This window comes from Rattus rattus, chromosome 3 (genome assembly GCF_011064425.1).
Source record: "Rattus rattus isolate New Zealand chromosome 3, Rrattus_CSIRO_v1, whole genome shotgun sequence".
NCBI lineage: Eukaryota > Metazoa > Chordata > Mammalia > Rodentia > Muridae > Rattus > Rattus rattus.
Window position 1 is genome coordinate 185314112 of NC_046156.1, and position 72089 is coordinate 185386200.

General features: G+C 43.0%; 2 protein-coding genes and 1 pseudogene across 3 annotated transcripts; 1 reads left to right on the top strand and 2 right to left on the bottom strand.

Moving 5' to 3' along the window:
• Window positions 1-11873: 11873 nt before the first annotated feature.
• Window positions 11874-14708, top strand: Setd9 (SET domain containing 9). Its single transcript, XM_032897039.1, is given in 8 exon segments — window positions 11874-12182; window positions 12185-12356; window positions 12358-12404; window positions 13396-13419; window positions 13422-13460; window positions 13463-13553; window positions 13763-13869; window positions 14548-14708. Coding segments are annotated over 8 exon segments (780 nt in total). The 5' UTR covers window positions 11874-12043.
• A 2788-nt stretch (window positions 14709-17496) lies between these two features.
• Window positions 17497-44167, bottom strand: Mier3 (MIER family member 3). Of its 2 annotated transcripts, XM_032898898.1 has the most exons (12): window positions 43814-44167; window positions 40935-41080; window positions 35787-35921; window positions 34569-34689; window positions 33105-33190; window positions 30954-31026; window positions 29125-29276; window positions 27110-27191; window positions 25068-25162; window positions 21682-21809; window positions 21459-21601; window positions 17497-21379 (listed from the first exon to the last, which is right to left on the bottom strand). In XM_032898898.1, exons 2-12 carry the CDS (start codon window positions 41031-41033, stop codon window positions 20928-20930), a joined length of 1566 nt encoding a protein of 521 aa, XP_032754789.1. In that variant the 5' UTR covers window positions 41034-41080; window positions 43814-44167; the 3' UTR covers window positions 17497-20927. The 2 variants fall into 2 exon arrangements, with proteins under 2 accessions (XP_032754789.1, XP_032754790.1); XM_032898899.1 differs by lacking the exon at window positions 43814-44167 and having other exon boundaries at window positions 40935-41102.
• LOC116895189 lies at window positions 33838-34513 on the bottom strand (annotated as a pseudogene).
• Window positions 44168-72089: the final 27922 nt, after the last annotated feature.

The window sequence follows — 72089 nt, forward strand, 5'->3', positions numbered from 1 at the left end:
AAACATTACACAATGGCAGAAAAAAGCAGCGATTGCCCAAACCAGGTTTGTGCTGGAGCGAGAGGCAAATCGTAGAAGCTGCTGCGGACAGTCCAAGGCAGCCTCACATCCCCACAGCAGGGATGAAAACGAAAGCACATTCCTGCAATATTTCTATGCTTCTGAAGAAACCAAAATTTCAAAATTCTCAGAAATGTCACATTTCCCCCTTCTGTGTTAAGCTGTGCTAGTTTGAATATGCCCCGCCCAGGAAGTGGCCATTAGGCCACATTAGGAGGTGTGGCTTTGTTGGAGGAAGTGTGTCACTGTGGTGGTGGCTTATGAGACCCTCCTCCTAACCATGACTGGGAGCCAGTTTTCTAGCAGCCTTCAGATGAAGATGTAGAACTCTCAGCTCCTCCTGCACCATGATGGCCTGATGTTGCCATGCTTCCTGCCATGATAATGCCCTGAACCTCTGAACCTGTAAGCCAGCCCCAAGTAAATGTTGTCCTTATAGGAGTTGCCTTGGTCATGGTGTCTGTTCACAGCAATGCAAACCCTAAGGCGGAAGTCATCAGTTGTGCTGTACATAGTGGAAAATTATAAACAGAGATATTTTCAATGAACTAAGAGCTCTCAGATCAGTGGCCAAGGTTTTCAGGAGATAACCTCCTGATCAATTATAATCTTTATAAGTTTTTTTTTTTTTATTCTTTTTTTCGGAGCTGGGGACCGAACCCAGGGCCTTGTGCTTGCTAGGCAAGCGCTCTAACCACTGAGCTAAATCCCCAACCCCTCTTTATAAGTTTTGATGGTATCCATAGCTTTTCACTTCCTGAGGAAATACAAGCAAATCTGCATCCCCATCACAAAATGTCTGCTAGCTTCCTCATAGTATGCATGATGGTTTAATCCCAGTGTTTTTCCTATAACCCAGTGTCCCTTTCTCATGAACATTCAGAACATTTAAAGTTAGGAGAGCCCTATTCTATCTCTGAGGGTTTTTTAATTTTCCCTACGTGTTTTATAGCATTTCCTTTAAGGTGTGATTAGATCTATACTTAACAACTGCTTGCCCTGGTTTTGGACAATTGGCACCGCCTAGGGTTGTTTTTGATACCTTCCCCTGAAGCATCTACCATTCCATCCCTTATTATGGTCTGTCTCTGTGACTAGGGATGTCAATCTGAGTATCCCACTGTTGTAAAAGGTCCATTCCCCATAAATCTATGGTATGTCAATCAGCCACATAAAGCCTTAGCTTTGACTTTTGACCTTTAAGTTCCACGCAGTATTTATTTACTTACTTATTTATTATTTATTTAATGTACATGAGTGCACTGTCTCTGTCTTCAGACACACCAGAAGAGGGCATCAGATCCCATTACAGATGCTTACGAGCCACCATGTGGTTGCTGGGATTATAACTCAGGACCTCTGAAAAGCTCTTAACCTCTGAGCCATCTCTCCAGCCCAGGTCCCACACATTTAATTCATCGACACTTTTTTTTTTTTTTTTTTTCTTTTTTTTTTTCGAGCTGGGGACCGAACCCAGGGCTTTGCGCTTGCTAGGCAAGCGCTCTACCACTGAGCTAAATCCCCAACCCACCCCCCTTTTTTTTTTTTTTAAATCTAGGATAACTTTCCAATTCCTAGGAACTGGGCATAAGCTTTTTGAAGTGGTCATTCTAAATCCCAATATTTTTGTAAAATGATAGTTAATCAGCTCCTGTATCCATCAAACCTTCTATTTCAATACCATTTCTTTGCAATTTTAATTTTGATCTCTGATCATTAACAATTGTTTGCCAGCACACACATTTTCCAGTGCTTCTGAACCTTCCTGCTGTTCTTTCTCCTGGATGGCTTTGCCTGTGGTGTAGGGAAAACAGTAGTAGCTGAGAATCCTGTGACCTGCATTGAATTGTATCACTATTTACATGGCCATAATTTTAATTTCTCCTTAGAAATCTTCATCAATAATTCCTAGATGGACAATGAATCCTTGGGAACCCAATCCACTCCTTCCTAAGATCATCCCTACTGTCTCTGTGGGCAAAGGACCATAAACTCCAGTGGTTATTTCATAACACTGAGTTTTTGGGGGACAGAGTAAAATGTTTATCTGTGGCCAATGCTAGAGCAGCCCTGCCTGCATTACTGTGCATTAAATCTCCGATGCTGAGTGGAGAGGGTGGGGGGGGGGGGAATTCATGCTAATTCTTGACTGAAATGACTCAATTTTTGCTTCAGGGCCCTGAACCAGGTCCCCAAGGCTGTTTCCCAATGGTAAGAAATTACCTTTAATATCTTTTGGATTTTTATTCCTGAACTCAATGGCAGCCTTTGTCACACAGCATACACACCCTGAGAGGCCTAGGCATTCTGTTTCAGATTTAGGGGGAAAAAACATTGCCCCTAGAAGTGGCTCATTCACTTTTCTGGGAGGAAATACTATATTTCTCACAGTTAAGGCACCAGGAGTTTTAAGATTTGAGGCTTTTGGTTTGGTCATAGTCTCTTGTAGATGATCATATTTCCTACAATTGAAGCACCAGGCATTTTGATTATCAGATAGTTTGACCTATTATATTAGCATGGTATATGTTAGAACCAATACCAGTCACAACCCTTTCAGAAATGAGAGAGCAGAGTGACCTCTATTGTTTCCCTGTTTCAGCCATTTTTTGGTTTACCAGGTCCTTCCATTTTCACCTGCAATTTTTCCAGCTGCTCAGCCAGTCTTTCAACCTTTTTGAAACAAAATATACAAAAAAGAAAAAGAAAATCCCCACTGGGAGCAAGGGGAGGGGAGTGTCACTATGATACCAGTCAAAATAAATTTTTGCAGGCCTACTGAAAAAAAAACAAAAAACAAAAACCTCCATTTCTTTGTCACCTGCCATTTCCTCTACTGCATTTAAAATCAAATGTCCCATTTTTTCCTTATTGTGTTCCACAATAAGAGCCACTTGTAGCTTGTTTTTGCTACTTTGTGGGTTCTTTTACCACCCTTTACCCACCCCCACCCCTATTTTACTTCTAATACTAGTAGGAGAAAAACAAGGATAGTCATAAAAGAGAGAGAACAGAGAGATACCCGAATCTAATTTCTTTCCTATGATTTCTTCTTTGGCCATAACTACTAACACACTGCAACCAACCTCCATAAATGACCAATGACTAAGCATCATGCCTTTTGGGGGCCTGTCTTAGGGTTTAATTGGTATGAAGAGATACCATGACCAAAGCAACTCTTATAAAGGACAACATTTAATTGGGGCTGGCTTACAGGGTCAGAGATTCAGTCCATTATCAACAAAGTGGGAGAGTGGCAGCTTCCAGGCAGGCATCCTGCAGGAGGAACTGAGAGTTCTACGTCTTCAGCCAAAGAAAGTCAGGAACAGACTGTCTTCCAAGTGGCTAGAAGGAGGGTCTCAAAACCCACTTTATGACACACTTCCTCCAACAAGGCCACACCTACTCCTACAAGGCCATACTTCCTAATAGTGCCACTCCCTAGGCCAAGCACGGTCAAACCACCACAAGGCCTTCACATTTATATACCCTCAGGAAAGTTCCCAGAATTCCAAATGTCACACAATCGCAGAAACCAGCTGTAGCTGGCAAAACAAGGCTTCTGCTAGAGCATGAAGCAAATTACGATCAGCTATTTCAGACAGTCCAAAGCGGTCCCTACACATGGGATTAAAACAAAAACATGTTCTTATGCTATTTCTGTGGGGGTTTTTTGTGCAAAAGAAACAAAATTCCAGAATTCTCAATTCTCAATACACATTTTAATGCAGCATTTTAAGCAATTTCAGTACAAATAATTAAAGGATTATTAAGGAAATGGCAAAAATTCTCAAGAAAATATGCAAGCTGCGTTCAACATACACAAATCAATACATGTAATAAGCACGTAAAATAGAATCACATAAGCTAGAAATCATGTGACATCCCCGTAAATGTAGAAAAGTTCTGCCACTTAAGCCCAGCATCTCTTCACGATAAAAGCCCTGAAGTAACTAGGAACAAAGGAACCATACATCAATACAATGCCAGTTCTACATAACAAACCAATAGCCAATATTGTCAGCTGGAGGAAACTGCAAGCATACTGTGTAAAATTAGAACTAAGATAAGGGTGCCCAATCTCTCAACTCCTTACTCCATGCACTGCTTGATGTGTCGGCTGCAGGAATAAAGCAAGAGAGAGATACAAAGGATTCAAGGAGAAAAGGAAGATGGCAAACTATCCCTATTTGCAGATGGTGTGATCCTATCCTTGAGAGACCAGAAAGACTCTACCAGGAAACTCTTGGATAGAATACTTTTAATAAAGTATTGTAACTGCGGGCTTTTCCTACGGCACCCCAGTTTCCAAAATAGCAACTCTGAGACTTATTATTTACGAATAAATGCCCAGACCATACGCTTGCTAGCTAGTAACATAATTAACCCATTTATTTTATTTTATTCTGTGAGTGTCACATGGCTGGCTATCTCTTCTCAGTTCCCAGCATCTGTCTCTTCAGAGTTCAGGACAAATCTGTTCCCATGCCTGACTCTATCCCAGAATTCCTCTCTCCCTATTGGAATGCCCACTTCTATTTTCTGCCTAAACTAATACACCATCTACTTTTTTTTTTTTTTGAAAGATTTATTTATTTACTTAATGTATATAAGCACACTGTAGCTGTCTTCAGACACACCCAACCCCATTACAGATGGTTGTGAGCCACCATGTGGTTGCTGGGAATTGAACTCAGGACTTCGGGAAGAGCAGTCGGTGCTCTTAACCGCTGAGCCATCTCTCCAGCCCACACCATCTACTTCTTATTTTCAGGTGATATTTCCATTCAGTATACCAGAGATTCTTCCTACAAAGGATCAGGATACAAGGTTAACATGAAAATCAGTATCTTTCCTGTATACCACTAGTGAATCTGCCAAGAAAGACATCAGGAGGGAAAAAGAAAATCCTATTCATAGTAACTTTAAAAAAGAATCTAACCTGATCAAAGAGGTAAAAATAAAAATTACAATAATACTTTAAAACTAAAGAAATATGGGGCTAGAGAGATTGCTCAGGGGTTAAGAGAGCACTTGTTGAGAGAAAGGAGGTCCAGTTCCTTGCACCACTGCGTGATGGGTCACAGCCTTCTGCAACTCCAGTTCCAGGAGTCCATTGCATTGTCTGACCTTCAAGCACAACAGGCATGCATGTGGTCCACACATAGATACGCAGATAAAATACTCAAGCCCATGACATAAAATGAAATTTAAAAAGCTGAAGACATAGAAGGAGACAGCAGAAGATGAAGACTGCCACGCACACCGATTGGAGAATCCTTCCCGGCAAAAGCAGTATATAGCTTCTATAACATCTCCACTAGAACCTTCTATCAGAATTCCAGTTCTGTGAGCCACAGAAGTAGAAAATAATCTTAAATTCGGCTAGACGGAACGCAGAAGTGCAGCAGACAGCCAAAGTAACATTAGGCAGAAAGAATAAGGCCAGAGATATTAACACCCGATGTCAAATCACAATATGGAGTCACAGTGATAAAACCTGCAAGATTTCAGAAGAAAAAGAAACATACTGGTTAACCAGTGAAACGGAAGAGAGGAACTAGGAACAAACCTGCATAGGTTGGAACACTTAGTCTTTGGCAACTATGAACAATTATCGTTGCTGATAGGAATGCTAACTGGTGCAGCCATCACAGTTGCTACGGAGTTCATGTGCCCACATGATGCTTGCACACTCACATTTACCACAGCACTACTCATGATAGCCATGATACGGTTACCCGTCTTGATGCGCATTAAGAGGTGAGTGGATGAAGAAAATATAATATATAACACTATGATGTTTTATTCACTCATAAGGAAGAATGAAAATAAAATATTTGCAGACAAATGGATGGAACTGAAAAATCATAATTTTAAGCGGTCTAATCCAGGCTAAGAAAGACAAATACCAATTTTCTCTTACATGCAGGATCTAGACTTAAATACGTGTGTATATTTAAGATAAACATATACATATATATGAATTACATCAAGGTATGAAGAGAGAGCGCAGGAAACAGTAGGGAGCACAACAAGAGTTAGAGATATAAAATATACTATGTTTTCTCTAATATATGGAACCTATATTTGTGTGTGTGTGTGTGTGTGTGTGTGTGTGTGTGTGTGTGTGTGTGTGTAAAGCAGAAAGTGACCATTTTCAGGAAGAAGGGCACTAGCAAGGCAGAGAGGGAAGAATAGGTGATGAGTGGTAGCAGGATGAATGTGAACAAAGTTCAAGATATGTAGGTTGATGTCAAGGCGATACATGATTGAACAGTAGAGAGTGGGGCGGGGATAAAGGTTTTGTAAGGTGGGAGAGAGGAGGAAGAACTAAGATGGAGACAGGGAAGGATGACCCAGATCTGAGTGGTCTTGAATTGCCAAGTAGCTGGGATGGATTTCTGTAGGCAAATTTATCTTATCTTGGTGGGTGGTCAGTATCCTCATCAATTGGTTGTAAGCTCATTGTGTGGACGTACGGTGGATTGAGAACTTAACATGTAAATCTAATTGCTAAATTACAAGTTTCTTTACTTTGATTTCACCGGGGTAAAGAGAACAGTGTGTAAAAGAAATGGCTGAGAGGCAGTTGAAGTGTGCAGATCTAGTTCTGTTGCCTGTGCAGAATGAGAACACACAGGGCCTGCAGAACAAGGTGTGTGTGTGTGTGTGTGTGTGTGTGTGAGAGAGAGAGAGAGAGAGAGAGAGAGAGAGAGAGAGAGAGAGAGACATGGGAACATGGTAACTACCACCTAGGGAACCACGAGGAGAGGGCAGCTCAAAGGGAGACAGACAGACAGGAGTGGGCGGTTTGTAGACTGCATAGCAGAGTAGCAGCTGGAGTGAGCGGATCTAGCTCGCCGGAACTCGTAGAAAACGTTGCTTTCTTAATTTTTACAAAGATATATATGTAAGCAAATATAAGGGACCCAATTCGTTATATGGCAACTGGAAATTAATTAAAATTCAATAGAGTAATAGGACATTTTAAAATTTTTATCTAATCTTTTTGACAGTCCAGACTTTATCCCCTCCCCGTCTACCCTCTGACTGTTCTGCATCCCACACCTCCTCCCCCCATCTCCAAGAGGACGTCCCCACCCCATTCCACTCCGCCAGACCGCCCCACTCCCTGGGGCCCCAAGTCTCTCAAGGGTTAGGTGCATCTTCTCTGACTGAGTTCAGACCCTGCTGTCCTGCTGTACATGTGCTGGTGGCCTCATGTCAGCTGGTGTATGTTGCTGGCTGGTGGCAGAACAACATTTTTTTTTAAAGATTTATTCATTCATTATATATAAGTACACTGTAGCTGTCTTCAGACACACCAGAAGAGGGCATTGGATCTCTTTACAAATGGTTGTGAGTCACCATGTGGTTGCTGGGAATTGAACTCAGGACCTCTGGAAGAGCAGTCGGGTGCTCTTAACCGCTGAGCCATCTCTCCAGCCCCAGAACAAACTTTTTGAACAATTTCATGGTGACAAATCTGACAACCTAGACAAAACAAACAAACAAACGAACAAACAAACAAACAGATTTCATTTAAAAAAAAAAAACATACTAAATGTTACACAAGAAGAAAGGACGTTTTGAATAGCGTTTTTAGCTGTTGCAACCCTGAACTCTATTGAAGTGAACTACAAACCCAGACCGTCACATTGGCAAACTTCATCTGGAAATTTAAAATAGAAAAGAAAATGTTGGATGACAGCAATAGCATAGGTAACCATCTGTAGGGCTTTGTCAAAGAGACACTGGTACACTTATCTCGGGCTTCCAAGGCCAGCTCCATACTTGAGAACACACTCCCGTAATTCACTACATCAACAGAAGAATGCATGTAAAACATGTAGCCAGCCATCTTAGTCACCACTAGGGAACATTTGATAGCTTCCATCTGCTTAGTTAAGGTAACGAAATCTTAGAAAGTCAAAAATAGGACTTTAAAAATTCCACAAATTATACTTACCAAAAAATTGCAGTAAGTGTTTACTGGGACACAAAACCTTAGTAGTGGAAGGATGAGAATTAATGGTGGGACGAACAGCCATGCACAGATCTCCAAGGTGCAGTTTCTATTTTTGGGTAAATAAATGTGGTAAATAGATGTGGTTCAATAAGCAGAGTGCGCTCACTGTGTGCAAAATGTCCTCCACTCTGCCCCTGGTGGTACACACCTGTAATCCTAGGCCTCTGGAGCTATCAGCAGGAGGGTGAAAATTCAAATCCATCCTTGACTACACAAGTGTCTGGAGGCAGGTTGTGGATACACGGATGCTCTGGTGGTGCCCGTTTGTAATGTCAGGGAGCAGAGGGTAAGTCAGAAGTTCAAGGTTATTCTCCACTACACTTGAGAGCTATTTCAATGAACAAAGGAGGAAGGAAAAAAGGAAAGAATTGTGGATACCTGTAGTATTTTAAAAACTCAAAATACTATGGAGCTATAGCAAGACGCAAAAGTACCTCAGTGCCCCAAAATAAAACCTGCAAAACCATATCACTCTACCAACATCTAGGGAGGGATGGTGAGGACCAGACAGAGCTGGTGGGTAGTACAGAGTACATTAGGTTTACTTTAGGTTCAAGTAGTACTTCCTATCATATGTTCACTCTAAGAAGAATGTTTCCACAAGTTCCGCATTGAATTAAAAATTAATTTTAGTAATAGAAGTATAAAAGTGCTAGTGACATATATTTTCTATAAGTCAAACGTCTACTGATGCCTACTTATTTTGGGTTCTTTGTAAGCTGGAGAACATAAAGACATCCTGGCCATGCGCCATTAACTGGTAATGTCCAGAAAACACATTCTGCAACTGAATCAACTTGATTCAGCAAGGCAGATAAATCTGATCTACGGCATCGGCGAAAGCAGAGGCCAGGAGCAGAGCCTCTTCTGAGCAGACACTCATCCAGTCTCTTTACTTCTCGGGAATAGAGCAAATCAGCTCCAAGGCCCCAGGCAACTGCGGGAATTCTCATGAAATCTGAACCATTTCAACTTCAGGTTGGGATTGACCTTCACTCTCGAGCAAAGAGCAGGGAAGCTCATCCTCCAGCCGGAAGCAGCAGCAACACAGAAAGGTGTAGTAAACATGTGTTGATTGGAAGACAGCGGGGAACTCCCACAGACTGTCCTTACGGTAACTGACTCTGTCCAAATCTGCCTCGTGGACACCTGACCTACTGATACACGGGGGTGTTGCCTGTGTGCATTGGGTGAGTTATTAAACTTCTTTCAAGTATCATCCATGGGAAAATGGCTTTCCACCTTCCAGGAGGCCAGTGTTTATCCAAAACTGGATAAAATGACCTCTAACACAAGATGACACACCCATATCTCTCATAAATGCATTGGCAAAACATCTTTTAAAATCTTATCAGAAGAATCCAATAATATAATTTAAAGGATAATATAACATGATCAAATTAATCCAACGACAGAAAGGTTAATGGTCACTTGGGGGTTGGGAATAAAAGAGCAAACGAGAATGGTTAAAGAAAGTTCTAGCAGGATTTTGATGGATTTATTTGCAATCTTAATTAATATATGTTCAAAAGACCTATCAATTTGTTCCCTTTAAGTGTGTGTAGCTTATCATACACCGCTATGTTATATGATATACTATACCTTAAAAGGCTCCTTAAGGAAACATTTTGTCCGGTAATCTTGCCTTTGGATGTTTAGGAGAATGAAGTGCAAACAGGGCATTTTGTTCTTACGTCTATATATTCACAAATCGCTCAGACACTCGGTGGTTATGAACACTAATCTTACAGTTATCTTGGGATTCCGTCCCCAGCATCCACATGGTAGTTCACAACCATTTATAACTCCAGTTCCAGGGGACACCGTGGACCCCAGATACCCATGAGGTGCACATACATACATGCAGGTAAATCATTAACACACATAAACTCTGTGTGTGTGCGTGCGTGCGTGCCTCTTTGAATGGGTTCGCTCGCTCTTAGAAGCTCCTGAGGTCCAGGCTAGGGCTGTTACTTGATCCGGAAGAGTTCAGCTGAATGGAGGCAATGGGAGTAAGGCAATGGGGGCTAAGCAGAGACTGAGGACGGACCTTAGACAGCAGCAGGCACAACCCTGGGAGAGAAACCAGGCGGCCCACTCCCAGGGCGCATTCCTAGAGGCCCGGGTGCTGTGAAACCCAGTGACTTCGTGTACAACCAAGATCACTGTGCAGACGGAGCGAAAACGTTCTGAGAGAGCGAGCATCGCGCTGCTCCAGTTCTGCACGTCCAGGCGGCCAGAACCTCCCGGAATAGGACACCCAGGGTGGAGGCCCGGAGGACCGGACAGTGCAACCCAGCTCCTCCTTTAACTGAGCGGGCGGAAGATTCGACTCGCCTCTTCCTTGCCTTCCTCGTCTCTGCGCCACAGAGCCGCCTGCGGGGTGTGGGTCAGCGATGGCGCCGCTTCATTCCCGGGATTGGGATGAACCTAACCTACAACACTAGGTGACAGGGCGAATGGCAGGATCTCAGGACTTCTCTCAGTCCTCGCTGTAGCCAGAGCTGCCAGGCCCAGTCCACAGGCGGGGGCTGGCGGGCTGTGGAGGCGGAGCCTGAAGTAGGTGAAGCCTGGGGATGCCCAAGGCTGAGGCGAGCAAACTTAGGCCGGCAGAGCCTGAGGCGGGTGGATCCTTGGGCATCAAAAGTTATGAGGCTGGCGGCCCTAGGAGGAGGAGCCTAAGGTGGGTGGAGCCTGTGGCTGCCAGAAAAATCAGGTGGGTGGAGCTTGGGAGCAGCCACAGTTCAGCGGTAGGCGGGACTAGGAGGAGGGGCCTGAGGTGGGCGGAGCCCTGAGCATCCAAAGTTCTGAGGCGGGAGCGCCTAGGAGGAGGAGCCTAAGGTGGGTGGAACCTGAGGCGCCAAGGTTCTGAGACGAGTAGGCTTAGGAGGAGGGGCCTGAGGTGGGCGGAGCCCGGGCATCCAAAGTTTTGAGATGGGAGAGCCAAGGAGGAGGAACCTGAAGTGGGTGGAGCCCAAAGTAGGCGGAGCCCTGAGGCTGAGGGTCGCGGAGGAGGCGGGGGCTACTGAGTAACGCAGACGCCCACCCTACAGGGGCGGGACCTGTGTCCCTTTTCCCAGTGTGCGCCGCGCTGCAGTCTCACGCGCGCTATTTTTTCTTTCCTAAGTCCGCCCTTACAAGTTTGTTGCAGCCTGCAGCCTGCAGCCCAGCAAATAGAAACTTACAAAGTGGGGGTGTGGCCTTTCCTCAGCCGGATCTTGGTTAGGTGCTTGAACTTCCTCAGAAAAGCCAAGGTTTATCCTCACTAGTGCGAAGAAATGAGCAGAAAATAATTGCTCGGGGTGGGTCGTCCTGGGCCTGTCACGGCTGGAGATTCGGAGCGTGCTGCGGTCAGTCTACACAGTTAGAAGACTCAGCTGAAAGCCGTTTTCGCAAAAGCTGACACACAAGTGCTCTCCCGAAGCTTCACTACGGAGACGTGAATTCGGATGCATCGTTACCGTAGAATTGCCAAGAGAAAGTTTCTTCCTTTTTGTTCAGAACAGCAGTTCGTTTAAAAAAAAAATAGTTCTGGAACTAAAGAAATTACCACTCCCGGGAGAGACTATGATAAGGGATGTGAAACTTAAGATCGCCTTCGAAAAGAACGCGCCTATGAGAAAAGGTGTTTAGGAAGATTCTTATTTGAAAACACTCACGTAGCAATTGAATTGTTCGAGGAGAAGCTGAGTTTCACGCCTGCTTCTGACCTTTCCGTTTACAGCTTTAGTATCTTGGGCAAGTTCCATAACGTTTCCATGCCTTAGTTTCTTTGCAAAAATCGCATGTTGAATACTAGCTACTTGGATGGTCATTGTTGGGGGTTAGAGATCGCTGAACTTTCACAAAGAATTGCTTTTTCCAAGGTCTTAATTTTAGTGTATTTTAATTCATTAAGGGCAATAACCCAGAAATCATCCAGAACACTAATTTTTGTCGATTGATGCGTAAATGGAAACTTTTCAGATTCTTCAACACATTACAGAGGACTCCATAGATAAAATTATTGCTGGTGAAGTTGTTCTAGGAACGTTGCCAAAGGTTTCCCAGGCTCTATTTTTAAATGACCATAGTAAACAATCAAATCTCTTACTGTGCTTCCAGAACCTGTTGAGTCAAAATATCAACACCTTCGGGGAATTCAGCATCAAAAGGTGAAACTGCTTGAAAATGGTTATCAACGATAAAATGGCTTTAAGCCAAAAGACATTCTTTGTAAGACCTTGGGTTTCAGTGTTGCTTGAGCAAATCACTGAGATGTGTCTTATCACTGAAGGACTTGGTACCAAAGGAGCAAAATCTATGTGTCCTAGTAACTGCTCAGTTAGTACTGCCAAAAACTGCTTGTTTAGCCCTGTAATCAGAGTAAAGTTTTGAATCTGAAACCCAAGTTTCCACAGACTTTTAAAAATTGTAATTTCATAAGTAATCTTATAAATTACATTGTGTGTTGTATGTGTGTGAAAAGTATGCTATAATGTTTGATGGAATAATTGCATTTTATAGGGCCATCTTTTTGGTCATGAGAATCTCCTAATAAATATTCATTTTCTCCTTTTCTTCATTGCCAGTAAAAGAAAAAAACAAAACAAAACAGGGAAGGTCAGAGTTATCTGTTCTCATATAAGTCTTCTTTCTACACTAGTCATTAACAAAATACACTTTTAAAATACTCTCCACAGAATATCAGATTAGACTAAATAAGTATGTGTGCATATATGTGCATATAACACTTGGTAAAACTGAGCCTAAAATATGTTGTTCATATTATCATTAAGATTAGATTCTACCTGCTATATGGACTGTTGGTTCTGCGCTTCATCTTCTGTTAGGAACAAACTCTATAAAGAGAAAAGTCCTTCAAACACATGACACCCTAGACTGGAAATTAACTGTTTAAAAAATGAAAGAATTTGGGGCTGGAAAGATGGCTCAGTGGTTAAGAGCACTGGCTGCTTTTCCAAAAGTCCTGAGTTCAAATCCCAGCAACCATGTCCCAGCTCACAACCATCTGTAATGAGATCTGACCCTCTCTTCTGGTGTGCATGAAGACAGCTACAGTGTACTCATATACATAAGTGTTTTTAAATAAATTTAAAACAAAAGAAAGAACATGTATTATAAAAGAACATATTATAATAAATTTATTATTTTATATATGTGCAATTAATATACACTAATGAGTTATTCTTAAAGATAGAGGGTTTAGAATAGACTTCTATCTTAGGTTTATAGTTAGGATATGTCCTTATCAGAATAGTTTTACATGTTGCTACCTAAGCCTTTGCCTTGTTGTATAATAGTTACAGTATATCACAAGCATGACCCAAATTCTTTCACTCCATTGGAAACTCTTTTAGTTTTAGATGCTAGATGGGATGCTCAGTGATGGCAATGACAGAGGAATATCAAAAATTCTATTCCAGCAATTAATGCCCATATTCACACTCAGTTATATGATGTAGAACTATAATAGTCATAGTGACTGCGGCTTAACCATTGATGCTTTAAGTAAAATCCATTTCGATGGTTGCTATGTGACAATGTAGTTGCCTGATTGGTGAACAAAACCTTTTGAAAAGAAATTGCACTTGTAGTGTATGTTTTGTGGTTTTGGATTCTTTCACATACAAGAGGATACTCTCTTAGCTAATGCTTTCGATTTTTGCAATGGGATTTTGCAACTGGCCCTTTAAGAATGAATGACAGTATATAGTTAATATCAGAAACTCACAATCCACTCCTTATAGGATGGTATGTCCACAATTGTTCAGACAGTAAGTTGGCCTGCCCCGGCTTTTGACAGGAGGCACAACAATGGCTAATTGTCTTCCTCACATGACGGAGCACAAAGCCACAGAGCTTAAGTGGCTGCAACTTGTTGAGAAAAGGTATCTTTCGATAATTATAGACATTTTAAATGATTTGTTTTATCAGTGTTGGAACATAGTTTTACAGATTAACCACTAGACTAATATCCCCTTTCTTTCTGCTGCTAAGTTTGTAAGCCATCCATTTATTGGCTTGACTTTCCCTCTGGCTAGTTAGAACTAGAAGGCCTGCCTCCTTTATTAAACCGAACGACTGGAACCCTTAGCTCCTGATATTTTAAAAGAAAACAATGAAGCCAAGCATGGTGGGTAAGGCTATTATTCCACCACTGGAAGGCTGAAGCAGGAGGGTTAGAGTTTAAGGTCAATGTGGGCTACGTCCCAAAGGCCCGGAAAAAAAAAAAAAAAAAAGAAGACCCTGCCTTGCATGAGTAGAGATGAAGTACACGTTGACTGTATAGGTTTGTGTGTAATCTAAAGGCTTTAAAGTTTTATTTTACTAATTAGTAATATTTTCGTCGTGTTCCAACAGTTTAGCGAAACCATACAGTAAATACCATCCATTGGTGTTTTTTATTCAAGCCCTATGTCATGGCTTCTTCTCTAAAATGTTCCTGTTCCTAGCCAGAACCACTAATGTCTACTATCAGGAATTTGATGTGCCCATAGTTTCCCCTAGAGAACTGAAGCAAATTTCCCAAACACAGCCTGCAGCAGCAATGAAGGTCTGCCTTTTTAAATCAGCATGCCCAGTCTTTGTTAGACTACACTTGAACAAGAGTTAAGAAAAAATCTTTATGGAATTTGGAGCACCTTTTTCTTTTTAGTAAAAACTTGGACAGAAGGTAGTTCCGTGACAGAGTGCTTGTGTGGTATTCTAGAGGCTCCAAGTTTGATCTCCAGACTTGTTTAAAAGATTTTCTAAGTAGCTATTGTGTTCACTCTAAATGTTCAGGGTTTTTGTTTGTTTGCTGGTAACTTCTTTGAGTTCCTACAAAGCAAATGTTTTTAGACTTAACTGGAGTATGAATTTTTTTTTGTTGTTGTTGTTGTTATATATATGCCCCAATTTCCAGGTAAATGCTATTTGCTTCATTTTAATGTCAAATTTATATATAATCCAATTCCATTTTTAACTGGTTCCCATACACTTATTAAAACTACTTGAATTTATTGTTTCATGTTTTCTCTTTATTGTATAAGTTGTTTGTGAACCTTAACCAAGCATTAGCAATTAAGATTTTATTTTGTGTATGTGTACACTTATGCAAGGTCCTAGTGGAGACCAGAAGAGGGTCTGGTGATTTGGAACAGGTGTGTCACCCAGTGTGTCTGACACGGGTGTTAGAAACTGAGTTAGTCTCTTGAGGAGCAGCAAAATGCTCCTCTTTCTCCAGCCTCAGCAATCGTTATAGTACTGTGGATGTGTGCAGGACACTGTAAAAACTTTTACAGAATAAAGAAAAACTGCCTATGGTGTTGCCATGAGCAAATTGGTATGTGTGTAATTTACAAAATTGTTCATGGGGTCATTGTCCTCCTTCCAGTCTCTGGACATTTTCTAAACCAATCAAGAGAGCTGAGTGATTGGTTTACTAAAGGGCAGGCCTGGTGGCGGAGACCTGTCCCTGTCTCATTTCTATGGAGAGGGTGTCCATTGGTAATGTTCCTAACCTTTCTTTGCCCACTGGAGAGGGACTGAGAGCACCCTTGGCGCTGTGCAGAGATGTTAGCTCAGGTGTTGACAAAGACTGTACTTAAAAGGGAAGAACTATCAAACCAGCCCTGCTGTGCTCCATCTGATTCCCTCCGTCCCTGAGTCTTACTCTTAATGGTTCCTTTGATCCATCCACCTGACTTGTGCTCCAACTTACTTCCAAGCTTGGATAGGATTATACCTTTACTTAGCCCCTCCATCCTTAGGGAAACTTCAGGACTAGATTTTGACCACTGTCACAGCTATCTCACGAGCTTTGATTGCTTATTTTATTACAATTTAAGTCAGCTTTTCTTCCTATTCCTGCCCCTTATATAACCAAGGTTGTTTTTTTTTTTTTTTTTCAGAGCTGGGGACCGAACCCAGGGCCTTGAGCTTGTTAGGTAAGCGCTCTACCACTGAGCTAAATCCCCAACCCCTGGGCTTTTTAAGATAGGATTTCTCCTTGTTCCAAATGGATATATGTCATCTTCCTCCCCTTACCCACTGAACATTTCTACACAGGGGGATAAAAAGGAGTCTAAGTTATTTTAGTGTGGGGACACTAAAGGACAAGTTGGTGGCAAGAACACCTGCTCCTGTTTTTGTGGAGAGGGTGTCCTGGTTCTCCTGGAACTAGGTCTGCAGACCAGGCTGGCCTCAAACTCAAGAGATCCTTCTGTCTCTGCCTCCCAGGTGCTGGGATTAAAGGTGTATGCCACAGCCCTGGCCAATGATGAGTAAAGTAATTTCATGACATATCCTTACTTAGAATTCCTTCACATAGGTGATCTAATTGTTACTTCAGATCCCTTCTTCTGCTTCCCCAAACCCCAACTCATGCCACCACTTAAACCTGCCTTGAGTTTTCAACCTGCAGACCCCTCTCCCCAGATTGCCTAGGAGCTTGTCCTGAGGCCTGACTAAAACCCCCTTTCCACCTGAGAGTCCTAGTTTACCACCACCCCCTCTCCCCTGTTTTCTCTATGGCAAAGACAGACCTCAAGACTGTTGTTAAAGTGCAATGAGGAATGGACAGGAGGCACTTGGGCTGGAGAGATAACTCAGTGGTTAAGAGCACTGACCACTCTTCCAGAGGTCCTGAGTTCAGTTCCCAGCAACTATATGGTGGCTCACAACCATCTGTGATGAGATCTGATGCCCTCTTCTGGTGTGTCTGAAGACAGCTACAGTGTACTCATCTAAATGAATCTTTCAAAAAAGGAATGGACATGAGGAAGCCCTTTGGGCTGTAATGTCCCTAGAAGTCAGAGCCATTTCTGTTCCAACGGCTTCCCTCCCTCCCTCCAAGCCTTGGAGCAGCACAGCTCTCGCAGTGCCAAGCTGTGGAATATTGGTCCAGCTCCTGTGTTTGTGGCTATAACACAGAAGTGTCATGGGAAGGTACTGTGGTGTTTGGGGATGGAAGGATGTGGTTCTAGACAAGCAATGAAAGCAAAAGGATCAACATTTTTACTCTTATCTTGGCTTTGTGTAAAACTGGAACTGAGAATGTTGGGATTTTAGTAAGATCATGGTGTGGGAAAGGGATGGCTAGAGGCCATGGCATGAAAATTGTAAATAAGAGTAATAGGTCACAAATGCCAGCCTGCTAAGTTGTGAGTCTGATCACATTCTGGATCTCTGCCTTCCTGGAAGACAGCTGCAGAGGACTGTTCTGTTCGGAACAGATAACCCAGGAGCTGCCTCCTGAGCTAAATGAGGATCTTTGTAATCGTTAGAATGATTATAGGTCAAAAACTAGTAGAGGGGATTTACAAAAATTATTTTGTCTCTCAAGCTGAATATCTTCATATCTGGTAATAGCTTAAGAATGTTTTTAATTTCTTTGGTAAATAGTCACACAAACCAGGAAAAACAGATTTCCAGATTTTTATTTCTGGAACTGTACACCAGGTATTAAAGTACAACAAATACAAAATAATGCTCAAAAAATCAGTGTTTATGTACAAATATTAAAATCAACGCAACAATAGCAACTTCCTCTTGAACACTGGATACTAAAACGTGTTCTGATTGTCACTAGTTTCTCTCATACTCACGGGGTACTTAGTTCAAACTGGGACAATTGCAATCACTGGTCATCTAAGAGGAATATTAATATCTACCATATTTAACAATAAAACTAATAGTTTCCCTCCTTTTAGTGAAAAAATTAGGAACTTTTTAAAAAACATAGTAATGTCAATATTTTATAAATTATTTCAATTTCCATTCGTAGACAATGTGCTTTGAAACTCTGGGCAAACAATCTCCTTGGTGGTCGGTTTTGTTAGTTTACATTCAAAGTTGAAGTATTTACTAGACTTTGGTTAAATTAAATAGTACTACTAGTCTACTAGGTCTGATCTCAAATATTTGTGACCTTCAATTTTAAAAATTAAAAAGGAAACGATTGCACAATTCTTTGACCTAATTGTACAGACTTTAGTATTTTTTTTAAATAGTATTCTACATCCTTCAAGTAAATTCAGCAGTTGACCATGACAAGAGGAAAACTAAACATTTAAAAGGCTAGCATGAGCAAGGCCAAGCACAACTAACAAGAGTGAAGTATTGCTCTAGTCACAGCACCAGGTTACACTTCTGAATGTCCACGTCCTCTCCAGTTCCCTGTACACAAAGGTTGGATCAGCCACACTGCAACTGCTCACCATGGATTTTTGGTTTGTTCATATGAAAATATTGCGGCAAATGAAAGAAACAAAGAATTTATCACAGTTTGCTTTAAGAATTGTGCTTAACACGTGATGATAAAGGCATTGTTTTTCTTCATACGATTGCAAATCAGATTTATGTTTTCAAACTCAATTCTTTTAATAAACAGTAACAAATTCTCTGTTAAGATGTTTAAATGGAGACAAAAAAAAAAGTCCAGCTGTTGAAAGAAAATTCAATAAATAACTATTTTACATGGATAAAGTCATAGTGGTACAATTTATGAATGTCACATCAGGCATGCACAAAAATGTATCATACATGACAGGAGCAGTCAGAAAATATTGAATTAGGTCTAAAAAAGAATTTACTGTACACATATATACAAAAATCTTGCAAATTATTGCCTCATTTTAACAAGGAATTAAAAGTAAACGTTCCCAGCTAGGTAGCCTCTCTAAGAGGCTAAAGTCCTGTTAGCATTTAAAAATGTTAAACCAGCTGGAATTTATCTTTCTCTCATATCATTTTTCTGGATTTTGGTCAAAAATCTATTTAAATAACTAAAGTGTCCATTCAACTTGCTGATAATCAAAACTCTAGATAAGAAACACCGTTTCTATCTTATATCAAGACCCCAGCAATGCATAGATAAACTGTGTCAACTAATGAGAATGGGCATTTTCACTTAAGTGCAACTGGTATTAGCATTCAGTCATCTTTGTGTAAATTATTTATACAGACCAGCCACTGTAAACCCAGAGTGACAAAGAGTGACAGCAATGGAAGAACATGCCCAGTGTCCTCCTACAGTAAAGAAAGCATACTGAAGGGAACGAAGGAAGAAGGTTTGAGTTTAGCACAACACAGCAATAAGAAGCTAACCATGTGGATAAAAATATTAGAAAGCAACATGGAGCCCAGGCTACCCATTATTTACTGTGTGCATACAGGAATACTAAATTTTAGATGTATAAGTTAAAGACTGATTTTTAAGTTATTAATTTAACTACCCTTTGTCCTCTGTGCTAAACTAAATCTTATAGTTAATGTGCTACAGCGTAAACACTTCAAAGCAATCTTCATTAAAATGCTGCAAAGAAAAACAATGCACACCATCCAAAACCAAGGATGTCATTGCAGTTCACAGTTTGTATAATAAATACCCTCCCTTTCAATCACTAAGACCACTACCTCCTACCTACTCAGCACACCTTGAAGCAACTCACACAACAGCAACACAGTCAAATGTTCTAAGTTTTTTTGCAAAGCAACACAACTAGTAAAATAAAAAAATTTAATTAAGACGGTGCAAAAAGTAATTGTTTTAACTGTACTATAAAAGCAAAGCTTATATCCTAATACTGTATTGTATAGTTTGATTCACCTTAAAACTTAAGAGCATGTCTAATAAAGCAAAAATGGGCAAAGCTATGACAATGGCTTCTTATTCACGTTTGGAGTAAAAGTAAAATCACGTTTGAGATGCCTATGAACATCTCTCACTTCTTAAAACTTAAAAGTGGTAACGTACCATTTTATTTCAGACAGAAACTCACATTTTTCTTTCCAACTATTCAAGCTAAACAAAATAGCTTGAATATACTTCAAGGCTCTGCACTGTGCATACCATCTACAAGTCTACGTTATTAACACTTTGAACTGCAGTGCTCCAAACTTAAGAGGTGTCCCAAAACGTAAACCACTGTGGCAACTTCCTGGGCTTTGTAGACTGTGCTTCTGCAAGTCAACTGCCTTGGAATAAACTAAATTACCAGTGACCAGTATGATTTTTAATATTGCAATCTTGACAATGGTGGACAAAATCCCATATGAATACCACATCTTCAAATGCCAAATTTTTAGTAAAAAAAAAAATTTTAACACAGAAGTCTCCCGGCAGTAAAATGCCCAGTTCTGTGTACGGTAGCCCTGGTCTAGGATGGGAACAGGATCCAAGCGTCTTGTCTCGTCATTTGCACACAGTCCCTCGGCTGGCTTCCAGACAGATGGTCTTGCTGTTTGTAAACTGAAGTGCTCTGGTTGAATAACATGAGAGAAGTTTCCGTTTTTAAAAAATCCTTGCATGTTTGTGCAGTTTAAAGAAACCTACCCCTGCTTTTATTAATAAAGAAAATAAAACCAAAAAAAAAATGCTACATTGAGCAGGGATAGGGGTTGGTACCTGTAAACATTGTGATTCCACTGCATCCATTACGGCAAAAGGAGTTGACATGAAAAGAAGCCACACATCAGTTCAGAACATCTGTGCTGGTTTGAGCTGGTGGCCTCTGTCTACAGGTTTTAAATCTGGGGTAAGGGCAACAGGAACAGAAAAGGAGGACGTGGGAAGAGGTATTAAGGGATGAGGAAGAGAAGCAGAGCTTAAAGCTGCACCACAGAGTTCAATCTTAGTTCCCAACTCTGCTGATCATAGTTCATTTCCACATTTATGGATTGAAAAATGAAAATACTCTTGATAAATCAAGATATAGTTCTATACATACTGACATCACTGATGTCATAGTGAGAAAGGTTCAAACTTCCAGTGAAAGACTGTGCAAACCTGATAGCTCCCCTCAAGTTTACTGGCACTGCACACCCATTGTCTCTGGGCTTCTCATTCATGTCACTCTGAATGAAGGGCTGCGTGCTGATGGAGAGTGTGGGCATTGATGAATCCATTTGTCTCATTGGCAGACAAGCTGCCAAAGTCAGCCACAGAAACAGCCATTTTGGCACTGGTGATGTGATGTGTATGATTTTCAAAGTCTACACCCAGGTTATTAACAGAAACCTCATTCATAAAGGATTCCGGGACAGCAATGCCCATTTTCAATCTCTTTGCTGGTCTTTCCGATTCTTCGCTGCACATGGGGTTTAACTCTGAGTGATAAAATCCAGTCTCAAATAAGTTAAAACAATCACTTTCACCATTGCTGGGCAGGGTGAGTAACTCTTCCGTTACGACAGGCACATGATTGACTTGTCCACGGGGCGCGTTCCCCAGTGGAGAAAAGCTATCATCCAGACAATTCACATCTGTGGGGTTGCAGACAGTTGCTACACTGTTGGTCAAAGCTAAAAAAGAAATGAAAGTAGATTAGGTGAGTGGTCGCTTGATGTGTAACAGAGGCTGTGCAGGGCAGTCTCATCTTACCTGTCAAGTCACTGGCAGTGAAGGAGCTGAGAATGTTCAGCGGCTGATCAGGAATGGGCTCAGGCCGGTTAGAAGTTAAGGCTGAAGAACTGACCGTATCACCCAGAGACTCTGTTTCATCTACGAGACGATCCATATAGTCCCTGAGGAATACACATCAATAATCATAACTGTGCATCAGAGTTAAACAATGCAGTCACTCAATCAAGCCCACCATACTTACGTAACGCCAGGGTGATGGTTATAGCGTTTCTTTCCAAATTTTGTCTGTTGAGCAAAGTAATCGTAGCGTTCCGACTTCTTCCACATGTAGTAGAAGGCTACACACTCAGCAACAGTTCTCGATCTCACCTAGGAAAGGAAGGCAGACACTGCAAACTGATGCTCCCCACTCCATTTTTATTTAGCAAGACCATCAACAAGGAAGCTTAAATTTACAGGACTTTCCTTGCACAATTACGAATTCTAAGTATGTCTATCAGTGACCTGTCACTACAGAATGAGCAGATTTCAAAAGCACAAGTTGCTAAGAACAAAATAAAATGCACATCCAAACAATATTCTGTTTACTAAAAAAAATCCTCAAACAATTGTGATTAAACACTCATTGTGACTGACAGCTGTCTGGATTAGCCAGCATCCAAGGACAGGTCCATGAATGGTTGTGCTTCTAATTCCCCTAATGATGGGCAGGTAACTGAGGAGGAACAACAGCCTCAGCAGATCATCTAAGGACTCCATGAATCCTGGCCCAGCAGCCTCCAGCTCTGCAGAGGACGCCTGTACCCGAGGCAGGGCCTCTCTGCCCCATGTTTGGTTCTTAGCTGCAACAGGCGTAACAACTGCCTCTGGAAAGTCAGACAGTCGGCTATAGTCAGAAGAGGCCATACAGACTTCCTTATCTTCAGTATACACATTCTTCCAATTCGTGAGTGCCCCAATACAGACATTGTAGAGTCTCTCTCCTGATTCCAGAGTAAGCTGTGATCTAATGTCACTAACAGAGGGAGAAGCTTTTGACACCAGGAAATGCAGTATAACTTTCAATAACCATCATTAACTATAAGCGAATAGTGCCTGTAGAGAATACAGGCTTCCTGGAGCCACACGACTTTTCTGTCTTAGCCACTGATATGAATCTCTAGTGCCTAAAATAGCATATGTAAGTGTGGGATACAACTGCTTATGTAAAACTGATGTTTAGGACACAACCCAGACATCTCTAAACGTGTGTTGTCTATTCACACTGTATATACAGCAGAAGTTTCCAACACAGTAGTGAAAAAGGAACAAGAAACGCAGAGATAAGAAAAGGCACACAGAACGGAAAGGAAGCAAAGAACCATCAGAAGTGGCAGAAGCTGTCAAAAAACCCAGAGAATCAACAGAACAGAAGTGGCGGGCTGGAATCCAGTCAGGCAGCGGCTCAGGAAACAGGAGTGTCCGTTCACTCAAGGCCAGCCTGGCTGCGGAGGAAGTTCAGGATCAGTGCAGGCAACTTACTGATACCCAGTCTCAAAATGCAGATGGCTAGGATAAGTGACATGTGAGGCTTTGCCAGGCTCAATCACCAATATCAAAAGAGGTAAAATACCAACAAGCAGTTTTAGCACAGTTTCGGGGTGGAGGAGTAAACCATGAAGATTAACCTACTATAGCCAAGCAGAGTAGTTCGCACCTATAATCAGAGCACTGTGAAGGCTGGGGTAGGAAGATCACTAAGTTTGAGGTCTGTCTGGGTAAATAAGTATCTATGTATATATAAACACAGAAAAAAAACAAACCAGAAATTCAGAAAAACCTTTAACTTCCCTATGCACAAATAATGACGTGAAATTTACTGAAAATACATCAGTGCCTTCAACTAGATCTGAGTAAAACTATAAAACACTTAATGAATTAAAGAAGTGGAGAGATAGTCCACGTTCATGGATAAGAAGACTAATGATTCTGTGTGATCCCAAATAGAATCCCAGGTTACTGAGGACACCTGATTAACTGATTCTATATGGAACACAAAGCCCTAGGATAGCAAACATGGGGCTCTATTGAAAAGCAAAGGAACTTTGTTACTTTAACGCCTTGCAACCAACAGTGTGAATAGGGTATGAGGCACATGGCTTTAATTTCAGCATTCAGGAGGCAGAGGCGTTTGAAGTCAACCTGGTCACATAGTGAATTCCAGGCCAGCCAGGGCTGCACAGTGAGACCCTGTCTCAAAGAAGGGAGAGAGAGGGACAGGGATAGCAAAGAAAATCTGATACTGTGGTGTTTAGATAGAGAAGGCAAACACATTATTCAAGGAGCCCACAAACGTAAGCACTGATAAATATGATTTTTGACCAAGGAGTCAGGCAGTTCAACAGAAACAATCAAGACTAAAGCCAGACAAACATTTGGAGACCTTGTATCTTGACTCTGTAGAGTAGTACTGAGTTCATGAGTACGGACTTCCCGTGTACTTGCTGCACACACAGGCCCAGCTCCCTGTCCCTGTCCAGGCTAGAACGTGCTAAGCCTGCATTGCTCTGTCCACCACTGTTACCCACAGCCTGAGACTACTGGGCTCATGTACGACTCCTTCCCAGTACCACACTTCTCTACGTCCTCTACCTCCTTTCCTCCTTCCTACCTAGCCTCTGCAGTCACTCAATGTTAGAGCAGTTTCACTTTTCCAGTGTCAGGCTGTGGGAAACAGCCTTGGATGCACACAGTCTTCTTGAATTACTTTTCACTTAGCATTAAATATGTAAGCTATTCCCCATGTCTTTTGCGATTTGCTATTTTTACTGTCTTTTTTTCTTTTCTTTTTTTTTTTTAAGATTTATTTATTTACTTGAGCATTAAATATGTATCTGGAGCTATTCCACCATGTGGTTGTCTTTTGAACTCAGGACCTTGGAAGAGCAGCTGCTACTCATTTTACTGTCTTTAATACTAAGTGACATCTTATTCTCTGGATTGTCACCAGTTTATGGATTTAAGTACTAGCACAATAATAAAAGCTGATTGAATCTGCTCTGAATATTTTCATGCAGGTTCAGATTGAACATGAAGTTTTCAACTCATTTAGGTGTAAATACAGAGAAGACTGCTAATTCATTTAGTAATATGTACAGCATCAGACACTCCCAGTTGTCCAAGGCGGCTGAACCATTCTTGCTGCTGCCCTGCCCCACACTGCCTGGCCCACCCACACTGCCCAAACGGCCAGTGATTATCGCAGGTTCTTAGATGCTCTTAGTAATAATCCCTTGTTCTAAATCAGTCTGCCTATGTCACTGTCCTTGTTTTTAGCAACTGTAATTTTCAACAATCAATGAAAACGTGAGACTACAAATATCAGAACAGCCGAGACATGAACAGCATGGGGAAACACGAAAAACATTCTGAAAAATATACTGAGTTCCTATGTGACTTGACCATGGCAATGAAATCCTATCACCCCCTGTGGCTGTGGTTTATTCACTATCATGCTTAGAATAAGAAAGACTAGAAATGTTATTGGCAGGGAGCACTACAAACTGCTCATTCATTTCTGCTGTTTAAATAGCACAAAGTATTGGCTGTAACCATTTTAACTACTGAGCAGTGTCTCCATTAGCTTACCTTATTCTTCTGAATGAGATGAAAATCTTTCCCATAAAGCATTAGCGCATGTTCAAAACTCCGGCACTCCTCTTCAGTCCAAGCTGTCATTCCTTCTACAGAGAGAGGAACAGGAGAGCTCGCAACTCTGCCATGAGCACCGCACACGCGCTTCTCACACAAAGTGCGTAAACAAGACACACGCTGTTGTTCAGAATTTAAAACAAAGGCTAGAGAGCGGGCTCAGCAGTTAAGAGTGTGTACTGTTCCAGGGGACCTGAGTTCCCTTCCTTCCACCTATAATACAATTCAACACAGCTGTACCTCTGGCTTCCCTCCTCTTCTAGCCTCTGTGGGCGCCGCTGCTCGCATGTACACACCCACACACGGATACATACATCTACACAGTTAAAATAGTAAATCTTAAAACACAAGAAAACAACAAACTCACTTTATGTTCTCTGGAGCAGGGATTTACTGTTGTCTTAAAGTACATGTAGGGAAGGGTGTGTGTGTGTTCGAGTGTGAGTGTGTACAGTTACATGTACAAACATGCATGAAGAGTCAAATCATGAATGTCTCCTCAGGACACGTCTACATATTTTACTGAGACAGTTCCCTCTCCCTACCCTGGGGTTAGGGAGAGCCGTGTTTGCCTCCCAGCTCTGCACAACCAGTGCACACCAGTACAGCTTTTCACATGGATCCTGGAGACCAGACCCTGGCTCTTTACCAACTAAGCTGTTACCCCTAGTCCCAAAAAACATTTTTAAGAGAAGCAAAAATGACTACTGTCTTTCTAGAATAAAAAGAAAAGTTCTATTTTGGTTTAACACAAAATGTTCTTTAATTCCAGACTATAAGTTAGTATTTGAGTTCCAGGAAATGTAAAGAGAATTAATCCATGCTCTCAAAATACTAAATCCCATAAATTTTCCAGCAGTCGCTTATGTTGATAAATTAAAACTCTAGTTAGGGGGCTGGAGAGATAGCTCAGTGGTTAAGAGCACTGACTGCTCTTCCAGAGGTCCTGAGTTCAAATCCCAGCAACCACATGGTGGCTCACAACCATCTGTAATGAGATCTGATGCCTCTTCTGGTGTGTCTGAAGACAGCGACAGTGTACTTAGATATAATAAATAAATTAAAAAAAAAAAAATCTAGTTAGGGCGAGAAAGCCTTCAGTTCCAGCTGGGGCTTAGGGATTAGTTCATTATTCTCTTATTTCTGAACTACCTCACTCACTGATACTAAGGACCAGATCCTCAAAGCCATTAATAGCAGTAGACTAAAAAGTGACAAATATTTTGAATCCATGAAAAAACTGGTCTAAAGACTGAAAGTTGACAGTTTAAAATAATCTTTTCAAAGAAGTGTTTTCTACAATGGGAAGCATCTCAATATATCTCAACCTACAAATTTAAATATACTATTTTCAGCTTTTACATTTCCCATGCCATTTACATAATTACACTAAGTACTATTTTCAAACTACATACACTTACATGATAACCATTTATGTAAAAATGAAAATATTTAAGTAGCATGTTCCTTAACACTGATAAACAGTTGATAAACTCTTTTAAAACTTACATCATGGCTAAAACACTCCATAGGACGACACACTGTGCATCTTCCCCTTTTCTGTGTGCATGTGTCCATGTGCAGACAACTTGCAGGAGCTGACCCTCTCCTTCCAGTTCAGTGAACTCAGGGCCTCAGGCCTGGCAGCAAGGGCCTTACCTGAAGAGCCACTGCACCAGCCCTCTTTCTGCCCGATTAGTCCTAAATCTTCATTCCACTTTCTGACTTAAATAATACCAAACTATCCCCAACATCTTTCAAACCATAAAATCATTCCTTTTAATTGCTTTGGCTCTATTGTCAGTGGGGTCAGCTTTGCTCTGTAACTACCTCTACAAAGAAGAGGAGGTTACAGATTGGCAGTGCGGGGAGGGTGAACACAGGTTACATACAGGACTGCTCTGTTGTTTACAGCAAACCATCTATCATGACCCTCAGATAAACACCCATTGTCACTTCTGTTTTAACTTGTTTCTCACCTTGAAATGCCTTTCCATTACAGCAGTACCTTTCGATTGCTTCCTTAATATTGTGGTTACACTTGAGAAGTTCATATAATGCCTAAGAAAACAAGAGGGACAGAAAAAACCACCAATTAAAAGCTGCTAACAATAGTTCGTGTCTAGAGCATTCTAAGAAACAGGTGTCTTTTAAGAGAGCCGAAAAACACTACTAAAATGCTTTGAAATCTCACAAGTCAGGTATGTGCCTTTAATCTCAACAGGCGGGTGGGTCTCAGTGATTCCCAGGCCAGTCTGGTCTCCAAAGTGAGGTCTATGGTGACACAGACAACCAGGGTTCTGTAGAGACCCTGTCATGACATATGACAACCACTAGGCAACCACTCTGCAAGATGACTCCAGGACCTAATACCTTTATTCATTCCTGTATATGTTGAGTGTCTGTGTATTACATGTGTGTGTGCATGTGTACACAGAACGTGGGGCAGAGGTTGATTTCAGTATCTTCTTGAATCGTTCGCCACCATGCCCCTCTTGTTTACTACATAGGTACTGAGGCTCCTCACCAAGCCACCTTGCCAGAAGGGATCTACCATCATAGTGAGTCAGTCTTCTCACCTGGGAAGGTTCTTTAATTTTTAATTTAATTTAGTTTAATTTAATTTAGGGAGTCTGATAGAACCTAGGATAGCCTTGCATTTTAGAAAGGCTGGCTGTAACAAATTCTCTTGCCTCTCAACTTCCCAAGTGCTGAGGTTACAGCATTCTCTATCTACCATGCCTGGCCAAATCTGCCACTGTGAGATACTTTTGGGAGTTGGGATGTTAGCTGTCTGTCTCTTGCTGCTCTCTCGTCCTACTGTGTGATACAGGGAGAGCAGCAGGCCTCTGAGACAGGCACTGGTGGCTTTCTAAGAGCTTCTCCCATGGCAGCTTCTGCTTATGTCAACCAAACTCTTCCTGCTTTTTGGGATGTTAATGTAATAACTGGAGGCAGGCAGAATTCAACTGGAAGGTCAGTAGTAAGATTTCCAGAGCAAGTCTCAGGAAAGATGAGGCTGGCTCAGCGTGAGACAAGTGCTGAAGACATCGAGGTCAGAAACAGTGTTCAGAACATGGTGGGGATTATAAATATCTATCCTTATACCCCAAGTGGGAGTCCTCACCCTGATCAAGGGAACTTTCTTTACAATGGGCAGTAGTAACTACAGAAAAAAACACATCCAATCAGAATACAGTGGGTTTTTGGTTTGTTTGTTTGTTTTTTTCCGGAGCTGAGGACTGAACCCAGGGCCTTGTGCTTGCTAGGCAAGCGCTCTACCACTGGGCTAAATCCCCAACCCCCAGAATACAGTGTTATGGTACCCAGTCCCAATTGATGGAGCTAGAACACAGCCCCTGGACCTAGGCTCACTGTGGGTGAGGGGGGAAAAGAATCAAAGGAACAGGAAGTTGTGATATTGTGTCTCCTAGAAAAGTATAGGCAACTAAGGAATGCAGACAACTGAAGAGAGAGCCTTCCCCAGAAGAGGAACCAACTGGCTATCTAATACCAAATGGTCAACTCTGAAAACATATAATTGGGTAACATTATACAGACTGACCAGATTATATATATATGTGTACGTGGGGGGGGGGAGGAGAGGGAGGAAGAGGAGGAGGGAGGGAAAGGGAGAGATGATGCATGGGAAGGTTTGGAAAGGGAAGGGAAAATTACATAAATCCCCAAAGTTATTTAAATTTAAATAATTCTACAACAGCCACTGTAAAAGGATCTAACCCATCAGAGTGCATTTCTAAGGAGAGGTAAACAGACGGACCCCGTGCTGCAGCAATAAACACAGCACATGTTATCCGAGTGCCAACGTCCTGTGTCCCAGAAAAAGGAGAGCCATCAAGACAGCAAGGTCAACCTCTGGCCTCACTCACATCACTCAACCTCAACACACAAACCCCTGGGAAAGTTAGCCCATTTACACTCAGACTATTTAAACCAGCATTTATCTAGAAATACTATAGAAGAGGAAGCTCACCTGTTCGTTATCCCTGGTGTGTGTGCCTGAGGAGATTCTGTCTAGGACTTTTTCATTTCCAGTTCTTAATGAGGTCTCAATAAGGTACTCCTTGACTTTGCTCTCCAAAACCACATCAGGACGCCACAGCAACTGGTCTTCATTTTCATAAGCTGAGAAAGAAAATCCCATCAATATATCACAAATAATGAAGACATTGAAGAATGTTCAGACTGTGCCTCCCTTACTGGACAGAGCTTGCTGACTGGGATAAGTAACTGAGAAGCAGTGTGAATAATGTTGGACAAGAACAGTCTTTTGCTGGCATAAAAGCAAACAGAGCTGTTTTAACTTGACTATCTGGGGCCAATAGTCAAAGCATAAAGCTATTCTGGAAGTTGGATTTACTGACTATTAGAAGGCTTTCTAAGGCTAGTAAACTATAATTGTAAAACCATATTATTAGTATCTTCGAGTTTTGTAATGAAGCTGCAAAAACCAAACCAAACTAAACCAAACAAACAAAACTGTCAAAATAAGAGAGGATGTTTGGAATTTTCTCTTTAATTCCATAATTGACCCTATGAACTTTCTAAAGGTTAAAACTATAATAAAACAAAACTAAAAGCCAAAATATCAAATAATAACTCAATGTCTAAGGTCTATTGTTCCTTTACAGATTGCTTTAATCGGAAGTGCATGTTTAAAAGAAGCAGATTAATCAAGACCCCCCTAGAGAGGCTTATGAAGGGCAAACATAAAATGCACCATCTCTTAAAATGATTAGCTGTTAGTGCTATTAGTGAGCACAATGTCACTAACACGGGGTTTGATTTATTAATTAATGCACCCCACCACCTTATTAAAGCATCACTCTGTACAAGAGTAATAGACAAAGCATTTACCCTACTGTTTGGAGTATGATCCACTCTTCAAGCATGTGAAACCTTATATGTAACTAATAAAAAAAAATAACTCAGTGGTCAAGTCTCGACTGTCTTTTTCCAACAGTTTCTAGGAAGTTGTTTTAACTGAAATAGATATGTTTAACTGAAATAGGCTAATTCCAGAAGGCACACACACCTTCCTTCCTGAATCTGCAGTTTGGAAGGAAGAGCATGAGTGGCTTGTGACAGGGGAAGAACAACTGAGGCACTAGAGGCCATCAGCTCTTCCTGCTTGTCTGGCACAAGCTCTTCCATTAGTTAGGAAAACATTGCCGCTAGTAGTGGCCAAGGCTGATGGCCCAGGTAACCTGCCCCTGGGCTTTAAATGGAGAGTGATGGAAGAGAGGGAAAGAGAAAGTGGGCCTGGTGGCTGTTCAGCACCCATAGACACTGTCCGGATCTCCTGGAGTCTCCTGATCATGGAAGGCGGCACAGTTGCATTCATAATCCCCACAGCCCATGCTCTCAGAACTCTCGGGGACAAGTACAGCTGATGATACTCCAGGTGAGGAGCCCAGAGCAACGGCAGCAGGGTACAGTCAACTTCCTGCTCTGCCAACAACAGGACAAGAATGCCTCCTGGTTTCTTTTTTGCTCTCAGTTTCCTTCCTCAAGATTATATTTGTAACACTTCTTCAAGAGATAGGTTCTACTCACAGCTCCTTAAGCCCCAGGGGTCTTGCTACTGTAGGCCTCCCTTGGGTAGCCCTGGAATTGGAGATCTCCCTGTCACTGGCTCCCCAGTGCTCAGATCACAAGCAAGGTCACCAGGCCCAGCTTACTGTTGACATATTTTTTTCCCATATTGGATTCTAGAAGTTCCTCTGGATTCATCTAACTCTGTACCATCTGGGTTAGTGTATAATCAGACTTTTAAGAAGTGGTACTATAATTAGACCTTACCTTTCTCATCACCACTGTACTCGCCAAGATAAGGGGGAATTTCTGCCTGATACTGTAGACCAATCATTATTTCCTACAGGAAAATTGAAAATTAAAAACAACATTATAAAAACATAAACACGGAAAAACAATCTCAAATCATTAATCTGTTCTTACCTATCAAAATAAGCTTGATCATGGGACAAAAGAACTATGGCAAGTTGCTTTAGGAAGGCATTTAACTCCTTCTAGGCTTTCTTTTTAAATGTGTGTGTGTTGGGGGAGGTAAGATGTGCACAAGAGTATAGGTGCACGCCCAGAGGACAGCGATGGATTTCTTGGAGTAGAGTCATAGGTAGCTGTGAACCATCCTACACGGGGCTGGGAACGGAGTTCCAGTCTTCAGTAAGAGCAGTATGCACACCTAAGTGATGAGCTATCTAGTCAGCCCCACCTCAAACATAAGATTCATTTTATTTTCACCTACGTTGTTACTAAGCTATATAATTTTTTACATTGGGACAGACTTTAATACAAATTTCTTACTGATTTAAAATTAAAATTAATATATATATATATATATATATATATATATATATATATATATGAATTGTGCCTATACAACACATTTAAGTATACAAGGAGTTAAGGGCCAGATAGCAAGTTCATGGCTCTAAGCTACTGTTAAGAGTACTACTAAGATGCTCCTAACAGCTCCCCTTTGGTGGATCCAATGAAGAAACTGACATCTCTACCTCCAGGGGAGGGGATACATTGTGGCTAGGTAGCCGCTGGACAGAAATTACCTACTTCATTTACAGACAAATACTATCCAGAAAAGGACACGGTGCAGAATATACTCAACTGGTAATCTCTGCCAAGCCAGAGTGATCAGCCCTTCATACTTCTGTGTTTCAAAAGTCTGTCAAATGATCCTAGGCTGAAGACTTGCTCACGTGTTGCCAACAGGGGACTGTGCAAGTAGACAATTATCTCTTCAACCTGTCTCAGCTCGGGAAGCCATGTTAGGCTTCCTGTATTTTCAGATATTGGTCACTCTCAGATTTCTGACAGGGTTGAAACTAGTTATAGTCTCACAGCCTACCCAGGCTGTTTAACTTTGACAATACATATTTAATTAGATAGTTATCAGATAGTATACAAGCTAGCCAGGACATAACATAGATTTTAAGCCTTTCTTAAGCTGATAAAATGTTGGACGAGGTATTAGATATATTTTATACTTTATAAATTACAAGATTTACATTTGAGAGAGAAACTTTTTTAATTAGACAGAAAGGGTGACGTGTAGGCTGATGTCATTATGCAGGTGAGGGCTGGCACAAGTTAGGTCAAGGCCATGATTGTACAGCAAAAAAGTAAAGCAGGGACAAAGTTTTCTAAGGCGAGAAAGAACAAAAATGGGAGAATGGAGATGGAGATGGAGAAGACGTCCCAGAGCCGGGTGGTCTTGAATGGCCCTAGGTGGTTATGTCTACTTCCTTATCTAGGTGGGCGGTTGATATCTTTAACACTTGGTTGTGAGCTTATTGTGTGGATGTACTATGGATTCAGAGTTTAATACATAAACCTGATTATTAAAATTACATCTGTTTGAGTCTTGCTTTCACCAGGTACTTGGGAGCTTCTACCTTAACTACCAGAGGGAGGCTGACGGGAGTGTGGGACAAGTCCGTGACAGGAAGCCGCAATAGGACAGCTGCTGCTGGATTTCTAGAGCCCTGATTTTAGGTGAGTTCCATATGGCCCTCCAGTGCCAGAACTCACTCATGGCAGCCAGCGTGGAGCAGTGACCACTGGAATCCACTGCAGTTGAGATAAGGATACCCCACAGTGCCACACGGCCTTATGGTGCGGTGCCAGCACTAGTGAAGGATAAAAGGTACCAATTTTTTTCTTTTACATATTTACCACAACACATATTTGTGTGTGCATGAGTGAGTGCAGGAGCCCTCAGAGGCCAGAGTCAAACCCCTCAAGCTGAGTTACAGGCAGTTGTGAGCCACTAAACCTGGTGCTGGGAACTGTACTCCTGTCGTCTTCAGGGTTAGTCCATGCTCCTAACCCCTACGCCATCTCTCCAGCCCACAGAAGAGTGTTTAGAGGCACTAGTCCAAAGGCTCCATTAGATTACAATGACAGGTGGCTTACCTTTCTCAAATCTTCAGGTGAGTTACCACTGTCCGTTTCAACGTCCTCAATCTCTGATTCCTTATCTCCATCACATGTTGTGTTTGCTTAAGAAAGAAAATATGAAGATTTTAAGCACCTAAGAATGCCATTTTTATATAAAAGCGTGTTGAATAAGGAGGATCCATAAGCCTGTCTGCACTGTGTCCATAGCTGGCAGTCACAAGGACATAGAGCGCTGACACTTCAGTGTATGCTCTTCTTGTCACAACAGCAGCACCTGAAATGTCAAGTGCAGCATGGGGGCAGGGAGGGGAGGGGCTGTCTTCAGTGGACTGACCCAGGACCGCACAGATAGCTGAGCCCAAAGCTGTCCCTGTTCATTCCCAGGCATGAACACTGGAAACATTAACTCCATTAAAAGCAAGATAAACGGGGCTAAAACTAAGCATTTCACTCTAAAGCCATTTTAATATTACTAATAAATATCAACCACCAAGAACTAACTAAAAATATATAATAAATATACTTTTTGAGCACTGGTAAATTCCCAAAACAGCTAAGCTCTGAACCTCTTTTTTTTTTCTTCACTTAGAACATTTTAATAATGCACACTAAAAAAGTATTTGTCTTACAAATTGTTCTGCAATCCAAATATACAACAGCGTTGAAAACAACATTTAGAAAACAAAAGCCAATGTGAAAAGACAGAGTCAAATGGCCAGGACAGTACAGGCTTGATACGGCTCAGATGTTACACCTTTCTTACTGCAGCATCTACGTCAGAGATCTGTCCCTTCAGCTGGCTCCACTGTCCCATGTTTAAAGAAATACCTTTTCTCCCTGGTTTCACTTCGCCTTCTGAGTCCATCCAATATTCTCTAATACCAATTAGAAGTTTTCCTTTAAAGTCCCGAACACTGACAGATCCCATCTTTCCAACCTGGAACGCTCTCATCCCTGCTGCTGCTGCTACTCTGCTCAGAGGACACCAGCGCTCTAGAACTCTCACCAGGCTTTTGCTTCTTCACAGGTTTCTCTGAACAACTTGCTTTTTCCTCTTTAACTTTTTTTCAACTTTGCTGTCAGAATCACTGCCTGAAGAGCTCGAAGAAACAAGTCCCTTTGATTTAGGCACTGCTCCGCTCCAGCCATCCAACAGCCTCTAGCTCGCTCACTTGCTCTGGACTGACCAGCTCTGAACCTCTTAACACAAGCCTAAACTACTTTGTGGCTGAACTAATTAAGATGGGTTACTATAGCAACAGATGAAAACAGGCAGCCTTGCAAAACTGAATGAGTGTATGGGTTCTAACAGCATGGGCTCACTCACTCTACCTCAGTACAAAGGTGGCAATCCTACCCAGGTTATCTATCAGACTCTCTCTAAGGTATGTGCAACACTTAGACTGCTTCTCCCTGCCAAGCATGTACGTCAATCTGAAATGTCACTGTTAACATGGAACAACGCATTAGCACACTTACATCGTAAAGGCCGAGGGAAGAAGTCTGAAGTTTCATGAGACGTCACAGACGGTGTCAGGTCATCTGCAGAAGACTGGGTTTCCTCATCATCGCCCGACAACAGGTCTTTTGCTATTTCTTCCTGCAAGAGTTGGGAAGCACTGCAAGTTAGGAAGAGCTGCGAGCTCAGCCAATGGAGGTGCCTTTTGTTTTTATAACACTCAATAATTAAGAACCGATTTGCACCTTCCTTCTGAAAAGTTAGAAATTCTGTTATTTACTTTATATATATAAATACTAACATTTTATATTTAGTAACATATACTGTTTAAAATTTTTAATGACTCAAATTAGAATAAAAATGCAATTGTTCACTTAAACAACTTGCCTATGAGCATGAAAAGAATTTATTGGAAGGTGCAGATCAATCTTATAATAAAAGCAGTATGTTTGCACAACAGAGTGTGTCTACTGGACTAGGTTAGGAGGCTGAGGCAGGAGAATTTCATGAGCTCAGGAGTTCATGGCAAGTCTGAGCAGAATAGTAAGAAACTATATTCAGAAACTATAAAATAGGACCTCTCAGTGTTTTCTAACAAATTCTTAAAGTGGAAATCTCTCCAAAGGCTCTCCCGATGTTTAAATGTCCAGGTAAGGAGCTGGCAGCACTGCTCAAAAGAAACTTGACTGGACCGCACCAAAATGTGCCGTTCCACAGTGGTGTTAGATGACCGCTGAAGAGAACTCACAGGAAGAGGTTCCAAGATGTGGATTTCTCTTCCTACCTAAAACCTGACAGGCAATGAGAGCATCTCAGAACCCCACCCAGAGACACGGCCACATGATTCTCCTCCATGACGAGTACACCTTCCTAAAGCAGCCTGTGTGAGGCAGGTCACCATAGCCTTAGCTGCTGTGACCATTGTCACTCCCAGGACCTAGAAGAACTCTGCCTGAGCCGATCTGGTTTGCAGGCTTTGGAAGATTTGGTAACAGATGTCTCCATGTGTCTACAGATCAACTGTAGTTAAAGAAAAATCCCCTAGATACAATGTCTAGACAGGAAAATACTGAGCAAGAGTGGAACAGCTCCTACTACCTTAAAGCAATCAAACAATGTTCAAAGCACTCATCAAAATAGCAGGAAGTTTCCACTTCAGAATTAGAAGATGCTTTAGCAGAAAAAAACTTAGTCAATGACAGTGACCCTAAAACTTTCTTATAAAGGCTTGCACTTACTTTGTCTAGAGTCATATCTGGTAGTTCGTCTGCAAGTTCACTTGGGGAGCTGTTTGCACTGGAATTTGCAACCGTTGGAATTGTAGATTCATAGCCGTAGAATGCCAACAGATCTTCTAGAGGCATATTTCCTTCCTATGTGAGCAGGGTAGACACTCAGTAATGCCATAATCTGAACTGTGGGTTAACTACTGTGGTTTATATAGCATAGTATCAACAGGGCAGAATCAACCACAGCCCTGGCTTCTCTATGTATTGCTGTTAGAAAATAGTACTAAACCCAGTGCTTAGTTGGTATATTAACAAAAGCAATAGTTCCAATAAACCAATCAAGTGACCAACAGACAACTTCAGGTCATTTTAAGCTTCTTGTTTGCTCGGTTAATCCTATATAAATATTGGTATATTTTATATTTATATAATGATGTCCAAACCCAACTGTCATAAACTATCATTTTACGTTATTTCCAAGTTTGAATATCAGCCCCAGTCCTCCTGACAACATGGCTTTGATTACCTGCATGCTTTAACTATGGCACTATATCCTAGGTACCTATATCACCCTTGAGTGACATCCAAACTGTTGGCCCAGCTGATCGTGCGCAGATTCACCCTAACTACTACAGTGCACACATAGACCCACTTACAACTACTACTCACCAATAGAGGGTGTTTACCTATGTCAGTTAAGGGGTTTCTTTCTAAAGTTTGGTTTAGTTCCCTACAAGCAAGCAGCTGTCATACAGTACACTGTATGGAGAGACTAACATGGAACAACATGTAAATAGTGTCCATGAATGACCAAAGTGCCTACAGGATGCTGACTGTATCCATCAAAGCCCACAAGGAACTTAGGCTGGAAGGTCCCAGAACTTTGGCTTTGGTTCTATAGATACAGCCCTGAACCTGCCTACAGAGCGAGCTTAGACTAAAGCATGACACAATGCTAACTCACAAATACAAAGTAGCCCAGATTGAGGGTCAGTCAGAGCAGACAGGACATCACTCATGCCAGGGAAGAACCACCATCTTTCCTGACTTAGAGAACTCCGGAAGTTAACTAGCACTAGCCAGTCTCCCTCTAGCAGCAGTCATTCCCTTGGGCTCTTATCCTGCTACCCTGTAGAGGGGACCAGGTTGCATTCTTGGCCAACTACCTGTCTGGAACATCATTTCTTTAAGACTGAACAGTGACCCTTCTCCTTACTATGAAGATCGCTGCTGTTCCTCATTCCCTGGTGGTCTACCATATCATTCAGACTCTAGGATTACAGAAAATCCTTTCTCTGAAGGAATTCAGTGCTACTGAGACAATCAGGTAAATTGCCATACAACAACCACAGGTCAAAGCTGTGTAGGGAAGCAACAATACCCAAATAAACACAGAGTTGCAAACTATGTAGTGCAAATAAAATACAAAGGACCCTAAGGTGAAGACTTGGCTGGGGGTCCATTCTCATTGGACAGCAGAGAAAGACAAACCATCTTTGGCTGAGTCTCCAAGCATGGGACATAGTCCAGTGGCTAACATTCCAGTCAGAGGAGAAGTCAAACCTGGAAGCTGATGGTGGTTTAAGAAGGGTGGCCATGGCTCACTGGGATGAATGAGAAGTGACTCAGAATGGCCAGAGAGGCAAGGACAGATCAAAAGGGCTTCACCACTAGGAAAGGAGCCTGGACTGTATCCCCAAGAACCAGGAGCCACTGGAGAACAGAATCAGGAGGGCTGGCCAGCATACAAAGGCACTGCAGTCAGGCCTGACTGAGGTCAACCTGAGACCCAGAAGAACAGATTCCTGCACTGTCCTCTGACCAACATGTTCTTAGGTGTGAGTTTGAGTACAAACACATAGAAGCATAAAAACCATGATTTTCAAATGGAGAAACATGACATTTCTCCTTGAAATACTGGGAAGGAAGCTGCATGCAGAAAGCTGTGGGTTATAGCGAGACATAAGACCTCTCCTTGAGCAAAAGGGTGGGTACTTTTGGAGTGACAGAAAGACAAAGGGGAAAGAGTTTTTTTTTAAAGGAATTATATTCAAGATTTTTACAGAGGACACAAGTTTGGGAACTACAAGGCATCCAAGAAGAAAAGTCAAGTTGGCCAGGAGCCTGGAGCTCAGAGAATCAGGCTGGGCTAAAGATATAAATCTGGCATTCATTAGCATCTACATGATATTTAAAGCCATGGGAACTGATGAGCTCACCTACAAAAAGGGCAGAGAGAAAAGGGTCTGTGCTTTATTCCAAGAACGTCAGATACAGGAGCTTATAGGAAATGGGGTAGCATTCCAAATCTTAAAATGGGATCTTTATTCTAGACCAAGGAGAATAAGTTATTTGATAGCAGGAATGAGAGAGATCTGAGTCTACAGTGCAGGACCTCCAGCCTGTGTAGCTGGCTAACTCCTGGACCATGACAAGGAAGAGACAAAAAACTAAGGCAAGATGTTAGGCCAGGTGTAGTAGTGTGCTTCAAATGAGAGGAAGGAAGATAGGGCAGAGTCCGAGAGCCTACAGCTAAGAGAGATGAAGGTGGGTGAGTAGGGTCGACCCAGGAAAGCAGGATGCTGAGAAGTGAGCGGTGTTCACTGAGGTCAAACAGCAAGGAGAAACAGAGTGAGAAAAAGATAGGCAAGAATTCTTACCATCTGGCAACCAGGAATCACTGGTGACCTTATAATGAGCTGGAAGAGGCCAAACTACGGGTTGACTGGAAGGAGAAGCACATAGATGTTTATGACATCTTGACCAAAGAGTGACCAAGAGCAATACTGGGTCAGGAAGTCAGTCCATCCAAATGTGAGACATCTGGGAGAAGCACTTGGAAAAGAGACGGATCCCAGCCGTGAGGTGGGCCTGGGCTCTGCAGTCAGATCCTAGCTCACAGGATCTGTGAGTAGAAGAAACTGAGGGCCAAGGGGCTATCAGGATCAGTGTGAGATAAGGCATACACTGCCAGGATATGACAGGCTGAAAAGAACAGAAAAGTCAGAGGCGGAGGAGTCAAGAGGTTCTTGGTTCTTTCACAAAAATACCATTGCTAACAAAGAGGAGAATGGTATTTAATTTGATCAGAAATCTTACTACACTTAAGAAATGGCAGGCAGTTTTCCTAAGGGGTTGAGATGTAAACAATTACTGTTCGGATTGGCTATGAGGAAAGAAGTGTAATAATTCAGAGTCACGGCATGCTGATCATCACCTTGGGTGAACACCTAGCCCCTTACACCTCCATTTCTGTCTGTAAAAGAAAAATGCCATTATTTTAATCTGATCCCATTAGAAATTAAGATACACACTACTACTAGCCACACGCTCATCTGTGTTCCTTCTTAACCAAGGAGACCTTTTACCGTAACAGGAAAATACGTGTGTGTGCATGGTGCATTGCCAGTGGACTGCGATACAGATTAAATTCAGTACCTAATACAGTATTCCTGAGACTCTGCACAACAATACATGTAGAAACTTTAATCTTTTCACAAATCTAGTGGAAAGGATGATTTAAAGTTTCTTATTTATTTAAACATCTGAGTTTTTAGAAAATTTAATAATGTTTAAAAGCTAAATCTAAATCTAGAATCAAATTAAAATCTTGGAAAGCAGGTAAAAAAACAAAATTTATGAAGCTTATGATTTATAAAGAGCCACAAAAGAAAAGCTAACTTTGCATCTTATTTTTAATTTCCATGCCACATGACAGCCACAAATTTGTAAAGCACATTCAGTCACTCTAATTACTATAAAAATAAAACTTATTGAAAATGAACATTAACATCCTATCCCTAAACTGCTAAAATTTACCAATACCTAAACTGTAGTTTCAGTAATAAAGATCAATATTATTATCTTAAATTACATAAGTCAAATTTTTTTCAAGTTTTACCCTCTGTTTCTTTTACTCATTTTTGTGTTTCATTAAATAGCAAGAGACAGCTACACTTTATTGAAGAAAGAACCACTCAGGAATTGAAAAAAACTAGCTTTCTAAATGGAGAATCAGATCATCAAGAAGCAGAAACATCAAATAGAGACACTGATAAATGTTGAGACCACAAAAGCATAAATTTTCTAAATGTACAAATTCAGAGGTGGGTGTCAAAAAACAAAAATGCTATTGATTATCTGCAGATGCATAGGAGGAGAGGGACTGCACTTTTAGATTGGACTAGAGCTTCTTATGCAGCTCAGGCTGGCCTTGAACTTATGATCGTCCTGAGTCTACCTCCTAAATGCTAGGAATACAGATACGCATGAGCCACTTCTGTCTTGGAGATACTTTTTCAAATGGTTAAACCTAATTATAATTACCATGGATTAATTAATCACATGAAAACTTCAGGAGCAGCCTGAGGTCTAGGCCCTGAAGACTGTTTCCCTATAAGCTAACAGGAAGAAAAGACCACGGTACACAGCCCTGCTTCATTCAAAGACAGTGAAAAGGCTGTATGTTTGCGCTCTAAAAAAAAGAAAAAACCAGAGGCACAAGAGCAGGGGCATCACTTGCTATTATCCCTGAAGGCTTTTGTTCCTGTGAGCTGATGAGAAATTTTCAAGCAAGGCTAATCTACAGACAGTGTAGCCCAGCAGCTTCCCAAGGTGACCCTATGGAGGACTCTTGCTATGCTGTGGTACAAGGGAGGCTTAAAATACAGTTCATTTCAATTTATATTAACTTTGGACTTAAGAAGTTGTGCACTACACTCAATCCTGACAAGTTCTGAAAAGATGACTGGAGGGTGAAGACGGAATATTACCAATTTACATTTGAAAGCATAGCAAATTTTGTTCAGTCTCAAATGGTATCCTACCAATATAAGTTTCGGAAGGAAAAGATTTTTCCCTACTCTACTACAGGACTAAGTAAAGCTCAAGTCAGACCCTCACTATTCTGGGATAAGCTGAAAAATGAGGCTAACAAATAATGAAAATGCTCTGATTAAACTACTCTCAAAATGAGAAAGTTTGTAATATTAGCTTAGGTTTGAAAAATAAAAAAGGTGCATAACATAGTTCAGGAGAGTTGTGGAACTTAGAATAACGTTTCCAAGTCTTTACCAGTGTTTGCCTGTTCTAATATGCTGAATAAAGTTTCCAAGACTTTGCCAGTGTCTGCATGCTCTAATGTGCTAAAGCCTTTACCTTTTCCAGGTCTTCAATTTCAGAACTGAAGTTTTTGCCGTCACCCATCAATTCCTCTTCCTCTAGAGTTCTTTCATCATCATAGTCATGGACCAGCATCTCAGCAGTGGGGTCAAAATCATGATCCTCAGAAGACAAAGACCCAACTGGAATGAAACACAGAGTCATTTACACATCCAAGGGCATTTAAAAAGAAAATAAAAATGTGTGCTGGTTTTCTAGTTGCTTTTGATATTTATATGTGAATTTTATTAAATGAATTTACTATACACTTTATGAACTGTAAAATAAAACTATATGGTCTTGAAAAGATATGTAACCCAGCAAAAGAACAAGGTAGAGTATTCACAAACACTTTTACAGGCACTGAGATCATGAAGAGAACAAGGTACAACATTTATGCTTCACAGGCATCCAGAGCATGGAAAAGAAAACGTGCAATAGTAACAAAATGGTTTCTATGGCACATTCTGAAGAAAGAGAAAAAAAAAAAATCAAACTTCTTACTAGTTATCATTTGCTTAAAATAGCCAAGAGTTGGGCACACAGCAATGTGGCGTAATGCCTGTCTGGGATACATGGGCTCCTTCCTGGGTTCAATTCCTAGTATAGCCCAAACACAAGCCACATGGCCAAACAGAAGAATTAAATTCCAGGAACAAGAGACTTCCAGAGAATGAGTCAACAAACATTAACATTTCAGAAGAGATTATATTTTACATTAACTCTAACCCTAAACAAAGACACAAAATTCAATAGAAAATTGGCTTTCAAGACAAATACATCTTTCTATGAAGCAACTATAACTATTTAGTTTTTTAAAGCATAGAACCATTTTATTCAGACCTTGTCAGTATTTCAAATTCCCCAGAATTAATCAAACAGACATTAAAGCACAAATCCATGCATGTTCTGGATTGCTCTTAAAGAAAGTATTGTGTAAGGTAACAGACATCCTATCTGCAGGTTTAGAAGACATCCCACCTCAAGCTGCTATTGTCAACAGGAGGATTCTGTGCACTTGTCTGCTCTAGTATTGGATGCCATTACACTGGAGAAGCTCAGAGCTTGGAAGGACCTGAGACCTGGGGTGTGGCCAGGTCTATGGAAGAATATTCAACAGTTTGCTACTTTTAAGAAAGCTATTTCTATTTTAACACTTCAAACATTTAAGCACCATGTGAGATCATTACCAAAACAGTGAACTAGGCCAAAGTGTTTTCATGATGTAGAGACTCCAATTACAGTTCCATGATTCTGAGTTCAGAAAATTATAATCATTAGCCCACTCCCATTCAAACAAGTACAAATTTCCATTTCTATAAGACTTTATTTGCAAGGTTTTTGGTATATGCTCATTTTTGCTGAAATAGATATGGCTTAACTTACTTTTAGAGAGAAAGATAAATTATTTACTAACTAGCTCAAAATCAAAAAATACCATCTTTATAAATTTTCTTTCCTGAGAAACATTTGTGATATGCCTAAGTGTCAAGGATGTGAAACAGACGGACCTAAAAAGATCTACTCCTGGCTCTGTCTGCGGCTTGAGACTTGAGGCAGGCCATTCAAACTTCCTGGATCTTCCTAGGTTTTTATACACTGGACTAAAGGCAATGATCGGAGTCCCTTCCAGCTCTAAAAATTCTCTCTAAATGTTGACTAATTCATTAAAAACTAAGTGTCTGCTTAGACATGGAGGCCACACTGCCTTTTGGATTTTTATTTAAATTGCAACTTCTACAGACAATAATGAAAAATGGAAAAATCACATTTTATCAACCTGATGCTTCAAATCATGTATATAAATATTCCTTCCCTGAACTTGCATCATAACAAAGAGCTGCTTGTCTTGACGTTAGGAAGAATTTTAAAAACACTGTACAGATAGAGACAATGATTTTAAAATAATCACATATTCCGATCACTTTGTGTTAATCTATCTTACCACCTTGAAAGTTACCTAAATACAAAAACTAAGACTCAAGGCAAATGGCTCCATCCCTCTAAACAAAGTCTGGGGGTACAGCCAGGGACACCTCAATAGCAGAGAACTTACTTAGCACTTGGTAGTCCTTATACCAAAGGAAAAAAGCATACACTCCCATTATACTAACTGGGTGCCTCTGTAAAACAATTCCAATTGCCTCCTTGTACAATAACGGGAGTAGATAATTCCAGAGTCATTTTTCAGGAACCCGTGAGCCAAGGAAGCTAGAAAAGGTCTGAGAACCTACAGTTTAGCAGATGAGGAAAGAGAGATATTACACACCCTCCCTTCCCATGTAAGTACACCTGTGCAGATTCTGTGGACTCCTTTAATTGGACCCCCAAAGTAGTCTCTGACTTCTCTACTAGAAAGGCTAAGATGGTCTCCCCTCAAAATAACCATATTAATACTTCTCTGCAAAACCAGGGAGACACATATTGCTTTTTTTCATTATTTTCGGATTAAATATAATAGACATTTCTTGATAGAGTAAAGAAAAATGGAGTTAAAACTAATAATCCAAGTTGCCACAGGTTCTGACAAGTTAAAAGGGCAATTCTTTTAATAAACAAAAATAAGACTTAAATGGTTAAAATTTGTAGAAACTTGATTTGAGAGTATTTCCAGCTTAGAGGCAAACAATAAAAGTTATGAGGGAATAAAAGACTTTGTAATAAGGTTTCAGGGTGCTTTTTCCAACACGCACAGAGAATAACAGTAAACTATTCCTTCCTCTAACAAGGTAATTACATTGGAACCCTTTAAGATTCAAATGATGAAAAAAATAGCACTACACAGCTCTGTGGAAGTACAGAATCGTTTTAGCAGCAAATCTTTGAGCCCATTTCCCTCTGGGACTCCCCGGAAGAGGTAAGAAAATTGAACAAACCTGGGCTCGAACTTCCAAAGGAAGCCTGAGAGAGAGAGAAAAAAAGAAAACTGTGAGGTTGAATCCTGTAGCAAGGAAAAGGAGGCAGTGCAGGCAACAGGGCGCAGAGGGGGCGGTGCCGAGCGCTCCCAGGCAGCTGCCAAAAAGTGCAAGACGTAGCTTCGCTCCAATCGCTCCCAGCCCCTTTCGGGCCCCCTCTTGGCTGCCTCGCCTTCCTCCCCAAGTCCCCAGTGTACAAACTCGCAGACTCTGGACGAAGGCTGGAGTTGGAACGGGCAACTCCAAGCCACGGTTTGGAGCTCGGCAAGTTACAAAGCCGGGAAGCCGAAACCAGAGCTAGTCGGCTCGCAGCATCAGTCCTTCATCCCGGGCATCTGAGGAGTTCACCCTCTACACTAGCTCACCCAGCTCTCCGCTGGCTCCAGAGCAACTCCGCGAAACGCAACCCGGTTCCCTAGGAGGGTCTCACCCTCTGAGATACACAGCCTGCCCTTTGGGGGCGCGGGTACCCGAACTACAGGGTTTGTCTACTGCCCCAAGCATAGGCCGGCTCGACCCTGACACTGGTCCCCAAACCAAAGCGAGAGAGCCCTCCCCACCTCCCCACCCCCCACCCCCGGGCTACGGAGGTCGGAGCCTCGGCCACTGAGTCTGGGATGAGCCGGTTCCTCCCCGGGTGAGCGGTCGGTCCCCGGCCCGCCAGCTCGGCCCTAGCACGGCTCGCTCCTGCCCAGCTCCGGTGCGCCCATCACGCCGCCCCCTCCCCCAGCTTCCCCGTCCCAGGGGAGATAGCCCGGCAGCTAGGGTCGCTCGGCGTCCCCCCGAGTCCGGCCCGGGGTGAAGACTCTCAGGCCGCTTGGCCGGCGAGGACGTCGAGGTGTGGGTCGGTCTCTGCGCCCGGGGACGCCGCACCTCACAGGCTTCGGGGCAGAGAGTCCCGCTCTGCTCCCGCTGGCCTCGGAGCCCCTGGCCTGGAGGGGCGGCGGGCGGCCGGAGAGCCGAGGGCCGGGCCGGCTCACTCCGGCGGGGCAGTGGCGCAGCCCGCTCTCCGCGCTGCAATCCAGCCGCCGACCAAGGATCGGCCGCTCTCCACCCACCCCGACCCCGGGAGGAGGCGCCGAGCGAACGGCGGCCCGCGTCAGCCGCTCCGGCCACAGCCCTGAGCCTACCCCGGCCCGAGGCTCGCCTCCGCCGCCCGCCGCCGCCCGGCCCCACCGCCCGGCCCGGCCGGGGGTCGGAGCCGCCGCGGCCTAGTCCCGAAGGGAGACCGCTCCCGCGCCCGCTCCCGCCCCCGCCCCCCGGCAGCCCCGCCGCGCTTCGCCGCCGCCCCGCGCCCCCCGCCGCCGCCGCGCCGCCTTCTGAGGACCCGCGGGAGGAGCCGAGGGTCTCAGGCCGGCTGCGGGGCTTCGGGGACAGCCCGGCTCTCGCCCGGCACGGCCGCTGCTGCCCGGTTTCTCCGCTCACCTCCGCCATATTGGTACCTTTAGGGCGAACGAGCAGCGCCGAGCCCAGTCCCCGGATGGGGCGCCTGAGCCAATCGCAGCCGCCGCCGCCGCCGCTGCCGCCGCCGCGGCCGCCAGGCACCCGCCCGGAGGCAGAGGCGGCTCGGCCCCTTATAGGGCAGGCCGGCCCGCGACGCCCCCGGCCCGCTCGCACACCCACGCCGTCCGGCGCTCCCGCGGCCGCCGCTCCAGCACGCGCCCGCCCCGCGCGCCCACGGCGCTCTGCCCCGGCTGGAGTAAAGTTCCAGCTGAACTGCGGGCGAGCGCGGGGACCGGCCGGTGCGGTGGGGGTGCCGGGGGCGGCAGAGGGGGGTGGCGAGAGACTTGGAGGAGGGCTCCACGGACTTCTCGAAGTGAGAAGAGTACGTGATGGGAAGTGAGCGAGCGCCTGATGGCCAAAAAGGGAGACCCCGACAGGAAGCAGGACGACTAGGCACCTGCAGGAATGGAATGCGCATCGGCGTTCACTGGCGTGAAGTGAACTGTGGAAGTAGACATTTGTTAGACAGGCTTTGGAAGATGACAATTCAGAAGAAAAGGCAGAAGACTGACAGACGGGGCAGACACATGCTTGCACGATCCAAGGCATAACCTGTACACTTGATTTTTAAAAAAGACCGGTCCTAGGAGTTATTAATCACAAATAGTCCAGAAGATGATCCAAAGATATGCACTTGATGAACCCGTTAAAAAGCAGAGTGTATCAAAGACCCTGAACCAAATTTCAAAAACTTCCTCTCACACCTACCACCGGGAGTTGGGGGAACCTTTGAGATTATATATACAATAAATCTAGTCTCATGAGTAAGTGGATATATGGAAGAGGAGATTTAGCAGATGTACCTGCTCCTACGTAGACTTCAAGAAATAATGCTGTGTGTGAAAACAGCCCCTTGAGAGATAATTGGAGAACACCAGAGCTCTCCTCAGATGCCTGCCAGGAGCTTGTAATGTTAATGGCAAAATGAGGTTTGCACTGTAGCTTCATAAAGTTAATCACCTTTAAGATGCTAAGGCTTTTCATACTTAAACCAAACTTGCACTGTCCACATTTTAGCCTCGGGTCTCCAATTCCTTTACTGCACGAGGATGAAGTAGAGGCAGGTTATAGGAAGAAGAAACAAGGGTTACTTCAAAGATTATTAATAAGGCAGTCAAAACCAACCTTAAAACACCGGTAAGTTATTTATTCATGGAAATTTTACAGAAGACAAAAATCACTCAACTTCAAAATACCCAAAAGACATGGAAAATTACACTTTCCCTACTGTGAATGATATCACAACCTTTTGTAGAAGACAAAAATCACTCAACTTCAAAATACCCAAAAGACATGGAAAATTACACTTTCCCTACTGTGAATGGTATCACAACCTTTTGTCCAATCAGATAACTCAAAAACGGGCTTGGCTCATGTTGTGCCTAAATGGCTTGAAATGGATTTTACAAGTGACCAGGGTTAGAGAGGGGCAGTGAGTATGCATGTCCTCTGGACAGAGCCACTCAACACTGTTCAGCAGTTCTGCTCCAGCCAGACAGCCAACAGCCTGCCCCTTCTTCACACTATAAAAAACTTTTCATCCTACCAAACTTGGCAAATACTCAGTGAATATGGTCTTAGACCTACTAGCCAATTCTGAGAAACATATGGCCCTGCAGTTCTCCATGAACAAAGTAGGGTTTCTTCAGGTTCCCTTGCCACCTCACAGGGAAAAGCCTTGTCCAGAGCCTTAATAAACTGTTAATTTAACTTTATCATTTTATGAACTTACTAGGCAAAAAAAAAAGTTAAGCTTCTTCAAGAATGAATTGTGTATAAGCCAAAACTAAAGTGAAAACTAACATCCCAAAAGAGTGTCCAGGGAGCTTGGGCTTAAAAAAAAAATATCGGAGGTCTCAATTTTATCAAATCCACAAAGGAAACAGTTTTTAGAAAGCAGTTGTATATAAAATAGCCCTGTAACCTCTGCAATGGCGACCTCTCCAGAGGTGCCATCCCATTTCAGTTTGCCAGGTTCTTAGAAGCCTCGTCAAGATTCTCCACCAGATCTGGAACCTTATCATCACATTCTCCAGTAGCAAGAGGTGCTTTTCCATCCACAGTCTCCTTAATCAGACTGAGGCAAGCTGGCTGAGGATGCTGGGAAGCATTTCTGTCAGCTGTTTTTGTCTTGGCGAGGTGCCTTAACTTTAGGGTTGTTAAAATGGATCACTGTTCCTTGGTTTGTACACATGTTCACCTCTTCAAAACCAGAGACACCTCTAACTTCTTTAAGGAGAACTGCAGGCTTTTTTTTTTTTTTTTTTTTTTTTAAATCATCTGTCAGTTTGGAGCTCCTTTAAACATTCCCACCAATGGGCACTTGGGCCTGCAGTTTGGAGTTTTTCCTAGTTCATAAACATTCCTTTTCATCTTGGAGTGAAATGCAGTCACATTGGGGACTAGGGTTCGTGCTGGGGCAGGGGGGTCCCTCAGGCCAACCAGCTGAGATAAAGCACACACCTGCCAGGACCAAAGATGGCAGCTCAAATTAGGAGTTAAACATAATTTTCCCACTGCGATCACTAGAGAAAAAGCTTGCTACCCTGCCTTACATAGCACATCCCTATTAAATAAAGCACATAAAGTCTACTATATAGACGGATCTTTCATTGTTTTTAATAAGACTTCCAAGAGTTGGTTGGGATAAAATGTCCTTTTCTTCTCCTGACTTGAAATAAATGTTTTTGTCTCTGTTTTACTGTACTGTCATTGCACAACAGGTGCTACTATATAAAAGGCCCTAGATAGGTGTCTATTGTATAGAATTGCCTGAATGTCAGGCACTATAGGATCACCATAAACGTCCAGGTCCCCCAAAGACTATGGTCAAGTAATTCATATAGATGACAGTTGAGGTGGAAGCAAGGAAAACTTAAAACTAAAATAACAGTAACCTTGTAAGTGGAATCATAATGTACCAAGTCCTCCAGCCCTCCTTAGAAAAACTTAAATGTAAAGAGTGAGAACCAATGAAGTTAAGTAGACCAGAAGGCTGACCACCACCTGAAGGACAGCATAGAACATGACACGTATAGCCAAAAAGTGGTGGCTAGACAACGCCAACAACAAATAAAATTGGCTATTTGACCCTCTTCATCTTTGAGAAGACACATGGAAATTCTTCAGGAGAATCAGCATACTGTAAATATGTCTGTCTTGCCTGGGCTTTACATTAACAGAAATTTAAGGAAATACCCTCTTCCTTTGCCAGGACTTCAAAAGCCCTAGCCGGTTTTATGACCTGTTTTGTGGGGTTTCCATCATGAAACTTCACTGAAGATGCTTCACGATAACGTTACGGTAATGCAGTACCAATATTTAGATGTCTGTGGACACCCTCTGACCCAAGGGGAAATAATGAACTATCTGAACTTGACGTCTCCATTTAAAGTGCCAATCAGTCAAGCAGAACCAAGAAAAGAGTGAGGCTCACTGGTGTAGCCAAAAGCCAGGGACAGCAAATGCAGATATGGTGTGTACTGCCTAACAGAACAGCAGCAAAGCCTCATTGTCAGTCTAGCTCTTGCCCCATGAAAAGTTGGAGCCAGAACTTAGGCAAATTCTAATTTACCAGAAGCAAAACTATGTGAATTTTTTTTAAAGCTTGTCAACAACAACAACAACAACAACAACAACAAAACAAAAAAAACAAAAAAAAACAAACCTGGGTGCTGTGTGGTATATACTTGTCTCTGCAAAAAGATCATGTGACCCCAGGAGTGAAAAGCCCAAGCACTGTGGCAAAAATCAACCTCCAAAACACCAAATAAACAAACAAATAAAAGGCCTGGGTAAGTACATCCTGGTGATCCCGTCAACTTCCAATATAAATTCTGGCCTGGGGGCTGGAGAGATGGCTCAGCAGGTAAGAGCACTGCCTGCTCTTCCAGAGGTCCTGAGTTCAATTCCCGGCAAATCACATCTATAATGAGGTCTCTTCTGGCATGCAAGTGTCCATGCAGGCATGTAGAAGACAGGTCAGTATACATTTAAATAAAAAAAAAAAACTTAAAAAAAAAAAAAAAGAACCAGGTCAGAAGCCTGTGTTTTCCAACCTCAAGATCTGGATCACAGGGGAGCCCTCCATCTCTGGACTGTAGTTCATTCCAGATGTAGTCAAGTGGGCAGCCAGGACTACCCATTGCAATTTAATGGTAAGTAAAAAGATGAAAGCCTTCTCAGTTCACAGATATGGGCATTTCTCCAAGGATCAAGGCCATCAAAACAAGACGGATTCATTGAGCCACCATATCCTTCTTAGTGGTTCCAATTCCATTTTCCACCTCAACGATTTTACCTTTATTTAAGTGACATCCTTATCATATATGCTTTTAGCTTTGTTTATCTGGTTGTACATGTATGGGTGCTTTACCTGCATGTATTTTGAACAGCACTTTCATTCCTGGCACTCTCTGAGATCAGAAGAGGACATCAGATCCCTGGATTTGGAGGTGGGGATGGTTGTAAGCGCCAGTGTGGGTGCTGGGAGCCAAAATGAGGCTTCTGAATAACCATGACTGTTTCTCACAGCTGAGCCATCTCTCCAGACCTCAAAATATTTCTAATAACTGTGCTTTCCCTCACAAATTCAATTTGATATCCCGTGTGTGTGTGTGTGTGTGTGTGTGTGTCCTGTGCTTGTCTGTCTGTGTACCATGTATGTGCAGGTACCCATAGAGACCAGAAAAAGGATATTGAATTACCAGGAACACAGTCCATTTTCAGATATCCTATGTGGGTGCTGGGAACTGAACCCAGGTCCTCTGCAAGAGCAGCAGATACTCTAACTCCTGAGCCATCTCTCCAACCCTGAGATTTTCTTTTTATTGCTCATTTAGGTAATTGCCAAAGGCATGCTTTCCAGCATCTCGTAATAATGACCACCAAAACTAAAGTCTTTATGTTAAACGTCAAAATGTGTGCAATAGACTCTTAAATACAATTGGAAATTGATATCAATCTTAAAAAAAAAAATAAAGCACATAGTGTGGGCTCACATGCGTGCATGGGGGGCGGGCGCATAGCATGGAAGTGGAAACTGAGTCATTACAAAGGAAAACATCTTGGGTAGTGGAGAGAAAGGGTAAGGGAGTATGTGTGATAAAAAGCATACGTTTTGGAGAAGTGGTGGTTTGCATATGCTTGGCCCAGGGAGTGGCACTATTAGGAGGTGTGGCCTTGTTGGAGGAAGTGTGACACTGTGGGGGTGGGCTTGGAGATCCTCCTCCTAGCTACCTAGGGATGCTCAGGCTGTTCCTGGCTTCCTTCTGGTGAAGATGTAGAACTCTCAGCTCCTCCTGTACCATGCCTGCCTGGACGCTGCCATGCTCTTGCCTTGATGATCATGGATTAAACCTCTGAACCTGTAAGCCAGCCCCAATTACATGTTGTCCTTTATAAAACTTTCATTGGTCATGGTGTCTGTTCACAGAAATAAGACCCTAACTAAGAAGAGGACCAGTGGGCACAGGAACACAAGTGACAGCTGTGGGAGTGTGCATGAGTGAGAACAAAGTGTAACGACACAAGTCTACAAACCATGGCATAACAATGTATTTACATGCTAACCTAAAACAAGGTTTCCTCTTGAATAGGAAATTTTACCCAATTCTTTTCTTAGAATATCCACGCCCATTCCACTCTAAACAAGTACACTGTGATTTATGTTGTAGAAATCTTTTTCTGATATATTACTTTCTTTGCAGCAAAAGCACGTCCGTCTAAGTTGACAGTCAAGATTAATTTTCTCCAGATTGTGTTATCAGTCTAATTATTATCAATCTGCCATTTATCAAAACAATATATTTGTATTATAGTTTCATTAAAGCTTATTGAACAAAATTACATTGGAAGTCAAGCTCTCAATAGGGTGAATAGCATCTTTGAACACTAAATTCATATCCTTGTTAAAGAATGATGCCCAACTCTAGAATAAAAGTTTAATGGCAGCTGTATCTTAGCCTATATACAGATATAACCTTTGGAAAACAATATTCATAGAATGCAAAACTTGAAGGGAGCTTTATCAGTAAATCGCCACTTGAACTCTGAAATCTTTTGTTTGTTTCCTGGGTTAGTTTGTTTTGTTTTATTTTTAAGACAGGGTTTCTCTGTGTAGCCCAGGCTATCACGGAACTCAGTTTGTAGACCAGTGTGGGCTCAAACTCAGAGATTCACCTGGCTTCTGCCTCCTGAGTGCTTGGGATTGAAGGCCTGCGCTGCCCCTCCCCTACCTCTTTAAAATCATTAAAATTAGCATTCATTAAACTTTGTAATCTGCCTTCTGTCTGCCTTCTGGGCATTCTCTCTCAAATGTTATTTGGAAGCTGAGAGGAAGCTCTGTGCTTAAGAGTCCTTACTGGGGTTGGGGATTTAGCTCAGTGGTAGGCGCTTGCCTAGCAAGCACAAGGCCCCTGTGTTGGGTCCCCAGCTCCAAAAAAAAAAAAAAAAGAGTCCTTAGCACTCAAATGTGAGGATCTGATTTCAAGTCCCCAGCGCCCTTATAAAAGCCAAGCAGGTCTACATCTGCCTGTGGCCCCAAAAATGGAGGGTAGAGATAGATGGATTCTGGGAGCTCATCGACCAGCCAGCCTAGACAAAACAGTGAGCTTCTGGTTCGGTGAGAGACCCTGCCTTAAGGGAAAAGGTGGGAAGCATTAGAGGAGACACACCCACCTCCTCTGGCTTCCACACCCACGCACGTGGACATGCCGTACGCCCTGCTGCATGCAACCCGTAATACTATAAAAAAAAAAAAATGTTTGTTTGCTTGCTTGTTGGTTTAAGACAGTTTCAGGGTTACCTGAAACTTCCCGTGTAGGCAAGGCTGACCTTGAACTCAGAGATTCACCTTCCTCTGCCTCCCACTGCCAGGACTAAAGGCAGGGGCCAACACAGCCAGACAAGACCCCACATTTTTTTAAATGATCTACCAACTGAAGCTTGTTGGAGATAAAGAAATACTATCTGACTTTCTAAATGATTATTCAGCCTTTAGTCTTTTCTAATTATATCGAAGTCAGTATTGCCAACAAAAGACCATGTAGATTACATACTGTTTTTTTTTTTTCTTTTTTTTTCGGAGCTGGGGCCAGAACCCAGGGCCTTGTGCTTGCTGGCAAGTGCTCTAGCACTGAGCTAAATCCCCAACCCAGTTATATACTGTTACATCCCTTCCCTTCCACTCAACAGTCTCCAAAAAGATAGGCAAAATGTATTGAATGTCCTGAATTTTATACTCTCTTGCAGTATTTGTATGTAAAATGCTTCTATTTCATCACGTTTAAGATATATTTCTATAAAGTTCTCCACAATGCAGAGTCAACCTTCTCGGCTTCTAGGAAACATTCTTCCTTTCACACTCCTAAACCCCTTGTCACAACCCAACCACCAAGTCACAACTGTTTTCCTTTAGAAAAGTCTCACTCCACACTTCAATTCTAATGAGCATGTGGATTCTTCTAAGGTGTATTTTATTTGTTAGCAATAGTTTCCTTAATTCTGAGAATTTCATATAGTGTATTTTAAATATATTCAAAGCCCCTCCTAATTCCTCTGATAAACATACTCTCCATCTTCAAATTCGTTCTCTTTCAACTTTAGCCTCCCCACATCCCTCTCTCTCTCCCTCCATCTCTGTCTCTCTCTCTGTCTCTCTCTCTCTGTCTCTCTCTCTGTCTCTCTGTCTCTCTCTCTCCCCTGTGGGTGTGTGTGTGTGTGTGTGTGTGCTTGTTTCCTTAACCAATCACAGTGACTTTGCCTTAATATTACAGGAAACTGGCTCCCCTTCTCCCAGAACCTATCAAGTCCACTGCTCCTCAGTCTATGATAAGAGGTAAGAGAGCGAGATTTCCTGTCCACCTTCCCTAGTCTATGCTAGGATTTCATCCTCTTTGAGCATGTGTAGGTCTTGTGCATGTTGTCACATCGGCCACGAAATCATATGCACAGTTGTCCTGTTGTGTCTGGAAAACACTGGTTCCTTGAAGTCATCCACCACCTTTCTTCTTGAAGTCCCTGAGCCTTGTGGGAAGGGGTGTGGTATGAAACTCCCATTTAGGACTAAACACTTGACCGTGTGTTTGATGTGCAACAGTTTCTTCCCAGACTGGAACATTCCACCCTCTAGCCAACCTCTTTAAACAGGAAGGTAAAAAACTCAAAATAGTTCCAGAAAGTCCCTGAAACCGACCAGATTCACTAAGCCCCTCCCTGCAAGAGTAAGGGGCAAATGCTGGACATCCCCCTCAGGCAAAAGAAGATTCTTGAGACCAAACCAGATGCCTAGAAGAAGCGAAAATCAGCAGAGCTGCCTGGAAGGGGTTTAGACGAACTGAGGCCCCAGGAAAGACACCAACATGTTGGGCTGCCTGCAGGCTGTGCACTGTGTTTCAGGTTCCTGGCTTTGTGTGCTGTCCCCCATGCTGGGGTGAGCTTTGGTAATTCAGCTGTCCTTGAGTCATTTCTGCTCCTTTAACCCTTCACCCAGATCCCCATTAAGTAACCCCAATAAAATCCATTGGTTCACCAAGTTGGACTTTGGTGGTATCCAGACTTTGGTGTGTTGCTGGAATCCTGTCTGGGTTGAGTAGACATGGGTGTTGCATGTCCCCAGGATGAGCTTTGTCACAAAACAGTCTTATTCTCTGCACAGTGACCAGTAGAGAATGTCTGTGTCAATTACCATCAACTGCAAGAGAAACTTCTCTGATGAGGGTTGAGAGACATTGAGACATATTTTAAATCACCTAGAACTAAATTGTAAAACATATTACTAGAAGGATTACAGAAAGTGGGAAGGAAGTTCCAGATTAAAAATATGCAAAAAATCTAATAGAATTTTTTGTTTTATAATGAGTTATAAAAACACGAGGGAATTGAAGGTAAAATAAAAAACTTGAGCATGCCGGCCAACTAGTTCATCATTATATACATAGTATACTGTACCATAATAACATATGGCTAAAATAATGCTTCTTGTATTGCAACGATTTGGTAAAAAGCATAATTTTTTGTTTTGGAAAAAAAATATTAGATATATGTCATGGCTGAGTAGCTTGGTATTCTTGTGGAAATGGTAACAGTGGGGGTGGCTTTTGTGTTGGTTTGTTTTTCCCTGACTATTTTGCCTACTTGTGGGATCCTTTTCCTTCTGCTGGGTTGTCTTGTCCAGCCTTGATATGATGGTTTGTGCCTGGTCTTACTGTAGCTCGTTATGTAGTGTTTGGTTGATGTCCCTGGGAGGCCGGCTCTTCTCTGAGGGGAGAAAGAAGAGGGTGGATTTGGAGGAGAGGGGAGGCATGTAGGGTGAAGGGAGAGCTGAGGAGAGGGGTGAGGGTAGGAAGGGAAAACTTCAGTCAGAATTTAATATATGAAAGAAGAAAAAATTAGGAGTTACAGAGAAATGTTGTCTCCAAATTCATATAGTGAAGCCCTAATTTCCTGTTGTGGATGTACATGTATGTGTCACATAACATTTTGATCAACAAAATATGGCACCTACAGTGATATAAAAAGTATCTAGCCTAGGTGTACAGTAGGTTATTATCTACTGTAGATTTATGAAATTTGCATAACAATCTATGATGTTTGTACAGTAACAAAACCATCTAATGACACATTTCTCAGAACATACTCCTATTTGCATCTAATAGTTAGATTTGGTGATGGGACCTCTAAAGACACAAATGAGGTTATGAGGTTATGAACCTGAACACTGATCCAGTGATTGATATCCTCATAATAGATCCTGGAGCTGGAGAGATAGCCCGGTGGTCAAGAGCATGACTGATCTTGCAGAGGACCAGTTCAGTTCCCAGTGTCTGTATCTGGTGGCTCACAACAGGGAATCAACCCTTTTTCTGATCCCTAGTTGGCAGGGCAATCACACACACACACACACACACACACACACACACACACAATTGATTGAGAATGTCTATCCCAGTTTTCCCCGTTTTTTTTCTCTGTGTGACTATAACAAGGAGAGTTCTAGTAAGCCCCACTTAAAGCATTTCACTGATTTCCAAAGTCCCAAAATCCACATTCCTTCAAACAAAAACATGGCCAGTCAGGCCTACCACAGCAATAGCCTAGTCCCTGGTACCAACTCTGTATTAGTTTGAACAGACACCAGGACCAAGGCAACTCATAAAAAAACAACATTAGATTGAAGCTGGCTTTGAAGGACCCTAGTTCTTACTGAATTATAAGAGCTATTAAGAGGCTGGACCTGGTAGAAAGTAGGCAGGTTATGGAGTTCCTGTGAAGGGCTTTCTCCAGCCTTATACCTACCACCTCAGATCAAGATTAGGCCAAGTACCAGCTTCCCACCTCGGGTCAAGGCTAGGCCAAGTTCCATTCTCCACCCATAGCAAGGACATTCTTAAAAAACCCAGAATGTACTGACTGATAGTCACCTGACCCTCTGGTCCCAGATAGAGTTCATAGAGTTCGACTGCATGTCATACGATTGCTAGCCAATAGACTTAACGGTCAATATGCTTCGCCAATAAGTTTAAACTGTAACCTTGCTGATGTAACCTGTACCCCTAAAAAGTATAAAAACTGCTTGTTATAGCCATTTGGGGTCGCCTTCTAGTCACTCGCCCCAAAGGGTTGATTGAAGGTTGACTCCAATGCACCGGAAAGTAAACCTCTTGCATTTGCATCAAACTCTGTTCTCATGTCTCACTTAGGGGGTCGCCCGGTAGTTTAGACTCACTCCGACTCTTACAGCTTACCAATTCAGAGGTTCAGTCCATTATCATCATAGCAGGAGGCACTGCAGCATTCAAGCTGTCATGGCACTGGAAGAGCTGAGAGTTCCACAGCTTCATCAAAAATGAAGCCAGAATGTCCTCAGGCAGCTAGAAGAAGGGTCTCAAAGCCCAACCCACAGTGACACACTTCCTCTAACAAGGCCACCTCTCCTAATAGTGCCATCCCCTGTGCTAAGCATATCCAAACCACCACAGTTATTTTAAGCTTTTAGTTTGTGTGTATGTGTGTCTTGTTTGTCGTGCACACGAGCATGCCTTACAGCATACATTGAAGGTCAGAGGACAGTCTCCAGAGTCAGCCATTGCCTTCCCTGTATTCTGTTGTGACTTCCCTGCAGCATACACAAGCCTAGCTGGTCATAGGTTCCAGGAGTTTCTGAGGAGTTTTCCTGTCTCTGCTCCCCACCCTGCTGTTGGAGTGGAATTGCAGGGTCTGCTCTCACATAGGTGCTGGGGGTCTAACTGAAGTCCTCACCCTTGCATAATAAATGCTTCATCCACCGAATCATCCCTTTTGTAAAAATTCTTAAGCTGCACCTTGAGATTTTATTTCAAAGTTCTGTCTGGCTTCCACTCCTTCACGGTACAACATAAAACTGGAAAGGCACTGCAGTGTTTTTGTGTTGCCATTTCATCCTTTTTGGTTAAGCTTAGAGAAGTGATATTTTCATATAATTGGTTAATTAAGATGCAAGTACAACTCTTCATATCACATCTTATAAAACACACATTGAAATAAAGGATACAAGATGGGAGCCATGGTGGCTTATGCCTTTAAGTGTTTGGAAGGTAGAGGCAGGCAGATCTCTGTGAGTTCAAGGCCAGCCCAGTCTATAGAATGAATTCCAGGACAGCTACACAGAGAAACCCTGTCTGAGAAAACAAAAAGAAAGCAAGGGAAGAAGAAAAGAAGGAAGGAAGTAAGGGAGGGAGGGAGGGAGGAAGGAAGGAAGGAAGGACATAGTTAACTTTTGTTTTTGTTTTTGTTTTTTTTTAATTTTTATTCTCTTAATTTTTTTATGGCTTGTTTTTGTTGTGTGTGTATGGGTGTTTTTGCCTCGATGCATTACCTGTGTGGAATGGTGTTGGATCCCTGGAGCTGGAGTTACAGACAGTTGGGAGCTGTCCCGTGGGTGATAGGAATTGAACTTGGGTGCTCTTAACCACTGAGCTATCTCCATGGCTCTCATGGTTAACTTTTAAGCCATGTTTAATACATGTTCAATCTTCCTGTCTTGTGCATATATTTTAGAGGTTGGGCCTGACCATGGATGAAGAGCTTTGGTTCCGGTTGGGATTTTCTGGTATCAAACACAAAACACTGTGTAGGATGTAGATAGGTTGGTTCTATTAGAAAATATTACTATATTAACAATATTATTACTAATAAATACTAATGGCAACCAGCCATCTGTGAAAGACATTGTTTCTGAGTGTGATTTGAACTGTGCAGACCTGGACAAAGAGGTTTCAATGGAGAGGAATCTTTTAGTATGTGACCTAGAGACTGTTTTTGTGCTGTTTTGGCGGAGAATGTGGCTGTTTTTCACCCTTGTCTGAAGAGCCTGCCTGAGGATTTGTAAAGAGATTTGTATTAACTGCATTGACAAAGGAAATCTCAACAAACCTCAGCAGAGGCTTCGTTCTCTCATTTAGTCTCATGAAATGCTTTCTGATCAAGTATAGCAAACTTAAAAAGAAAAAAAATACAAAATTTATGATTAAAGAGGTACCAGGAAGTAGAAAGGGGATGAATCCTGTGTTCAAGGAGATGAACAGATTAAGGGAGTGGTGACCACAAGGCAGATCCCACCCAGCTAAGTTTATTGTTTACAAGCTAGCAGATCTCAAGGTCAAGGCCAGGCTGGGTCAGAGCAAGCTCTGGGTGAAGACAAGTTTACGTCCAGGTGTGGTGGTATATGCCTTTAATTCTAGCATTCCAGAGAGACAGGGCCATGCAGATCTCTGAGTTCCAGGTCAATTTACAGAGCAAGTTCCCAGGATAGCCAAGCTTAGACAGTGAAGGAGCTGGAAAACAGAAAACTGGTGATAATGTAATAAAACCAGGGGGCCAAGTTTTAGCTTCAACAAACAGCAGTTTGGCCATGTAGCTCTGGCTTTAGAGTCAAGAATAGAAGTGACTACTGGGGCAATTGATGCTAGTTAGCTGGAACTAAGAAATTAGAGGTGATTAAGAAGAGAACCAGCATCACCGAGGTGAAATCTTCTGGAAAGTGTTTGCTGAGAGCACAAAAAAAGCTGTGTTCCAGAGATAACTAAGGTTGTACCTTGTGCTGCAGCTGAACTTAGTGATGTGTAAGAGTTGCTCATGTGGTACTAGTTTTGAAGGCATGAAGGGGTCATGGAGAGCAGCTAAGGCTTGGCATTGTGAAAGGCCAGGGAAGGTCACTGGTGAACATGCAGCCTCAGTTGCAGTTGAAGGCCCAGGACTGAAGGCGTCATGCAAAGAACCTGAAGCTTGGCACTATGAAGCAACCTTATGAGAGACTATGGGTGAAGCCCAGTTGCAGCAGAAGACTCCAGAAATTAGAGATGCCAGTATCATGGGATGGTCACCAAGAACAGTAGCAGCAGTGGGGTCAACTAGACCTTAGAGCACTACAAGGGGCAGAGCTAGAGATGTGACCAAGCCCTTTGGAGGAGCCCAGAAGATCATGTGTAGACACCAGACAGTGAAACAAGAAGCTGTAACATTAAAGTTGCCTTGAAGACCCCAAGATGTTCAGGATGCCAGAGTCATGGGACACCTGCTGAAGAGAGCTGCTAATGGGGAGTGGACCCAGCCCAGAAGAAAGAACTTTATTGCAGTCAAGGAGAATGAAAGAAATCAGAGATCTGAAGAGCGCTTTGACATCAGACATGGGATTTGGAGTTTGCCCAGATGGTTTTCTGTCTTGCTTTGGATGAGTTTCTCCTCACCATGACATTTTGGAATGGTAATGTATACCCTGGAATGGTAATGTATACCCTGCATGATATTGGAGGTGTGTGATCTGTTCTTTTATTTTGATTTCTTAGGGGATTATAGTTAACAGATTGCGTAAACCTCAGGAGAGACTTTGAACTTTGGGCTTTTAACAGTGTTATAGACAATAGGACTTTTTGAAATTGGACTAAATGTATTTTGCATTATGCTAAGGGTAGGTATGGCCCTCATAGAGTCATGTTTGAACAAGCCTATGGGGGTAAGGGAGTGAATGGAATGGTTTGACCCAAGGAGTGGCACTATTAGGAGGTGTGGTCTTGTTGGAATAGATGTGGCCTTGTTGGAGGAAGTGTGTCACTGTGGGGGTGGACTTTGAGACCCTTCTTCTAGCTGCCCGAGGACATTCTGTTCCTGGCTTCCTTTTTGATGAAGATGTAGAACTCTCAGCTCCTCCAATGTCATGCTAGCCTGGATGTTGCTATGTTTCCACCTTGGTGATACTAGACTGAACCTCTGAACCTGTAAGCCATTCCCAGTTAAATGTTGTCCTTTACAAGAGTTGTCTTGGTCATGGTGTCTGTTCATAGCAGGAAAACCCAAACTAGTAAAACTCCAGCACTAGTTGAGCATGGTAGCTTGTATAATCCCAGCACCTGATACACTGAGGCAGGAGGATTACACGTCAAAGAGCAGCTTGGACTATATGTAGCAAGTTCCAGGCTAGACTATGCTACCCGAAGAATGTTATCTTAAGATAGGGGGTAGAAACAGAAGGGGAGGGAGGAAAGGAGAGGGAAAGAAAACAGAAGAAAGACAAACAAAGCACAAAGGAATTGGACCCAGGGAACTGGGCTTGTGTGGGAGGAGCAGAAAGTGGGGCTTTTATTCATGTAGACACTACTCACTCTCCCTGATGTATCGCAGAACTAGTTACTTCAACAGCTGGAGAAATTAGTGTGAAGAAAGAGGACGGTGGCTTGCTCTCACCCACTCCAGGGTTAGCATTGGGTGGAGAAGGGGGGCCTTCCGTAGTGCTGGCTGGCTTCTCACTGTGAGAACACCATGACCAAGGCAACTCTGACAAGGACAATATTTATTTGTGGCTGGCTTACAGTTTCAGAGGTTTAGTCCATTATGGTGAGAAGCACGGCAGTGTCTAGACATGGAGAAGGAACTGAGAGTTCTACACCCTGACCCGCAGGCAGCAGAGAGACTGCTACACTGCATGTAGCTTGAGGTCTTGGGACCTCAAAGTCCATCCCCTAGTGACACACTTTCTCCAACAAGGCCACACCTCCTAGTACTGCCATTCCCCATGGGCCTATGAGGGCCTTTTTATTCAAACCTTAGCGATGACTGTGAAGAAACATTCCCTTCTAGACAAAACAAAGCTGATCCACATATGAACTTACAGAGACTAGGACAGCATATACAGGCCTTTTTAAACTCAAGTACATGAAAATCCCAACATCGAATAAGGCATGAAGTCCTACCTCTCTGCCCAAGGAGCTATTGGAGTTTGATTGCTAATGGGTGAGGAAAGGTTAGCTTTCTTCAATAGAATAGTAGAATAGATATATCAACCACACGGGAAGGCAGGCTCTTTACCCAGCAGTAGTTATCCAGCAAATACTAGACTCTGTTTGGTTTGGTGCTTTAATTTGTGTTAGTAGAGAGGTCGGGGAGGATCTGGGAGGAGTTTGGGGAGGGGAATGGATGTGACTGAAATATACTGTTTGACATTCTCAAAGAATAAATCGAGCTATTGTTATTTTTAAAAGGCAAGCAAGCTGAGGAACCCATGAAGAGCAAGTATCTTTTCTTCCATTGTTGCTGCCCTGATTTCCCTCGTGATCGGGCAGTAATCATCATGTGTAAGCCAAATAAACCCTTTCCTCTCCAGTACATTTTGGTCAGTGTTTTAATCCCAGCAACAGAAAAGCGAACTGGGATAAGCCTATGGGATATAACTGGGCCACTGGGCTCCGTACTGAGAAGAGATGAACCTTGGTCTAACAAGATACATTTGTTCTCCAGAAAATGGTATCTTATGGAAGAAAGCCAACCTGTGTGCTTTGACTTTGTGATGATAAACTTTCCAAGCTAAGGAATACCAGATAATTGTAGGGCTCTATTTCTGAGTATGACTGTAATAGTGTTGTGCATGTAAGTGCATGCGTCTACGTGTGCTGTGCATGTGTGTATGCTGAAACACACATTTATTTGTTCATGGATATGTGGAGGCAGGGGTGAAGGTTCGGTGTCTTTCTCTATTATTCTTTGAATACAGATTTGGAAACAGTGTCTCTCATTAAACCTGGGCCTCCTTGACTGACTGGATTGGTTGGCCAGCTAGCCTTCAGGATCCTCCTGTTCCCGCCTCTCAGCCCTGGGATGACCATGTAGGCTACCATGACCAACTTCTTTAAATGCAAGTGCCTGGCGCTCATGCATGTGCAGACCCCACCATCTCCTGACCCCCAAGAGTGTTTTGTTATATTTGTTTGTATGTTTGTCTTGTCACCAGGTCTTTACTATGCAGCCCCAGCTGGCTCGGAATTCATTCACTCTGTAGACCAGGCTGGCCTTGAGCTCAGAGATCTGCCTGCCTCTGCCTCCCAAGTGCTGAGGCTAAAAGCATATGCCACCACACCTGCCCCACGAATGTTTTTGAAAGAGATTGCTAACCCTGGCTCAGGAAATGGGGACAGGGGGTCCAGCCTGCTTTCTTGAGGTAAAATTCAAATGCATTTGAGAAATGCAAACGCAAGTCAATGAGTCAAGGCCAAAACCTTCAGGCACATGATCCCAGACTCAGAATCGAAGGTCAAACAGAAACATAATCCAAGGCTTTCTGACTCTTCTCTGTGTGCTGACAACATTGCTTCTTAGCCATGATAATCTAATCATGAGATCTGTTTCACCTTGAGCTAGGAGTCTTCATTCTAGAGCAAGCCAAAATGGTACAACCAGCCAATAGTTTCTAAATAAGTCAGCCATGAAAGAGAAGTCATTGGTAAGGAAAACAATTAACATCATCAAAGGTAGGCTGCTGTCAGTAAAAACCATGACTTATGACCTCCATGCTCATTGCTGTTTCTCCTCCACTTTGCAGCTGTGGAATAAAATGACTTAAAGAAACTCGAATTTTCCTGTAAATGGTTAATCACCAAGTCTTGCTGTCACCCATGCCACTTTCAGATTAGAATTCCAGGGTGGCATTCTGTCCTCAGGTCACCCGCACCTGGACTCCTCAGCCTGTCTCCCCAGGCTGAATGGAAGATAGTGAAAATATGTTTTCCTGAAAAATAGAAGAGACAGGAGATAGATAGGTAGTTAGGCAGGCAGACAGGAAGACAGACAGATAGACTGAATATAGAAATTGATTTATGCTCCGGGGCAGGTCCAAGTGTCCCAGGATTTGCCTTCTTGATGGTGGTGGAATCCCAGGAGAGCCGGGAGTGTGAACCACTCCATATCTGCAGGCTGAGGACCAGGTACACCAGCATCTGAGGCAGAAGAAACTAGACATCCCAGCTTAAGAAGATGTCGAGTTCATGCTTCCTCTGCCTTCTTTGACTACCTCTACTCAGTTTGTTGATTAGATCAGATGCCGATCTCTCCCAGAAGCATCTACTCCAACACACCAGAAGTAATGTTCTCTAGCCTCCTGCTAGTGCAGTCAAGTCACCGTATGGAATTGGCCATCACAAAGTCAAACGAAAGAGCGGTCACATTTCTCTTTCCCTTTGAGAATGGGATTCTGGGCACTCTGCTATCTACAGTCCCTTCCTGTTACAACCAACTTCAGCTTATCCCCGACTAGCTTACAAATGAGATTCAGACTACGGTTATTTTTTTTGACTTTGTGAATGACTGGGAGGTCACCTCTAATCTACTCTTCAAACTGCTGTCCTGGCTACCTCCCCAGTGGTTACCCCAGATACTGCTTCTCCTGGCCATGTGCTCATGGTTCCTCTTCTCTCATGGCGACTTTCTCTTCTCCTCCTCCCTTCCCCCTCCTCTTCCTTCCTCTGGTCTCTCCTCTAACCAAATCACTCCTAACCCACCTACCCTCCAGGTAGCCAATTTTATTTAACATTAGCTTTAAATCAAGGAATAAGGTTTGTACAACAAAAGCTTCTAAACACGAGAACTCACTCATCGGCCTAGACCTTTGGGTATAGAATTTGGCATTACAATACATAGCAATGGACCAAACCTCAATGCCTTCCTAGTGGACCAAGTCCGGGGCTAGCTCTGTTAGTGTCATACATGATGCCTTACACAGGAGACCTGAAGAACCCCGTCAAGAGGAAGCATGGTAGATGAATGCAGGACAGTTTAGAGCCTGTGGGCCTAGGAGCAGCTGGGAGCCAAGAGCGAGCTATGGTTTCCAGAGGCCTGGGTGAGAGAGCTGATGCAGATCCAGGAACAGTGGCTAGGAGTTCAGTGTTTCCTTCTGTGATAAAGAAATTCTTCCAAGAGCAACAAGAGGGAACCATAATGAACGGTAACAAATGTTGACGAAGATGTGGAAAAAGTGGAGCTCTCACACGTGCTAGTGGGAATGTGAAATGGTGTAGATCGGTTTAGAGAATAGCCCATCTGTTCCGCACAAGGTTAAAGGTAGAGGTGGCCTGCAATCCAGTTACTGTTATGCTGAGTGAAAGACGTGTATACAGATGCCATACAGCATTAGTCTTCACAATCACCAGACAAGAAAACAGCAGGGATGCCAACCAGCCGAACTGAGGGATAGAGAGTGGGGCATCCACAGGGATGACTGTTTAGTGTTACGGAAGAGTGAAGTGCTAATTCATGTTGCCACATAGATGGCTCCTGCGACCCTTAACGCTACATGAAAGAAGCCAATCATAAAGGAGTACGATTATAGGATTCAACACATCCGATGACCCAACAGTACATCTATCAAGACAGACGGTAGATCAATGGTTTCCAGGGGCCCAGGTGAGGAAGGTGATGCAGATGCAGGAGTGGTGACAGGTACTTTATTTACAGGCTGTAAGGCTAGATTGGGCAGGTTTTGAACTGTTCTATCTTACATCCCCCCCCCCTACACACACACACACACATCCCTTGTTACTTGCTGTTTCTCAAGGTCCATCTCCGCTCAGGGCAACTTCCTCCTCCCTTCATCTCCTCTCTTCTCCTTCTCTGCTCTCTCCTGAGACCCCCCTCAATTGATCCTCAAGTCCTTCCTGCTTTTGTGTCTCTCCTGCCCAATCGCAGGCTTTAGACTTTTATTGACCGTCTAAGCTGAGACGCAAGGTTTTCACAGCAAAGGCTGGTGTAGGTGAGAACCTGCTCCTCTTGGGGCAACCAGATCTTGAAGAACAGGATTTAATATTTGAACAGAGAGCAGCACCGGACCAGACCCAACATTATGTCCCAGAGCCGATCAGTGTGGTGATCACACAGTGTTGCAACTGTACTAAAAGTTGTAGGACCGTGCTTGAAATACACACAATTACGACACTTCAGTGGGGAGAGGATTTATCTGGGCTCGGGATTTCAGAGGCTGTAGTAGATAGTCACTCAGTTGGCTGTGAGACAGCATAACGCAGAGGCAGAAAGGTGTGTCAGAAGGACTTTTATGGTTTTTAAGACCTATTTGTGTGTGTGTGTGTGTGTGTGTGTGTGTGTGTGTGTGTGTGTGTGTGCTCGTGAATGCAAGTGTGCATGGAGGCCAGTAGTGGTGGGTCTCCCTGGATCTAGAGCGATAAGCCGGATCATATAAGTGCTGGTGCTTGAGCTCAGGTCCTCTGTAAGAGTTGTGTGTACACTTACCCACTGAGGCAGCCCTACAGAGGGCTTCTTCATGGCAGAAAGGAAACAGCAAAACCGAACATCTATATTCAGTCGGCTTTCTTCTCTTCCCCTTTATCTGTCTGGGCCCAGTCACCTGACAACGAGATGAATGATCTTTTTTTTTGTTGTTGTTCTTTTTTTCCCCCGGAGCTGGGGACCGAACCCAGGGCCTTGCGCTTCCTAGGCAACTGCTCTACCACTGAGCTAAGAGATGAATGATCTTAACAGTGATGCTGGGGTAGGTGTCATCTCAGGACAGTGGGGTCTTCTCACAGTCAGCTGTGTCTGAAGTCTTCCTGGTAGAGTCTAATGACCTGCCTAAGGATGTACCCACCCACCTTCTTCCCATCTCTCTTCCACTGTGGAATGAGGTCTCCATCCCTCCCAGGTTATACTCGGAGAGGTTTCCTTTAATAACATCTAATAACTTGGTATAACTGCCTTGGCATTACTTTCTTAGCAGAACAATGCTGCTCACCTATAATACTATAGCATATGTATGATATATGTGTGTGTGTGTGTGTGTCATAGCCTAATAAAAATTCTATAAAGATTCCTTAGAATATGTAGAAAGGGAACTTGCTGAGTGGGAGGGTAGAGATGAGGGTGGATGCCCTGGAGTGGCTGTTCCCATCCATACTCTCATTAGCAGTGGGAGAATCCCAGCCTCCCCGCTACTCAGGGCATTAGGTGTAATTTCATGTCTAGGAGACATAGAATGATATCAGTTGCTTTTTTTTCTCTGATTACTAAAGTTATTAACTAACTTGTCTGTAGCTGTTCCTTTCTGTAAATTCCTTGTTATGCACTTTTTCCTTTTGTGGTTGGTTTGGTTTTTTTGTTTGTTTGTTTGTTTGTTTTTGGTTTTTTGTTTGGTTGGTTTTGTTTTATTTTGCTTTTGTTTGTTTGTTTATTGAGACAGGGTCTTACCGTTGCAATCCTGGCTGTCCTGGAATTCATAACGTAGACCAGGCTGGCCTTGAAATCACAGAAATCCTCTTGCTTCTGCCTCCCGAGTGCTGGAATTGAAGGCATGCATTACCACACCTGGCCCTTACTTTTTCTATCTTTCTATTTAAATTATGAAAGAAAGTATATTTTAAAATTCCTTGAAGAAGGGTTGGGGATTTAGCTCAGTGGTAGAGCGCTTGCCTAGCAAGCGCAAGGCCCTGGGTTCCGTGCCCAGCTCCGAAAAAAGAGAAAAAAAAAACTCCTTGAAGATTCTAAAAGTTGAAACTTTATGGGTCCTAGACATTGCAACTATCTTTCTGTTTACCATCTAGTAATTTTTTCTGTGATGTCTTGAGTCAAACTAAAAAAAATTTTTTTTTTTCCGGGGCTGGGGACCGAACCCAGGACCTTGCGCTTCCTAGGTAAGCGCTCTACCACTGAGCCAAATCCCCAACCCCGAACTAAAATTCTTAATTCTAGTCAGTGTTTGTGCATTGTGTCTTGGTCAAAAGCTTGAATCATGGCTAGGCTCACCCAGATTTTATTTAAGACTTACCATGTCTGAATTACTATATTACCTAGTTAAGCTACTCTTACATTTTTGCGTTTATGAACTCACACATTTGAGTGTGCCCACATGGGTGCCTCTGTGTGTGTGTCTATGGAGGCCAGAGGCCAACACTCACAATCCTGCCGTTATATCATTAAACTCTGTCTATTCACACTGGATTTGCATTGGTTCCCTACGACATGGAAATTGTTGTAACTATTTCTGGTTACTCAGGAATGGGCAATACCTTAAATGCAGCAAATGCCTGACCTCGCCTCTCCTTAGTCCTTAAAGCCACAGCATCTGCCACAAAGCTAAACAGAAAACTTCACACAAGGAGTTCTTCAAGCCTCCTCGTTTGATTTCACTGTTCATGCCGTTGATACGCATGCGTGTGGTGGTGCCTGCCTATAAGCCCAATGCTTAGAGGCTGAGACAGGAGGATTGCCACAAGGCCAGCCTGGGCTACCTAGTAAATTCAATGCAATCTGAGCTACACCGTGATACCTTATCTGATAAATGTTCATTAAATGAGTAGTATGATTTTTACCTGGTATTTGTGTTTTTCGTTCACTTGTCCAAACAACACAAGGACTGTATTTTCTTTAAGGAGAGCCCATCAAGTTCCCACGATTTTAACCTCTCATGGCAAAAGTGGGGGTAATCTGAGAGACCCCAGCTATCTTAAGCAACTGAGATAGATGCTTGGAAAATAAAAAGACTCACTTAAATAAAAATAGGAGGTGAGGTATCTTCTCCTAATCTAAACGTACACATTACACATTTCTACTCCTCTTTCTGCAGGGCATGAGTCTTTTCCAAGAGAAAGACCAGCTCGCTGAACCTCACATCCTCATATTCTCTAATCCAACCCCATAGTTCATTGGCAGCAATTTCCAGCCGGGAATCCCTTCAAGTATACCAAGGATTTACACCCTCTTATGTCTCTTTTCAGGTGTTCTTAGTCATATTTAACTCATCAAATAATTGCTTACTAAATGACACCATTAAATAAATACAATGAGGCCTCATTTACTTGAGGTCTAGGAGAAGAGGGTTTTGTTTTGTTTTTTAAGTGAGCAGATGAGCCTGTATGTGCCCTGTGGAGCAGAAGCACACAGGCAAACCATAGTCCTTAGTTTGCATGCCCTTGAAGATGGTGCTTGTGGGTCCAAAGAACGCGGAGAGCCTTGGAGCTCTGATTAATTGTTTAGGGGAGGGCCTGCTGCAGTGTCTCTCTTATCTCCATCTTGGCTGCTCTTCTCAGTGCAGTGCCTGGTGCTTAGTAAGTGATTGGTAATTATTGCTTGTTAATACTAAACATTGGTTCTCAGCCTTGGGTCACCCGTGCCTGCCTACCCCTAGGGAACATTTGACAATATCTAGGGATGTTTTGGATTGTCACAATTAGAGAGGTAACAATAGTCTCTAGGAGGGTCCTAGATACCAGATGTCCTAAATATTCTCCAATGCCCAAGAAGTCCCCTATGTAAGATGTCATCAGTGCTCTGATGGAGGGTCCTACACTAAATCATGTAGCTCTGGAGAGTAAGAACTCCATAGCAGTCCTAGAACATCCCAAGAACTCTGTCTTGACTCATGCATGCACAATGGCTAAATGGGTAGGAGGCCCGAGGTCAGGAAGTGTGTATATTCCGAGTCAGATGTGAGGCTTCAAAGGCATGCCAAGGGCTCCTACCCAGGAAAGGATACAGCCCACCCTGAGCCCGAACCTGACTCTTTATAAGCTGGCCACACAAGTGGTGTGATCTTGAGCTTGTGTGTACAGCTCTGGCTGTCCTATTTACCCACTCAGATTTCTTGGTAATTGATCTTGGGATAGACATCCTGAACTTTGCTCCCTCCCTGAGATTCTACTTTGGTTCACTGCTCTGATGAGCCCGGCCCCTCTACCTAACCCTAAGTGTTCAGCTCCTGCCCTCATGCCTGGCAAGGAGAGTTTCCAGGCTCTCAAAAGACTAAACAACAGGAGGAGAGGGGTGTCCGTGTGGGGTAGAACCCTGCCCAAGTGAACCGGACAGGAGATGTGTACCCAGCACTCCCTTCCCCTTGCTCGCGTGCTTATCGCTAATATCTTGGGTAAATCCCACGCTTATCTCTCTGTACCCTCTATTTTCTCGTCCATAAAGTGAAACAATGATGCTTTTCAACCTGTTTTACCAAGCAGTTTGTAAGAAAAGATAAGAAAAAGGTGATTTTTTTTGAAAGGTTTACAAAGAGCCCAAGATACATGTCCTTGGTAACGATGCCAAAGGAGTGGTGTTCTCACAGCGGTATCTGTGACATCTGTATAAAGGGCTTTGTTTGAGTCTCAACCTTGCAAGGCAAGGAGGTGGGGCAGATAAATGTTCCTTTTTACAGATGGGAAAAGCAAGGCCTTGAAGGTCAGTGCCTTACACAGTTCTGACAGTGTATTCCTGAGAGACCAGACCAGGATCGAGCCCCGTCCCTTTTCTGCCGCCAATTCCTGCTATGTCACATACCCTCTGAGGATGCATCAAGATGATTTATATAAAATAACATAATCACATATGAGCGAGGTTAGCATACAAGAAAACTGTTCAAGCTCTACCCTGAGGATATCTTTATAAGAATGTTCCAGAATGTAAAAGAAAGGAATAGGGAAACTAGAGAGCATTTGGTCTTCTTAATTTCAGACATTTGATACTTGGATAGAATTTGCATGGGGCCCTGAAATTTCCCTGCTCACTAAAATGTTGGCTCTTCTCTTCGTGGCCATAACTTTTCATTCACGCATGACTGTTGCCTGTGTCAGCCAGGCCTAGCAACACTTGCAGATGGGAAGGAAGGGGAGGAGGCAAGGAGTCTTGGAAATATCCCTGGCCCCAAGGGCAAAGTGGGAGGGAGGGAAGGAGAAAGAGCCCGGCAGCTGCAGCTGCAGTTAATTCTGGTTTTGTGAGTTCTGGTGTGAGCTTGGTGAAGAGCATGGTGACTGCAGAGGTCTGAGGGAAGGGGTCTCAGTGGGAGCGTGAAGCACAAGTATGACTCCTTAGAAAGAGAAGGAGGCTCTTGTTCTGAGAAGAGATGGAGACACAGCCATGTTGTTTGTTGGCAATAGACACAAAGAAAGAATTAAAGTTGTCAGACATAGGGCATATGAAAGAAGACGGTTCAGGAAAAAGGCTGATCAAGGCCTTCTCTAAAGGTTGGCTGTGACTGAGCGAGAGTCCTAGGGAAAGGAAGCACCAGGCTCCAGGGCGGGCGGAAAAGGACTCATAGTTGTGAGCAGGCTGCGAGGCCGTAGGGACAGGATTGTTCCTGTCCTTCAGTTTGAGGTCAGCAGCAGGCACACTCAAGTCTGTGGGATCCACAGTTCCTGGGAGCCAGGCTGCCCCTGGAGCAGCCTCACAGGTAGACCACAGAGCTGTGGTAAGAGAGAGAAAGGGAGTTTGGGGAACTCCCTGGATTAAGATATGAAGTGTCTGTAGTGCTTCTGAAGCTGATCTTGGGTTAATCTTTGCTTCTTGGTGCACTCAGATGTCTCACCAAGCCACACGGGCCTTTCGCTGAGCACCCAAGTCTGTGGCTGTGGCTGTTGGCAATATTACTGACATCTGGATTCAGTTCTCTGTGGCTTGTAAATAAATGCACTTAGGATTATCATCATCCTAGAAACTGGAACTTGAAGGATCTAAAAGACTCAACCAATTACTTATATTATTCAATGATATAAACTAGGCCCAGAGGGATGAAGTGATTTTCTTCAATATCACATGTCTAAAAATGGCTCCACTGACTATGAAAATCACTGAAGGGCTCAGATCCATTAGTGCAAAAGTGAAAATTAATCATCGCACATAATTGTTTTTTGCAAAGAACAGTGCAACCATATTAGGGAACTGGTAACTGGTTGTGTGTTTTGTCAAAAATAAAAGAAGATACATCTTAGGACTTCCCTGTAAGAGCACAGGGCACAGGGCACAGGGCACAGGGCACAGGGCACAGGGCACAGGGCACAGGGCACAGGGCACAGGGCACAGGGCACAGGGCACAGGGCACAGGGCACAGGCACCAGTTTGTGACACTAGGATGCTACTCCTCCTCTTCTGGATAGTCCCATTCACCAACCAAAGTTTGGTTTATACCCAGTGATACTTCACCTTGTCAATGTGACAGAATCCAGAACCACCTAGGAGGCGAACCTCTGCACCTGTCTATGAGGGAATGTCTAAATTAAGTTAATAGAAGTGGGGAGACCCACCCTAGCAGCAGTCAGGACTTCTATAGGCTGGAGAAAACAGGCTGAGTACGGGCCTTCATCTCTCTCTGCTTCTTTCTTTTTCCACTTATTTTCTTACTGGATATTTTCTCTATCTACATTTCAAATATTATCCCCCTTCCCTGCTTCCCCTCCGGAAACCTCCTATTCCGTCCCCTACCTTCTGCTTCCATGAGGGTGCTCCTCCACCTACCCACCACTCCTGCCTCCCCATACTGGCATTTTCTTACGCTGAAGCATCGAGCCTTTGCAGGACCAAGGGCTGTTCCTCCCATTGATGTCTGACAAGGCCATCCTCTGCTACATATGTGGCTGGAGTCATGGGTCCCTCCATGTATACTTTTTGGTTGGTGGTTTAGTCCCTGGGAACTCTGGGGGGGGTCTGATTGGTTGGAATTGTTATTCTTCCTATAGGTTAGGAACCCCTTCAGCTCCTTCAGTCCTTTCTCTAAATCCTCTATTGGGGACCCCATTCTCAGTCCAATGGTTGGCTGCAAGCATCTGCCTTTGTATTTGTCAGAGTCTCTCAGGAGACATCCATATCAGGCTCCTGTCAGCAAGCACTTCTTGGCATCAGCAATAGTGTCTGGGTTTGGTGGCTGCATATGGGATGGAGCCCCAGATGGGGCACCTTGGTGTGACTCTAACCAAGCAAATGAAAGATCTGTATGACAAGAACTTCAAGTCTCTGAAGAAAGAAATTGAAGAAGATCTTGGAAGATATTTCCCATGCTCATGGATTGGCAGGATTAATATAGGAAAAACGGCCATTTTGCCAAAAGCAATCTACAGATTCAAAGCAATCCCCATCAAAATTCCAACTCAATTCTTCATAGAGTTGGAAAGAGCAATTCTCAAATTCATTTGGAAAAACATAAAAACCCAGGATAGTGAAAACTATCACCAACAATAAAAGAACTTCTCAGGGAATCACTATCCCTGAACTCAAGCAGTATTACAGAGCAATAGTGATAAAAACTGTATGGTATTGGTACAGAGACAGACAGAGAGACCAGTGGAATAGAATTGAAGACCCAGAAATGAACCCACACACCTATGGTCACTTGATTTTTGACAAAGGAGCTAAAACCATCCATTGGAAAAACAAAAGCATTTTCAACAAATGGTGCTGGTTCAACTGTCTGGCAGCATGTAGAAGAATGCAAATCAATCCATTTTTATGTCCTTGTACAAAGCTTAAGTCCAAGTGGATCAAGGGCCTCCACTTAAACCCAGATACACTGAAACTGATAGAAGAGAAAGTGGGGAAGAGTCTTAAACACATGGGCACTAGAGAAAATTTCCTGAACAAAACACCAATGGCTGATGCTCTAAGATCAAGAATCGACAAATGGGATCTCATAAAACTGCAAAGCTTCTGTAAGGCAAAGGACACTGTCATTAGGACA

Coding starts and splice junctions, on each gene's coding strand:
- Mier3 (XM_032898899.1), bottom strand. CDS start 41,102: ATGACTCTGTGTTTCATTCCAGTTGGGTCTTTGTCTTCTGAGGATCAT. Junction 34,690..35,786: donor CAGATATGACTCTAGACAAA/GTAAGTGCAAGC, acceptor CAACTCTTGCAG/GAAGAAATAGCAAAAGACCT. Junction 27,192..29,124: donor ACACCAGGGATAACGAACAG/GTGAGCTTCCTC, acceptor TTGTTTTCTTAG/GCATTATATGAACTTCTCAA.